Here is a 72,089-nt window from a genome sequence, read left to right as displayed (position 1 = left end):
AATGATGAAACCATTGCCGGCATGGCGAAAGTAAGTGTTGTCTCTTGCCCACACAAAGCCATAATGTATCTAATCAGATACTATATTGATGTAGCACTCATCTCTATTTTTAGACCACCCTTCTGAAGCCCAACTAGGTTTCCAACTAATTGGCAGCAAGCATTCCGATATCTTTAGTAAAAGCACCGCCTGACTTGGGCAAGTAAGTGCCTTTTCTTGTTCCTTCAGAGACAAAATATTAACATTCAACAAACCATGTACATGACTGATGGTGGATCCGTTTTCATTCTAGATCGTGCCATCTACATTTTAACTTGCCTCTTATCGCCTGCAAAGTGCAAATTTATTCCTCTATTCAAACAGGTACATTTGAGAAAAATGACCCCGTATTTTGAGTAATTGTGAAGTTTAGAGTCTCTCCTCATCTACAATTCATGCCCGCCCCCCTTTGTTCCTTAGATTAAACCAGTCCACACCCTGAAGAGAATCCTGAAAACCACCTTGGGAATCAACACACATCGACATTACACAAGACAGGGACTTTCACACTTAATTAAGTTTCGCCCAGTAGAAATGTTTTTTGAATGGTCTCACTACTGAGTCTAATGTTTCTTTTCCCCATGGGTAGCAGCTTCTTAAATTGGTTGCACAAAGTAGATGGTAAAGGATGTCCTTGTAGCTGCTCCTTTTGTGAACTAAGACTGGTGATATAATGTTTAGCAGTTGTTATGTATCACTTTTCATTTATTGTTTGTTACATCACATTACCTTATCACAAAATTTGTATGTTTATGTTTATATGTTGTCTTAATATGTTTAATTTGTTCTTGACTCAAATGTATCCACACTTACCTGACCTATGAATATATGTGGAGTAAAATGCACAGAATGAAATAGCAAAATAAATGCTTCAAGCCTATATCAATTGAGTTGATGGCCTTTAGTCCGTTAAATTGGCTTACCAGCATTTGAATGTGATGGCTAGGAGACCTTTTCTCTTAGTGTAGTCTGGTTGGCATGCAGCACTGACTGTGCCACTCACTCTGTAGACTTTCAAACGTGGCTCAGGCCTGCCATTGCAGAGCCTGTTTGTGTAGTTTTTCACTGCAATTTCAACCTGGCAAGCCAACCTACTTGCCAGGCCCAAACCCTGCCTTTTAATTACATGAAAATCATCTTTAAAGTAGGCCCAAGGTAGCCCCATGGACAGGGCGCAGAGTATTTAAAAAGTTGGACAAGTAATGTTAGGTTTTACATGTCCTGGTAGTGAAATACTCCTAAATTAGTTTTTCACTATTGCAAAGCCTATCTCTCTGACAGATTAAGATTAGGATAGCCTTAAACATCTTTTAAGTGTAATTTCCAAATGAGAGAAGATAGAAATTTGGATTTTGATGTCTCACAATTTAGAATCACATTTCATGGTGAAGCCGGATTTTAAATTGTAAGTCTGACAATGGCACTTTTAGAACGTTGGCATTTTCTTACTTTAACCATTTTGTGCCTCTGCCTGCCTCTGAATACACATCTGGGTTGGATGACAGCTGGACTTTGTACATTCCCTCTAGACAGTCACACAAAGGGAGAAGGGGTGTGACATTTGCACCCTGATGGCACATGACCAGGCTGATGGGCCTTCCTGAGGTAGATTAGGAGGAAGGATCTACCACTGGCACCTGAGCAGGGGTGTGCCTGTTCCAACACAAAGAGCTGCATACCCCATGTAGTGAGTCTGGAGCCAAGGCAGGAAAGTTAGGGACCTTGTGATTTTAAAAGGCCTCTTTGAAGTCTCCCCCACTTCAAAGACACATTTGAGTAAAATTACTGGACCCCAGACACCATCAAATTGAAACTTTGCAGGAGCCGAGGACATTCTGCGTAGAAGAAGAGCTTCTGTGCTGTAGGAGTAACTTCTACTTTACTGACAGCATTGCTTTGTTGGCCTTCTGTCTGCCGATTGTTCTGCTGTAGGAGAGATTGCCACTTTGCTACCTGCTCAGATGTGTTTACCACTTCTTCTTGCATGGGAGTGAGAGGAACAAGAGCTGCTCTCTACATCCTTGAACCCAAGATTCTCCAAGGGCTTGCCTCCTGTTTTCTAAAGTCTCAGGGGCACCAAAGACTTCTTGCAACCTTGCTGGTGCTGTGAACCTCTGCCACCTGTGAGTCCTACCATTCCCTGAAGTGCCCCCTTCAGTCCTGGGCCTCAGAAGTGGGTACTGCAGCTGCTTCTGCAAAATCAATGCATCGTCAACACTGCACCAATAAGAACCAACACAGTGCACTCTGATCAATCAATCAATTAAGGAATTATAAGCACGCTGCTCACCCGTGAGAGTCTCAAGGCGCTGATGCAGTGTCGATCCAAGGACATCCCCGTGCGGCTCAATGCATTGACCTGACATCAAGATAGTTCAACGACGAGGACTCAGCCCTGTAACTTTTACACCACCTGCAAGGCTCGACGACGACGCATGGCCAAGTTGTCAACACAGTCTGTGAGGCTTGACTCTCATTCATTGACCTGACTGTGTGGAATAGACCAATGTATCTTGCTCTTGACGTTGACGCTTTGCTCTGCACAAGATATTTTTTTAGCAGGCCACGCATGGGTTCTGTAGCTAGCCTTTACCTCCATCTCAGTCAGCCTGAACTTTGGATTTGCACCAGTCCCTCAGGACCTCAAGTAACCTTTTGGCCGTTAGTGACTTCTAAGCACTGTTTTCACATTTAATATTTAGATATTCATATCTCAAGTCCTACTTATTGGATTTGTGTTGTTTTGATCTTGTTTTATTCAGATACATATTCTGGTGTGGAGACTTTTTGTGTTATCGCACTGTGTTACCGCAATCAAAGTGTTGCTCTGTGCCAAGCTACCAGAGGGTGAGCACAGGTTAATTTTGGTTGTGAATCAGACTTACTCGGGCAAGGACTGTGGCTCCTGCTTGGACAGGGTGTATACTCTGCCAACAAGAAACCTGAATTTCTAACAGTAGATAAGGACTTACAGAAGGAAAAGTAAGGCCTAGGACAAGGAATAATGCAATGAGTAATCAGTGCATTCCTTTTCCCATGGACCAAGCAATGATGACTGGAGTTGCAATGGATGAGTGTTGTCTTTCACCTTCGTTCTTGCGGTGTATTTTTTGCAATCCTGTGTTTTTTGTTCTTCTTTTAGATGTGAGAAGCATTGCATGGTGAATTGGGTTAAGAATGTTGGGGTTTGGGCTGGAATGTGGATTGAGTAACTGATGAATAGAGTGTGATGACTAGCAGAAGAAGTTGGAGTTGGTGAGACAGACAACGCGAGACACTGTTAATTAGTCTGTCAGAAGTAACTATTTATCTTCACACACTTTACATTTTTTTGTCATGCTTCTTGTATTTTGAAAATGGTATGTGCTTATACTACACCACCATAACTCTTTTACGGAACTGTAAAGCGATTAAACTTGAACTGCTATTGGCAATTTGTTTTATAAACGTCGGTGCGAGACTCGAAGTGAGTGTGACAAGTGTCTCCCATTGCCCGCCTGCAAAACACAGTTTCCCTTTGGCTATCGTTCTTTTAATATGCGATGTTTCATCTAGTTCTCCCTGCAAATAGGTCATGCGCCTGTTCATGAAGCACATAGCCTTGGTTCTGTGTGCTTTTTTCTGGAGCGTAATCATGACTGAACACCCCTTTAGAATCTCTTCTGCCCCACTTCTCCTTGTTCTTGTCAGCACACCGGCGCTGCAGGATACTCTGCCAACCTGCTGCCTTCCCCACCCTTGTGGGTTCTGCATCTCGCCTGGCAGGGACTGTTCGTTCCTTGGCAAGGACGACCTCTTCCAGTACTTCCAGTTCCTGTTTATTCATCTTTGTTTTTCTCTCTCTCGCATCTATGCTGCTGGGTCACTGATTAACAGCTTAACAATACAACAACATTTCTTCCGCGCTGTGATAGCGAAATATGTGAGTCTGGCACATTCCTACAGCAGCGCAGTCCTGCTGTCAATGTTTATGTTTCCGTTTGACACAGCGAGCTGTCTCGATGCCTCCCTTGTGCAATCCCTGGTGAGCATGCGCAGAGCAGTTCTTCAAGCCCCAGGAAAATGTTGAGATGCTTAGATGTTTTAAGCGTTCATTTAATTTGAGTGGTACTTCTACATCTACCAATTTGCAGCAATTAACAGAAGACGTGTTTGAAAACCTCTTTGTTAGAATGCCTTTGTTCAAAAACAAACTTAATAAACATTGCTAAGGTCAATAGTTCTGTGCTAGTGTAAGTGCATTTGTACTTAGTACCTATATAGGCAAGCCTCCGTACATTTGCAGAACCTAACATGCACTTGGAATAAATAATCATGCGACACAACTTTGTTGGGAAAAGATTGCTGCAGGTTTATTACATGCAAAATTATGCCAACGTGGTGGGTTAACTGACGGGCGACCCAAGGGCAGGCAGCGGTGACTGACCTATGCTGCCCTACCTGCCTGAAGAGCCAAATTGCACTGTGGCCAACTCAATCGGTGCTACCAGTTATGAGGGGATCCCCCCTTGAATACTGTGAACCACCTATCCACCATTTTGCTCACGCCCTTTTAAGGGCAGAGCCTTACAAGGAAACCCCCCAGTTGCTCAGGCTTGCAACCGCCAGAAGGACTAGGGGGGTACCCAAGATTTTCCTCCAGGGTCCAGCCGTATAGGCTCTTGGGGTTTGGCACAGCACCCCTCTTGTGCTCCTGAAGAGGTACCCTTCTGTACCCTTCTGTACCCTTCCACCTTCGGATCGTCCTCCGCCTGCAACACAAATGAAAACATTAAACAGTCCTACCTAGCCGTGCTCACTAGCCGATACGCAGGGTATGCAGTAGATTGCAAAAAACACAGTTGATGGACAGAATGCAGAACAATGTCTTACATTCACCCCAGTACAAAGATCTGGGCCTAAATCCATCGTTTTTTTTGCTCTCCACACCACCCTAGGTCAGACACTAGCTATATGCAAACCAGCCTTCACCCTGTGCCTAATGGGAACAGTCCAGCCCGAAGTACCAAGCCATGTCTTTCCTACACCGGAATCAAGCATCCAAGGACCGGTTTCTGGCTATCAGCCTTCTTCAGCCTGGATAGCTTGACTCCAGTGATGTGGAGAGCCTGTGACTCATGTCTGAGCATACCCAGCCCACTCAATGGATTTTCCTCCAGGGTCCAGCCGTATAGGCTCTTGGGGTTTGGCACAGCACCCCTCTTGTGCTCCTGAAGAGGTACCCTTCCACCTTCAGATCGTCCTCTGCCTGCAACACAAATGAAAACATTAAACAGTCCTACCTAGCCGTGCTCACTAGCCGATACGCCGGGTATGCGGTAGGCGCGGGGCAGAGTGCCCTGAGCCAGATTGGCAGGGCAGGATTAAATACCTCAGCCCTACACTGCACCGGAAGTGACACAGCCAGCATGCCGGGCAGGGGGGCTCCTTCCTGGGGTCCCCTCAACTAGAGGGGTGGTGGTTTACCTAAGTGACACTAAGGTGGCCGCCCTTTTGAGGTGGCCCACTGCATGAGCCACGAGTAGCCTCATAGTGCCTATATGGGCAACGCTCCCCACCTTTGCAGAACATAACATGCACTTGTAATAAATAATTACACAACACAATTTTGTTGGGAAAAGTTTGCTGCAGGTTTATTAGGTACAAAAGTATACAAAAGTATGCCCACATGCTGGGTAGGCAGCGGTGACTGACCTATGCTGCCCTGTCCACCTAAAGAGCCAGATTGCACTTTGGCCAACCCAATCGGGGCTACCAGTTATGAGGGGATTCCCCCATTGAATACCGTGAACCACTGGTCCACCAATTTACTTGTGCCCTTTTAAGGGAGGAGCATTACAAGGCAAGCCCCCGGTTGCTCAGGCTTACAACCGCCCAAAGGATTACCGGGGCACCGACAATTTTTCTCCAGGGTCCAGCCGTAAAGACTCCTGGGGTTTGGCACAGCACCCCTCTTGTGCTCCTGAAGAGGTACCCTTTTGTACCCTTCCACCTTTGTATCGCCGTGTAACTCCGCCAATGTCCAGGATGTGGCCACCGTCATATCCGGGCCCCCCACCATAGCATGCCCCTTAACCACCTGCAACCTGCCATTAGCCCTTCTAGGTAAACAATTTCCTTATCTACTTCTGACAGGTGTACTCCCTCCCTATCAGTACCATGTGATGTTACACGAAAAGGCCTCGCCTAATATACTCAGCCCTTCTTATTTTAACTTTAATTTGATTTGAACCTTGCCCTGCAGCATGGTGGGCTTGGAGAACAGATCCTGTGCACACGCTACTGGAATCAGTGATCCTGCAGTCAGGACACAAATTTTACATGATAATGGGGAACATGTGAAAGGTTAAAAAAGGATCAAGCACAAAGGTTCATGTAGGTGAAAATGTTTTTATCAGTCAATTGTTGGTCAGTACAAAAAATAATTGCCAGCCGGCACATGTTTCGTCACACCATGAAGGAGATGTGACTAATCAGGGCTGATGCGCTATGAAGATAAACAAGTGCATGGTGGCGGTTATCAGATGTGATGTCGGCCACGTGGTGGCTAGAGAGATGAGAACGGGGCACTCTGTACCTGATAAGGGAGAGAAAAGTGCTGGATGGGTACGTCCAAAACTTTCCGGGGTGACCTGGGTCAGAAGAGATGAGAACACATCGGGTCCGTACGTCCTGGTAGCGTGGTCCGAGTAGTGGGCTTGTCCTTGGCTTTTATTTTCCTTTTCCGTGGAATGTGATGGCCTCCCTGGAAGGGACCTCACTGTTCACTTCTTTAACCACAGTGATATCCCCTTTAAGCTGCTGCAGGCTCATACCTCCTGCCATTTTCAGGCTCATACCTCCTGGCACTTGTAGTTACCAATCCTTCTAGCTGGACAATCACCCTATTCACATCTGATAAGTGTGCCCCATTCCTATTGGGGTACCCATAGTGGTGTTTGCACATAAGAGGCCACGCCTCTTTAGCAAGCCCTTTAATTGATTTGCATTTGAGTTGAACCAAGCCCTGTTGCTTGGTGGCCTTGTATATGGCTTTATTTACACTTCTGTAATTGTTCGATGGCCTCAACGGAAGTTGGGAACTCCTGTTCCCTTCTTTCAACAGCCACAATACCCTTATAGATGTTGCATGCGGCCGACCAATCCCTATCTCTATGCACTGACCTCGAATAGTATGGGAGCATGGTGCCAACAGGAGAAGGACCCCAAGAGTAACAAAAGTAAGCCCCTGTTTAACCCCCTACTTGGCAAGTCCCCAATTTGGGGGTTCGAACTGATGACCATATGCCGCACCAGTGCCTAGGCATAGTCCTCTCAAACTTAGGAATCATGTGACAAGTCTTGTATTAAGCTGTCTCATGTCCTTACAAGGATGCCAGGTGACCTCCTCCCTAAACCAGGACAAAGGTGGATCTACCTACAGGAGGTGAGACCTGAGGGCCTTAAGGTACTCCTAATATTCTGCTACATTTCATGTCCTTATTGACTGCAAACACATCAGTCTGACTGCAATCTTCAGATGCTGTTTCGTCATGCTGAGGTCCCCACCCCAGCGTGTGTAGCCTCTGTACTACTTGCTAAAGGTATACAAGCGTGCCAAAATGGTTTCCAATGCTTTTGGCTTTGAGTACATGGAGTACGACATATGAGTAAACTGATCTGCACCTTCTTGAAGTTTACTGCAAATTGTGTTGCGATAATTGTTAGCATTAGTGCTCCAAAGCCATGTTTTCAACACAATAGGAGTAACAGCCCACTTTTCGGAACGACAAACTAATGCAACCGACCTGGCTGAAAGGCAGCTTAGTGTATGTAGTCCTTAACCCGACTTCTGCTACAGTTATACCAGTGTGCCGAACAGATGGCTAAAGCTCTAAGATATTGACAACCTGGATTAAAACCTACAATAAATTTGCCTGCTCCTTCTTAAATAAGACTGCAAACGTGTTCTTGTAATTGTCAGCATAGTACTCCGAACCCATATTTCTCAACACTTGTTGAAGCCACAGCACACTTTTGGGCTGACAAACAAACGCAACAAAACTGGCTGGCAAGCTGCATTTTTTTTGCTTAATTGCAGGGAACTTTTTACTCACACTCATCTTAACAGTATTCTGCTTCTTTTCATGTGTCACACCTTTGAGAATCCGGCCCCCCTTACCGGGCGCCACTCCTACCCAGTGGCCGGGCCAGCCATAGGGCAAGCAGTCTGAAACTTTAAGTGAAGCGTCCTGTAGTACCCTAGTTTTGCTGAGGGGACATTACCGATAACTGTCCAGTAGGTTTGCACCTCACCCGAATTATTGATACCTCTATTGAACCCATATTGCATCCTAATCCAGTTCCAGTGGGTACTTGCCTTTCGTGCATCACCATGTCAGTCCCCTCCTTAGTTGAACCATATTAAAACTTGCGGTATCCACACACTTCCATTTCCTTCTCCAACTGTACCATGTACAGCTTTTGTCCCAATAAAATTTTACGCAGTGGTTGTCTTGGGCCTGTACTCCCCTTCGACCTCTACAGCTAGGGTACCTGACTAGATCTGCTAGCTGGGGTACCTAAATTGCTCCCCCTCAGTGGTAATTTGTGGTAGAACCCTGGGTTGTAAATGGCGAGGGCTGTGCTGCATGAAAACCCATGTGCCCTTAAATCCCCCCTGTGACACCTCTGCTAGCTAGGCTAACCCATCTGCTCCTATCCGGTTGTACATGTGGTGTTGACAACCGCAAGGGCCTATTGCAGGGCTGAGTTTCTGCAGCCCTGTGTGAACTTAAACAATCGGCCTAGTATGTATGGGTTGTCAATATTGCCTGGCAGTGGGCAATACCTTTGCCCCAGTAACTTCTTACAAGATGTGCCAGTGCAGGTGAGGGTAATAATTAAGTCCAGCCTGCATTTCTTTCCTCTCTTCGAGTTACCGGTGTACAGTGCTAGTCGAAGATAACATAATTGTGTATTTGTGAAACACACGTGCTCCCATAGGCATGTTGGCGCTGAATAAGGGAAGTTTATTACCTCACTCACTGATACTCGTGTTGACCACCACAGGGGGAGGGATAGGAGGTTGAAGATCCCAACGGGTTTTGATCCTATGACCATGAGGTTGAACCCAGCATATAAATCAGTACAGGATTCCTTTGCCATAGCCACGACCCCTACAGTTTGAGTTCACCATTTAACTGCAAGTGGCTATTAGGATGACAACCCAGCGCGACCTGGCCGTCCTGTAAAAGCTTCTTATCCCCCAGCATAACAAGACTCCCCGCTGCAGATCCCTAGTGCGTGACCATCCGCTGGCTGAACTAGTTAATTTATTGTTTCATTAATTCAATGCCGTGAATATAAAGAAAACGATACCCAGGCAATTGAAATTTTCCACGGACTGTAATGTAAAAACATTCTGGACTTGTCTGTCAAAATGTAGTTGGTCGTCTTGGATTAAATTGTGCGAGCAGTGCCATTGTATTAAATAGAACCAGGCATGGAATATAAGTGACCCTAATTGAACTTAGACAGAAGCTTAGTGTGGGTGTTTGTCCAAATGCAGTAAATTGCTTTACAGATCTGCTCCCACTACCCAGGAGTATAACTATTAACAATCTGAGTGGTCCAAAGACATCAATGTCAGAATCCAGGATTCCCAGTGTATTCTATGACGCAGTCCCCAGTAGCGGCTGGTGTTGGGGAAGAGTTGAGGGGTGTGTGTGTGCGGGGTGGGGTGATTTAGAGGATAGCTGGATGACAAAATAAATAACTCTGACCAGCAGATGGCTGTGTAGCGCTCTTTTTCTCCTTTCCTCCCGGCAAATGCTACCAGACTCCACTGCATCCAATTCTGATGCTGTTCTCATGTCATGAGAGGAGCATCAGGATTGGCCTGAGTGCTCTGAATTTGCTCTCCCAATGAGACTGGGAGCCTGTGCCTGCGGTCTCCAACCCAGCAACTCAGCTCAGGTTGGGAATAGCTTCAGTGCACATGATAGTTTGGCCGGCCTGATTACGACCAGTCAAACCGTCAGGCACACTGACAACAGTGCGCACCACTCCTCCTGCAGCCTGACATCCCTCATGACCCCATCGACAAAGACTCAGCAGGAAAGAAATAATAAAACGATAATAAAACATGTTTACTGTTGTTTTACTTTTCCCTTTTCTGCCGTTTTGAGGCAGCTGGCAGTGGGAGGACGCTCCGCCGCTGTAGTGGAGGAGCCGCCGCTGTCCCGCCGTCCTTATGCGGGAATGCACATATTTATGGCCCTATAAGTCCCAACATGCTTACTTCTGACTGACCATCACTATCAGAACATGGTGTCAATTCACATTAGGAGAAACATAACTGAAGGTGTCATTTTAAAATTATGGAACTGCTTCAGATATAGAAGCTAGACAAAGCAGAACCTAAGGATTCATTTACAAAAGTTGGGGCTAAATATTGCAGAGCACACATTTCGGAGAAATAAAGAAAAAAGATTCGCACTGGAGACTAGGTTGAGAAGTTCACAGAACTGAAATGTGCTGACTAACTGGAAACTGGTGTTCCTATCCACCCTGCAACGTGTATGTACTAATTAATGTGAGATATGTTCATAGCACTGAGTTATTGGGAATATGTAAGTTGTACTACTATTGAAATTGAAGTAGTGTTGGATATGAGATGCCAATATGATCATTATGTGACATGTCCATCTCGTATGAACTTAGCTGGCAATGGCTACAGGCCATTCGAGTGACTTTCAACTAGTATGTAAGCCCATTATTTATTGGACTAAAATGGGCAGTACGATTGCTGCTATTGGCTGAACTGGTCGAAAGTCACTAGCATTCGCTTTTCAAGAATGCATGCCTGTATGTCGTCAAACAGTTGTCTGTTGAGTTAAATTGAATCAAATTACGATTCAGGAATAAAACATGACCAATTATAAAACTGGTACATATACTTTCAATATCGATCCTAAATGCTTCCTGTGTATACTGTTCAGTGGCTCCATGGTTTCTGACTTTTTCAGCCAGGGTTGTTTTTTGGAAAAAAATAGTTCACAATCCAGAACTATCCCCCAGATGCATCAAGCACCCACTCTGCGAATCCTAAATAGCGAAAAATACCGAATCGCTATTTAAAAATCGCAGAATGGGATGCATCACCAAAATCGGTAAATATCAGCGAATTGCAACCTGTCGCAATCGCCAAATGTGAATTTGCTATAAATTCGCAGAATCGCTGTTTCCTACCCCCAAATTGCGATTTCACAATTAACAAAATCCCAATTAGCGATCTCGCAGATTGCGAGATCGCAAAAACGTGAAGTTGCATTTTGAGCACAATGATGACATCACTACCAGGAAGTAGCCTGCTCCATGCTACCCCCAAATTGCGATTTCGCAATTAACAAAATCGCAATTAGCGATCTCGCAGATTGCGAGATCGCAAAAACTTGAAGTTGCATTTTGAGCACAATGATGACATCACTACCAGGAAGTAGCCTGCTCCATGCATCATTTGGATCACAAAGCTGGATAGAGGAGGAGGCAGAGCACTGAGCTCCAAAAGACACACCCTGCAGACCAAATACAGGATACAAATAAATACCACAATGTCCCAGGAAGCTGCAGGTCAAAGTGAAAAACCCAGGCAGCGCAAAATCAAAATTTCAGAAAAAGAACTGGAGTACCTGATATAATGAGTCAGCAGGGACCATGACCAACTGCTTGGGAAGCTGTCCCGGAAGGTGCCCGAGGCTACCAAGAGGCGCATCTGGGTGCGCGTCAAGGCTAAGGTGAAAGCAGATGGAGTCCAGCATCGGACAATCGATGACCTAAAAAAGAAGTGGTACGACCACAGAGGCCGTGCCAAGAAGCGCATTGTGGAGAGACTGGGGGAGAGACTGGCTACGGGAGGAGGACACTCCACAGTCCCTGAGAACACACCCATGGAGGACCTAGTGGAGGTCACCATCAACCCTGCAGCCTACGTGGGCACCACTCAACTGGACACCTCCCGCACCACACACCAATCTCAAGGTAAGAGACATGCTACTGTGAACCCATACCCTAACAATGCCCCTGCCCCCAGAGCAAGCCATTTTGTAACCCCAGTAATCCAGTTCCTGCTCCTCCCAAACGCCCAAATGCATTGTGGGACCTGTAGTGTGTCAATGTGCCCTGATAGCCACACATAGTCAGAATAGTCAAGTGAAACAGAACCCTAAAGCCAGTCAGGGAATGCAAGCCTGCATGCAAGTTGCTACACACCAGGTGCCTGAATCATTAATCATGCACTTATCCGCATCACAGGTGCTGCAGATGCTGACACGTCTGACAGTGAGATACTCCACATTGCGGAGACACCTGATGAGACGGAGGGAGAGAGCCAGCCAGGACCAGCATCTGAGGTTCCGTGCCAATCATAACAATGTTTTCGACTCGTTCGAATATGGACGAGTTTGGTATCTATGAACCGCAAATGACGAGTTTAGTGGGTGTACGCGTTTTCTCTACGCTGGCCTGAACCGTTCGTCTTATTCGTGGGTTTCTCCATCTGAACCCACAGGTTCCATTTTAGATACGGCATCCATTTTGTCTCTTGCCCTCAAGTAGCCAGCGAACGGACACTGTCCGCTTCGTGACCCTGGGATTCCTAAGCTCTTGCGGAAGACACGTGTTCCTTTGAGGGTGTCTTTATGATGAGGGGGATGACACTGCAAAGGCAGATGGCCCTGCTTGAGGCTCATCTTGCCGTGCCGGTCTATTGTTTCAGCCGCGCATGCATTAGGCACGAATCCTTTGATCCTGCAATCATGCTTCCGATATTGCCCCCTACACTCTTTTGCTCTCTTTTGCTATCTGTTTCTGTCTTCCTTGCACCTGTTTCTGTCTCTTCCTTAAACTCGTTTACAGCCTGAATGGAATGTACTTAATGGTGGGATAACGTACTTTTACAGTTGGGAACCGGCGATGTTACTGTAATTATGTTCCGGGCTACTGAATACATGAAAGAAACCTTTTTTGAAGTTTACTGTGGGAACTGAGTTGTAACCTTTTGTTCACCATGTTGTGCTATAACTAAAATCTGTATAAAAGGAGCGATCCACTGTAGCAATTTGAAGCAGTCTCCTAGAACCTACACATGCTGTACTTCTTGCGACTTCTGTATTCCCTGCAGTAAATAAACGCTGATCTTTGACGCCGAAGGAAGTGTCCCGTGTCTCTGTGTGTTGTACGCCGGAACAGGTAACCCACGAAGGTTTCAGGTGTTGTTTCCTGGCACCGCTGGGCCTTAGAATAGCCCAGTCCTTCAGTTGGCGCCCATGTGGGGCAACATCAGCGGTACCGGTCCAAAGCCCGACGATCGTGAGGAACTTTGTGTGAAATCTCCGAGGGAAGGTGCACCCCGCTTCATCGATCCTGTTGTCGAAATAAGTGGCCCGAAGACTTTTCCCGTGAAGATCCCCGCCTCGTGACGGCTGCGACGGACTGATGCCCTGACTGTCGACCTCTTTTGGCGCCTGGCGTAGTCCTTTGTACAGCGAGACGATAGACGGGCCTTCCTGGTGACGCCATTGTTCTTTCAGTTAAGTATTTGTGGGTCGCTCCCAGAGTCCTTGGTTGTTGTTGTAACTTGGTTGTTTGCATGGTTCCATTGCATTTGTGGTTCTTAGTTATGGGTTCTTAGTTGTTGGGTTTTATTTGACGATTGCAATTGCCAAAAACAGAGGGTCTTGCATTTTTGCGAGGACATCGTAATTCGATAACCCTTGAAGTTTGTAAACTCGGTTAGTATGCACGATGCCTGGCCGTAGTACTTTGTTTAGTTGCTTTAAATGTTGCGGTGCGGATTCCCGATTGGAGGACTCATGTCCGATACCTCCAGTTGGAACTCCGATATATGAGCTCTATAGTCGCCACGGAGTGGGTCCTATCATTTATAATGATTATTGGATCCGCTACACCAAAGATGATGGTGTCCTTAGTTGGCCACCCCACGGTAGTTTCGAAACTGCAATTTTGGACAATCTCGAAGCAAAATTGTTTAAAAAGAAATCTAGGCCAGCCATGTTTGATTTCTTTCGGCTATGGCGCAAAGAGGCCAAGCAGAAAGAAATCAAGCTGATTAAGAAAAATAAGAGGGAAGTTATCGTTATGGTGATGAGAAATGCAGAGCAGTTTCAGCGAGACAAAGAAGAGAAGGAAAAGGAAGTTTTTGCTAGACTGCAACATATGGCGGTGGATAAGTGTTATCCTGTTTTACCGTCGAGTTCTGATAAGAAGGGAGACGAAACAGTAGAGGACCCTTTGTTGTCCTATCTACTGAAATCACCACCTCCATACGCACGGGATACTACAGCCCCTGTGGTTCCTCCTGTTCCTCAACCTGTCGTTCCGGCAGCTGCTGGTCAGCCTGCCGTTGGTCCTGTTCCTCCGAATCCTCTTGTTCCTCAAGTCGTTCCCGTTCCCTTACCTGCCCCTCTTCCTACTGCTCCACTGCCTATACCTTCTCAGTCTGCTGTTCCCGCTACTTCTGCTCTCTCGGCTACTCCTACTGCTCCTGTGTTTAGCCCTCATGTCGTTGCTCCTGTACTTCTCTCCTCTTCTCCTTCTGTCCGTAGTCGCATACCTAATGCTGTTGCTAATCTTTACTCTCCATTTGGACCGATTCTTGGGTACGATGTTTCTGATGTCCCTCAAAGACGAAGTCAAATTCCTGGTGGTAGGGAAAGTGATACGTTAATAAAAATGGCGTGTAATTGGATTAGGTATCCCATTAAACATACCCCGCGCATGGTTTTTGAGACGTTTTCTCAATTCAATGAGCCCACGCAGAGATTTGTGTTTGAGGAAATGTGTAAATCATTACGAGAGGTATGGGATTCTGATGAGACAGACAATGTGCCGTCCGAGATGACTGAACTCCAGAATCAGTTTTCGAATGGTATGATTGTGGGTAGTAATGTTCGACGTGCTGTAGAGCGTCTTCTATCTTTTTGATCTACAGTATTACCTCGAGCACTGTTTAAAGATGAAACTGAGGAATGGATGGCAACACCTGGTCAGTATCCTATGCGGGAAGTTCCCCCAGTGTGGATGCCAGGTGACGCTACTGTCAATCCTGCAATTTTGCCACACTTCCAGAGGGTCTGGATACACCTCCCATGGAAGCGATCTGAAGTTCTGCAAGTGAAACAATCTTTGCCTGACCCCCGCAAAAATCCGGCAGGTTACTATAAGGAGTTATCCCAACTTGTGGATGCTACTATTATGAACCATGCCGATATTGACATGTTGTTTGGTAATGTGGTTCCGCAACCGGTTTGGGCGAAAATCCGTCAAGAGAATCACGCAGCTGAGTTAGGCGGTGATTGGGCTTCACTTTTAGCGGCTGATGCATTACAGGTTGGTGGGGCTAAGCCTGAGCAGTTAATTACGGCTTTGCCTTAAAGAATCATTACACTTATGAAGACACTTATGCCAGCAATGAGAGTTAACTGGGATAAATTGTCCGAGTGTAAGCAAAAGAAAGACGAGAGTGTCTCCGATTTCTTTACGAGATTTGAGGAGGCATTCATCGATCATAGTGGTCAGGATATGAGCACTGAGGGAGGTCAGCGATTATTTGTAGATAAATTTGTATCGAATTTGTTGCCTGAACTCGGCAACAAGTTAAAAAATTCCGAAAGTTCGTGGGCTGTTTCTACCTCTGCTCAGATATTAGCCACAGCTCAATATTACAAAAATAGGGAGAAGGAGGAAAATGATTGTGCGGATAAGAAAACAAAGGATCTTAAAACTAAAGTTCTGTTACAGCAAGCGTATCCTCCGCGCTCGAATCAAAATGACTATCAGCAGCACAATAGATCACAATCTTCTAGGTCGCAGTTGCGTAATGACTCCTCCACACCGAGATCTATGCTTGGTTATAATCAATGTGCATACTGTAGGGTTGAGGGCCATTTGAAGTTTAATTGTCCGGTTTTGCGCGACCGGAATAATGGTGGTTCGGCTCGAGGAGGTCGTAGTGGTCCTCAACAGGCTTCACGTGGTAGAGGTCGTGGTGCTACTCGAAATCAGAATGAGTGTTCTACTACTTCATCAGATTCAAACAATTGCTTTGATCAGCGTGGTTCATCGTCAGGTAGATCTGCACAGTATCATGTGGACGACTGTTACGTCGAGCATGATATTGATGATGGTAATTACTAGGACAGCCACAGACAAAGAGAGGGAGTAGTATCAGTTCCGTTTGATCAGAGAGGGCCTTACGTCGCAGTTGCCACATCGGGCGTAGTTGAGCCTTTTCTGTTGGACACTGGTGCAGCGAAAAGTTCCATCATGCATTCGAAACTCCCTGGCGTACCTTTGTCTGGCTTAACGAATGTTTCCGTTGGATTCTCTGGCGCCCCTGTTAGCAATCCGGTTTCTAGCCCTTTGCCCCTTACAATTGGGCCTCGCGAGCTGGAAGCTCCTTTGATTTTGACTACTGGTTGTGGTGAGAATCTTTTGGGCCTGGATTTGCTAAAACGGTTATATGCGACCTTGTACTGCTCTCCTTCGGGAGTGGAGCTTACATTGGGTCAGAGAGTGATCTCTCCTATGTACTTGTCAACTGATAAGCTCCCACCGGAATTGAGTTCTCTTCCTAAGTCTTTGTGGGCAACGGGTCCCAATCATGTGGGCCTGCTCGACATATCACCTTATGTTGTCCAATTGAAATCGAATGTGCGATTACCACATATTCCCCAGTATTGTATCTCCCTTGATGGGGAACGAGCACTGTTAGCGATCATTTATGACTTGATCGAGAAGGATGTTATCGAGGAAGCTCGGGGAAATGTGTGTAATAGTCCTGTTCTAACTATTTTGAAGCCCACTGGTCCATCCAAGCCTCCTGTGTACCGTTTTGTCATTGATTTACGAGAGGTAAACAAAATTGTGATTCCACAATTTCCTGTGGTGCCTGATATTACGGCTTTACTGACTCTGATTCCAGCCTCTGCCTCCTGGTTCTCAGTGATCGATCTGAAGAATGCTTTCTTTAGCATTCCGATTGCTGAGGAAAGCAGAGATCTATTCGGCTTCTCATTAGGTGGTCGCAGCTTTAGGTTTAAACGCGCTCCTCAGGGCTACTGTGAGAGTCCATCGATCTACAGCCAAACCCTGAAGGGTCAACTTGATGCGTTTGTGTTACCGGCTGGTGCGGCCTTGATTCAGTACGTTGATGACTTGTTAGAGGCTGCTGACACTAAAGAGATCTGCAAAACTGTTACAGTATCGTTGTTACAGCATCTCTGTGACTTACATCACAAGGTGTCACCTTCTAAACTGCAATATTGTTGTCAAGAAGTAACCTATCTAGGTCACTTATTGTCAAAGGAGGGATGGAGGTTGACCCCAGAACGAATTGCAGCGATCGCTCGAATGACTGTGCCAACAACTCAGAGAGATGTGCGTGCCTTTCTAGGTATCACGTCGTACTGCAGGCAATGGATTCCAAATTTTTCATTGCTAGCGAAGCCATTTGTCGCCCTCACGTGCAAGGATGTTCCGACTCCTTTGCCATGGACTGAAGAGTGTCAGAAAAGTTTTTCTGAATTGCGTGATGCGTTGTGTTCGGCTCCTGTGCTAGGTACTCCTGATTACAGTAAGCCGTTTACACTACACGTTCACGAGAGAGAGGGTTGTGCGTTGAGTGTCTTGACGCAACAATTTGGTGGTAAGCAGCGTCCATGTGCATATTTTTCCTCGACCTTGGACCCAGTAGCTAGAGCATTGCCGAGTTGTCTAAGAGCGACAGCGGCGGCTGCGGTGTCCATTCGACAATCTGCAGGATTGGTCATGGATAATATGCTTACGGTTATGGTTCCGCATGCAGTTGACACTCTCTTGAATCGTACAAAAACTCAACACTTGACAAGCGCAAGGTAGTCCGGTTATGAGTTGACGCTTTTGGCAAGTCATATACAAATAAAGCGCTGTAATGTACTGAACCCGGCGACATTGTTGCCGACTAATATGGAATCAGATGATGTATCACCACATGATTGCTATTTACGAACTGAGGAAGAAACGAAGGGTCGCGTTGACCTAAAAAACACTCCATTGGCAGACCCCGATGGTACTTTGTATGTTGACGGTTCGTGTTTTAAGTTGCCGAATGGTGATGTGACGACTGCGTATGCTGTGGTGACATTGAGTACGGTTGTGGAAACTGCGAGATTGAGTCAGAATTCCGCGCAGGCGGCAGAGTTGATTGCGTTGACGAGAGCGTGTGTTTTGTCTAAGGGAAAGCGAGTGAATGTGTTTACGGATAGTCAGTATGCATTTGGCGTTGCACATAGCTTTGGTCGTCTGTGGAGAGAAAGAGGATTTATGACATCGCATGGCACGAAGATCCAACACGGACAGCTCTTGAAAGATCTTTATGAATGCACTTACATTGCCTAAGCAGGTGGCAATCATTAAATGCAGCGCGCACCGAAAGGTTACGGATGATGTTGGTCGTGGTAACGCGTTTGCGGATGAGATTGCTAAAGAGACAGCTAAAAATCTTGCAACCCGAATGTACGTTACGAGTTCAGTAAGGTGGCCTGCGGAGACTGGTATGTGTGAGGACACTGTTGAGAGTGAGAAAGCGATTTAGAATGAGGCCACTGAAACTGAAAAGACTAAGTGGAAAGAGAGCACGGGAAAGTTAGATGCGCACGGATGTTGGATTGATTTGTCGGAGTGTCAGAGGTGGATGTTGCCGGATGCATATGTGCTAGCCGTTGTGACTATGGCTCACGGCTTGGCACATATTAGCGCGAAAGGTATATGCAAGTTGCTGTCCCCTGTATGGTTAAGAATTGCATGGTATGTATGATGTACAATCCCGGCAAAGGCACCCCCACTCCACCTGGCCATTTTGCTCCTCCTACATGTCCCTTTGAGGTTATCCAACTGGACTTCATCCATATGGAGAAATGCAATAACCTAAAGTATGTTTTAGTTGTGGTTTGCACGTTCTCTAGATGGATTGAGGCCTATCCTCTTAAAGATAATACTGCCCTGTCCACAGCGAAAGTCCTACTGAAGGAATACTTTCCTCGGTATGGAATGCCACGGATTGTATGGTCGGATAACGGAAGTGAGTTTGTGGGGAGTGTGATGCAGAGTGTGTGTAAGGGCCTTGGAATTCGACAAAAATTCCATAGCGCCAATCATCCCCAGTCAGCGGGTTTAGTTGAAGGGTACAATGGTACTCTGAAACTGAAACTTGCTAAGATTCAAGCTACCACTGGTCTGTCATGACCTGATGCCTTGCCTTTGGCTCTCTTGTCGACCAGGGCGACTGTACACTCTCGAGTAGGGCTTAGCCCATATGAGATTGTGTTCGGCCATCCTGCGAACATTTGGGGAGTCCCGAGGCCTAAGGCCTTTGATAGTCTTGAGTACCCAATGTTAATTGATTATCTTCATGATCTGACTGCTAAACTGAAGTTAATTCATCAACAGGTCTTTGAAGCACTACCGGCACAGACAGAGGGTTCTGGACATCGGCTTCAACCGGGTGACTGGGTCGTCACCCGAAATTTTGGCAGAAAACGTAACCTGGAGCCGAGATTTGTTGGTCCTTTCCAGGTCCTGCTGGCCACAAGGACTGCGGTTCGGTTGGAAGGCAGGAAAAATTGGGTGCATGCTACCCACACCAAAAAGGTTCCAATCCCTTTGCCAGCAGATTTTTGGGTAAGGACCGGGATTGCCGCGACAGAAACGGAGACCCCAACGAAATTTGTGCCGTTTAGCGATGCTCAACCTGTAGGAGATACTTCATTGCAGTCAGATCCATTTGTTGAACCATCAGCATTGGAGAACTCGAGGCTTGAATGGCCATCTGATCGATTGAACGCTGTTTCACAATCTGAACAATTATTTGAAGAACAGATTCGTCCTGGAAGAAGCAGATATTTTCTTCGTTGTCATAACAAAGACTAATAAACGAAAACCCCTTTTTGTTTCTTTTCCCTTTTTGAATTCATATTACCCCTCTTACTGTTGTCTTGAACATTATGAACAATTGCATCCTCTATTAATTCTTGAGTTCTTTTCCACGTATGTTTCTTTTTCCACAGCTAGGAGATTTGCACTAAAAATTGAATGTTTGATTAAAGAAAACCTTACATCCGGGTTGACCGTAGGGCCGTGCGGGTACTTCCTTCTGTTTAGCAGGTTCCTGACACTAGGTCGGTACTTTTGTCGATTCCTGGGAACTCCTGGGAATTGATAATCGCTACTCAGAACGAAGTGCGTCAAGAACGTTGCGGACGGTTTTTAGAGGATGGAATTCTCTAAGTTGTCGGAAGTAGAGAGGATGTTAGCTCAAAGATCTAAACTGCACAGGGTTGTACGAACAAAATGCTTTCTGTTTCAGGTATTCCTGCTGTTTCTGACTGTTTCCATGTTATTAGTGGGTGGAGTGTACTTTGTAATACAGTCATTATTGCCTTCTGCTTTACCTACTCCTTCTTCTGAACCGAAATCTATGCCCACTGTTTCGCCACATTCCTTTCATCCTCTACCCCAACATGAACAGGTTAGGCGTGCGGAATTCATAAATAACTCCTTTGTCCAGCTTCTACATCAGCATCAGTTGGTGATGAACACTACTAATCGTTGGGTGTGTGGGTTAATGCCACATACCATGGATAGGGGTATTCCGTATTTGGTTCTTCCTTACAGCTCCCAGGGGTTAGCTCGAGCATTCCAAACTATGTTTCGAAGCGCACTAGATTCCTACCCCCATCGAGAGCCACGCACTGCAGATTTTGGTCCCGGCCCATACCATAAGCCTTTGGCAAGAGCGATTGCTGACTTAGATAGAGATATTTTTGACGCATCGCTCATTCCAGAGGAAGAGGTGCGAGCATACAAGGATCTGAGTGAGGCTGAGTATAGCATGTCAGTGGGTGATAGACAGCTTAAAAGCTCGTCTCCGATCTGGATCGTACCCCATCTCGGTAATTTCTGCTTGAAAGGCCTTGGCCGAAGTCCGGGAGCTCAGCTTGGGAGGAGTGCTTGCACTGAAACGTATGTTTTACCAACGCTCTCTTCCCCTGTTCTTCTGACTGCCAAGGGTACATACTTTGTATGTTATGACCGCGCATATACATGGTTGCCCCGTGACTTTTCGGGCACCTGTTATATTGCGAATCTGTTGCCACTGACCTTTACAGTTGCCTCGGACTATCACAAGACTAGAGTTGTGAGAGGTGTTATTAGCGAAGAGGAAACTGCCGGCCAAGAAGCAGGAGACTTCTTTAAGGGTTTCCTGCCGTTTTGGGGACCTATGATTAATAGTAGGAACCTGAGACAGTTGACTCGTGTGGTAGAATCGACTGCTAATATAACTGCAAGTGCTCTTGGTAATCTGACAGCAGAGCTTCAGGCGGATAGGCTAATGACGTTGCAAAACCGTATGGTTTTAGACGTTGTTCTTGCAGATAGAGGTGGTGTATGTAAGGTAATCCATTCGAGTTGCTGCATTTTCATCCCTGATAACGCTCCAACTGTCTATCAAGCTATCTCGAAGTTGCATAAGATTTCCGAGTCCATACACGTGGACGTAGGTGATTGGACGCTATTCGGATGGTTTTGGGGCCTAATGTTGACGTGGGGTTGGAAGATTCTGATGATCATTGGGGTTGTTGTAGCATTTCTGTTCACGTGTTGTCTTTGTGTGCAGTGTGGTCCTGCCTTATGTGGCCTCTGTGCTACGACGTGTATAAAACGGCCATCTGTTACCAAGGAAGCATTGATGGATAGAATAATGTTGCAGCAGCATCTGAATGATCTGATGAATATCGAGATCGATTCTAATATCGACTAGTGCTTGCCTACATGAGGGCAAAAGGAGCGTCTGAGGTTCCGTGCCAATCATAACGATGTTTTTGACTCGTTCGAATATGGACAAGTTTGGTATCTATGAACCGCAAATGACGAGTTTAGTGGGTGTACGCGTTTCCACTACGCTGGCCTGAACCGTTCGTCTTATTCGTGGGTTTCTCCATCTGAACCCACGGGTTCCATTTTAGATACGGCATCCATTTTGTCTCTTGCCCTCAAGTAGCCAGCGAACGGACACTATCCGCTTCGTGACCCTGGGATTCCCAAGCTCTTGCGGAAGACACGTGTTCCTTTGAGGGTGTCTTTATGATGAGGGGGATGACACTGCAAAGGCAGATGGCCCCGCTTGAGGCTCATCTTGCCGTGCCGGTCTATTGTTTCAGCCGTGCATGCATTAGGCACGAATCCTTTGATCCTGCAATCGTGCTTCCGATATTGCCCCCTACACTCTTTAGCTCTCTTTTGCTATCTGTTTCTGTCTTCCTTGCACCTGTTTCTGTCTCTTCCTTAAACTCGTTTACAGCCTGAATGGAATGTACTTAATGGTGGGATAACGTACTTTTACAGTTGGTTACCGGCGATGTTACTGTAATTATGTTCCGGGCTCCTGAATACATGAAAGAAACCTTTTTTGAAGTTAACTGTGGGAACTGAGCTGTAACCTTTTGTTCACCATGTTGTGCTATAACTAAAATCTGTATAAAAGGAGCGATCCACTGTAGCAATTTGAAGCAGTCTCCTAGAACCTACACATGCTGTACTTCTTGCGACTTCTGTATTCCCTGCAGTAAATAAACGCTGATCTTTGACGCCGAAGGAAGTGTCCCGTGTCTCTGTGTGTTGTACGCCGGAACAGGTAACCCACAAAGGTTTCAGGTGTTGTTCTCTGGCACCGCTGGGCCTTAGAATAGCCCAGTCCTTCAACCTGGAACAGCACCTTGACCAGCACCTGCACCAAGACACAGGGCCACCCCTGCAGCTACAGGTGGAGCATAACCTCACCACTCGTCACGCATGGCAGTGGAGCAGATCCCACCCCCACCCAGGAGGCAGACATGACGCCCAGCAAGTGTGCGGTCCCACGCAAGCAGCACGTTGAGGCAGCAGCACTCTGTGCCCACAACAGCAGACATGGAGCAACAGGCACACACCTTGGGCCTGGGCATTGAGGCTCGGATGTTTGCTGTGTACCGTAAACAGGCGCAGCACATGGCAGCAATGCAGCTGCAGCTATATAAAACTGCACGCAACATTAGTCTACTCACTGAGAGTATGCAATAGCTGACCACAGCGGTCAAGGAGAGCAACTAACTGATGGTGGCGCAGAAGGACATCGCCCGAAGATGCCACAGGCAGCTGCTCACACGGCTATCAGCCTACGCATGATCAAACCATCTGATTGGGAACGCCACTTCCCAGCTCTCCTGCAGATCATTGGCCATGCAGATCCAGATGGTCAAATAATGTGCTGACGTTGCAAGGGCCCTGGAGCAGGTCACCACCGCTGTGGAGAACCAACAGGCGGGCAACCATGGCAATGCAAGGGGGGGGGATGATTAATGTAAATAACAAGGACCCCCTGTTCAGAAAATTAATTCAGAGTACAGGGAAATAAACAGTGTAAACAAATTGGCAAATTATCGACATATAACAAGGGAGAAATCGTAACTAAGACACCAAACTAGGTAAATAAAAAAAGTAGGTTTCATTTAATATAATAAAAATATTCATGGTTAAAAACAATAAATAAAAATACACAAGGTGAACCTGTTATATAAACAACAAAATTACTCAAAGCACAATATATTCCATAAAAAATACATATAACATAGCATCTGCTAGTGGCAAACAATTTGTGATGCGCGTTTCGGAATGCCTTCTTCAGGAGCCACAGTAATATCAATACCACAGGATGTTGAATATGGAAAGCATATTAAATTCTTCCTTTCTAAATCAAATTCTTGGATTAAAAATATGGATTTCGAGATAGGTCGTTACTGGCTTTCCTTATAGAGAAAACTTCTTTGTTTGTGGTCAGGATAGAGGATGTATCTTTCTGGCATGTGGTTCATTCAACATTTATATCGCAATCGCCCCATAAAGATAGACAATGTGCGCTCTTGCTTTAACATGCGAGGGACCTTGAAGTATTTCAATGTTGTTTGTTTCAGCTGCCCGGTAATGGGGAATATGTCAAATCTCTTGCGTTGCAGCAGATAACAAACGTAAGAATGCCGTCTTTAAAATTGTTGACTGAATACAAGCAATACTTTAAAACTGCCGTCTCTGGTCGGCCGGTAGAGAATATCTAAACGGTACCGATGTGTCCGTTTATAACAACCTGCGAGAGCCGCGCTGGAACAGACTGCTGGCGTCTCACAGCCGTTGCGAAGGAAGAGGGGGGGTGATGCCAGTGAAGGGACATCTAGCCTCAGCAGCCTGTCTGTGCCGGTGCAATCATAAAGGCGACGCAGTTCCCGGCCCAACACTGCATCATGACAAGACAATCCCAACGTGGAGGGTGAGAGGCGACAGGGTGCGTCCGGCAGGAGGCACTAGTTTCTAGACATTTCAGGCAGTGCCATGGTGAGGTAACCACGCACGCCTGCTCAGGTTACATGAGCCTGTATGTCTGAATACAGTTGCACTATTGTTTGCTAATTAAAGCACATCGAGAGCTTGTGAATTAAACAAAAGTTTTATTTTGAACCCAAATCTTCCTCATGTCAATCATTCATGTGGCTTACATGAGCGCAGTGTTGTGTGAGGGGTATGGGTGCACTAGAAATAGTTCTGAGTGATGTTTGCTCGGCGCCTATAACCTTTAGCAGGATTCTCCCCGTGTGCATGATGCACATGTGCAGGTGACAGGTTGTCCCCCTCCGACTCACTACCAGACACCTCCACAGGTATCCTCCGCTTGGTGGCAATATTGCGGAGTATGGCACACACGGTCACGATGCAGCAGCAGATATCGGGCTGGTATTTGAGGGCACCGCCTGTCTTGTGGAGGATGCAGAATCGACTCTTTAACATGCCAAATGTCCGCTCTATCACATTTCTGGTGTGTATATGCGCAGCATTGTACCGCCGTTCCTGTGGAGTTGCATGGTTGAGGTATGGGGTGAGCAGGTATTCACGGAGGCCATAGGCGCTGTCACCTGAAGGGAGGAGCAGAGGGTCAGTGCCTGTTATGCGCGGCAACATGGTCTTAACATACTGTATGTGGGCATGTGTACTTACCTAGGAGATGTCCCTCGCCAAATTCACCCCTGGCCAAGCGGGTGTGTATGCCGATGTGCCAGGAGATGAACGAATCTTGCGTGCTCCCCGGGTATTGTGCCACAATGTCTGTGATGATGCTCTTCACATTGCAGACCATCTGGATGTTGAGGGAGTGGTATGACTTGCTTTTCCGGTACATGTATTCGGTCTCTGTGGGTGGACAGATGTGAATGCGGGTGCAGTCGATGCAACCAAATGCATGGGGCAATTGTGCGGTGTGATAGAAGTCCAGTTTTGTTTGCATTAAGTCCTGTTGGGTTGTTGGGAAGGTGATGTAGTGGTGTATGCGGCTCAGTGTGGCAACCAGGAAACTCTGTAGACAGCGGGACAGTGTACTCTGTGATGTACCCCTGCATATGTGACTATACCCTGGAAGCTGCCGGAGGCAAGGAGGTGCAGGCAGCACAGGACCTGTACATGGGGGAGCACGACATTGGTCCTCCGTGTTGGGTACTGCATCAGGGGGTCATGGTCTCTGATGAGCTTGTTAATCATCGCCCCATTGAGCCTGTATTTGGAGTACATCTCCTCTTCAGTCTGTCCCAGGAGTGTAATCCGCAGCCGGAAGATGCGCTCCTGGATCCTGCGTCGGTTCTGGGCTGCAGCCTGGAGCCTCAGCCGCCTTGCCACGATGTAGAGACCTGGCATTGTGACTTTCCTCATGGTCCTACTGAGTCTCCTTAAGTGTGTTTGATTTACCCAACACCTGTTTCTTGTTAGCCATTTTTTTTCACCAATTGGACTTCATGGTTACCACTTGGTTTGGCTTCTCCTTAAATTGCGACTCGTATTTAGCGATTTATGGTATTTTCCCAATTTGCGATTTATGATGAATTGGAAATAGCAATTTTTTAACGAATTCGCAATTTAATTGCGAATTCACTATTGACTTCGGTAAATTTGTGGGTAATCGCTGTTAAGGAATCACAATGGGGGTTTCCACATGGTTTTGCAATTCTTTGTTTTGCGATTTTGCTACTTGCTGCTTTTGTACTTGATGTATTGCGGAAGTGGAAATTGCAATCGCAATCGCTGTTTCTCAGCGATTGCGATCGCAATATCGCTTGATGCATCTATGCCTAAGTCCTGTGTATAGGATTTGAAAATGAAAACTTAATGTGCCAGAGTGCCTTGATAACTCCAAGGGAAGAGATGAATGTGGGGCCGCTTTACAGCAGAGTTTGCAGGTATATACTGAGGGATCGTAGATGTGTCGACTAGGAACCACCTCTAATAAGTTATTATCACCTTGTAACATTTAATGTAATCACCCTTTGGTATTTGAAACCACTGCCTTCATAGAATCAACAAGCGTTTGTGTGTAGGTCATAGTAACCATGCTAACATTCCCCATCATATACAGTAGTTACAAGTTGCATGACCCGCTGAGGAGAATGATGTAAAAAGGAAGGAAGACTCAGGTTGGTAAATGCTCTATTGACTGTTCTTGTCTAGTCACTATGACGAGGAAATGAATGACGTCCATCTTCTCTCTAACAAGGAGGCTCACTGCCACTTTCCTAGTCCAGTGTGTCCTGTAATAGAACCCTGTTTCTTCAGAATTAGCTAAGGCTGTGATGATTCCCTGAATGAAATTGAAATTACACCAGTGTAATTTGTGTAATTCTGGGAATGTTGCATAATGCTTGTTATGTGAAATTCCCAAAATTATGCCATTACACTACCTCACGTAATTATACTGCCGCTGGTGCCAAAATTATTGCATAGTTCGGGGTGTAGGAACAACCAAAGCTCAAGTGTATTTTGTTCGTGCCAAGGGTGCTTTTTGTGCTATTTTTCTTATCGTGCAGTGCATCTATACATCTCTAATGGCAGATATGTATTTGTATAATTACGCTGAATTTTGCATAATGTTCCATAAAGCAGATTACATGAATTTGCACACCCCTAGCTAAAGTACAGATTTATGCATAGTTTAATTTGATTCTCATGTAAAGTGTTCTAATCCCCCGGGCCAAGTTTGCACTTTTATGTCAGTAAAATTTCCAGGTAACTATAACTGGTGTGAAACCTATGTTTTTTTCAGTGAATTTAATAGGTTTTTTAAATGCTTATTCCTAACTATAACTGGTGTGAAACCTATGGTTTTTTCAGTGAATTTCATAGGTTTTTTTAAATGCTAATTCCTAACTATAACTGGTGTGAAACCTATGGTTTTTTCAGTGAATTTTTATATATATATATATATATATATATATATATATATATATATATATATATATATATATATATATATACAGATATATACAAATATGCATGACGAGATAGGCCCCCATACATACATGTGATACACAAAGTGCATAATTGTATGTATTTGCATCCTTAAAGGCACACACACTCGCATATTTCTTTATTAGAGGTTTACACCAACATGGTATTGCATCAAAATATTCCAATAAGCATTTAACTTAATATGAAGTTCAGCAAATGTGCATAAGTATTAGATTAGAGCACATTTTTTACTCTTTTCAGGCTGGAAAGTGAAATGTAAAGAGTTCATATATGACTTTGTGAATGGGAGTCTTGGCACATCCTTAATCTCACTCTTTGATCTCTCCACTTAAGTAAATGGGTTTATGCCTGACAGGAACCCCTTTATGAATGTCTGGCAGAGTAACTGAGGTAAATTTGGTCATAAATGTATTTTATTTCAACTACAATTTTTTTTTTTTAAAATACCAATATTTTGAGTTTTATTTGAAGGACATTTAATGGACTTCATTATCAATTTTAACATGATTTTTTCTTTAAAGACAGTAAACAATTCATGTTTCTAATTACATATTTACCTAGACTGGTGCACATTTCTAACTCTTTCCAGGCTGGAAAGGAGAATGTGATGGTTTGTGAATGGATAGCCATGTTTTGAGGCCTCAACACAAGTATATGTGTTTACTCCTGACAGGAACCCCTTTGTGAATTCCTGGCTGGTGTAATTGAGGTATATTGGGTCACAACCCAATATTTACGAAGAACCAATAACAACATCATAATCATAGGTGACATCGATCGACACTGGAATGATGAGAAAAACACACTCATCCAATCCTTAAATGTACTCTTACTCAGTAAAGACCATATCCAACACTGTAAAAGCCAAATGCATAAGAGAGATGCAACCCTTGACACATCATAGCCCACAACGAAGCAGTAAATATTGATAACATACTACCAGTCGGATCACCACATCATCTGTTTAAAATCAACCAAGCGGAAATACTTCAATCCACACTCAGAAAACTATCCAATGTTCTTGCAACATAAATCAGATTCCCCTAGCTGATCTGGAAAGAAGAATGTCACCTCTACTTCCCCCGTACGGACAACCTCTCAAAAATCGAACTTACAACTAACTATAACTCAATAATGACAGCTATCCTAGACCAAATAGCTCCTCTGAAATTCAAAATTCAAAAATATCTGAAATACCCCCTCGAGATACTGGTTGAACAGAGACCTCAACTCTGAAAGAAGGCAACTTGGAGCTCCAGAAATACTTTTGAGAATTAATCCTTCCTTGACCCATCTTCAACAGCTCAGAGTGGAATGCAGGAACTACAAAAAACTCCTTGTGAAGTAAAAAGCCACAATGTTCTGTAGAGTACTAGATAAAGCAAAAAAATGGCCAAAGGAACTCTTCAGCATCATAAATCAACAAACCACTAAACCAGTAAAAAAGAATCCTCATGTCTCCAAAGAACACTGCGACGATGTCTCAAAATTCTACAATTATAAAATTGTGAAGATCAAGCTCTCTCCAAACCACCACTCCCAGCCAACCACTGAAATATCTCCCCCTTCACTCCCTCTGTACTCCCAAACATCGGACCGCCTTCCTGAACTCACAGAATGCAATCTAATCCTAGGATCCCCCACAACTCCCAAGAGCTAGAAGACATGTACTCCCCTCACTTAGGAGGATATCTCAAAGATGAATCCGAAATCCAAACCCTCTCTCATCCTCCCGAGCGAAAACTCTTGACCACGTCCTAACCCTTCCCAGGACTAACATAATGAACATATCCCTGATCAAGGGTGTTATGCCTGACTGTCTTAAACTAGGACAAGCCACCCCCTTGAAAAAAAAACAGATGCTGACCCGGAGGACCCCAACAACGTCAGGCCCATCTCCAACCTTCCCTTCTTGGCAAAAATTCTTGAAAAATGTGTTCTCTGCCAACTCAACTAACAGTCTTCTTGAATATTCCAATCTGGTTTCAGGAAGGGTTGCAGCTTGAAAACTGCTATTCTGACTATAGCAGGTGGCATACAGAAATCCCTAGATGCTGATGAATGCTTTCTACTCATCCACGTATGGATGTATGTTAGTACAACGCAATCATTTTGATCGCGGTACTTCACAACACGGTTTTCACAACGCAAGTCGTTACAACGACTTGCGTTGGAGGGTGCTGGATAGTGAATTACTTTAATTTTCTATTCCAACTCCAGCCCACGTAACAGTAGGGAAGGTGTTGGAATAGAAAATTAAACTATTCCTTAACCGCATCATTGCTACAGCAAATTCCTGTGCTGTGCTGCAATTTTAAAAATCCCTTGTTATGTGACAAGGTCAACTCGTCAAACGCACAGCGCAGGTAACACCCATGACGAGTTGACCTTGTCGCAAGCATCGAAGGGGTTAAACGATAGCGCCATCCAGCGCACGTCGTAGTAATGACTTGCATTGTGATGGCTGCGTCGTAAAGGCCCCGCAGTGTAAACACCGCATTGTAAAGGATGTTTCCCCCACGTAGACTTGTCAGTGGCCTTTGACACAGTCGACGACCAGTTGCTTCCAAAATCCCTCCAGAAACAGATCACAACTGATGGCTTGACTTTGAAACAGTTTGCCTCTTAACTACATATACACCATCATCAAGTAACAAAAAACAACCCAATTTTGGAGATCTTTGCCATAACCCAGGGTGTCCACCAAGGCTCACTGGAATCAAATATCTCAATCACATCTCCCCCTCACTCAACAAATGTAAAGTGGCTCCCAATTGAAGCCTGTTGCCCTTCAGGTGTGGCTCTGGGCTGGGCTCCCTTTTCTGGTACGACTTTACACCAGGTCAGAGCAGGAGTTAATTTTCTGCTGCTAACGTGCCTTATCGCCTGTTTTGGGTTCTTGTCACCGATCTGGCTGGTCGTTAAGAATGTTGCAGAGTGGTGTTGTTGTGCCTTTTTGCACGGGAACGCCTACTCTGCATCTCATTAGCAATAGTTGCCAGGGTCATCTGGGGCAATGTTTTTTGCGGCTGCTATCGCCGGTAAACTGGTGATATGGGCTGTTAGCACAAGCTTGTGAATGGGGAGCTACAATTATCGCGACTTGGGCTGCGATAAAGTGCCGAAAACTCGGCGATAGCTCCTTCAGAATATGCCCCTATGGGTATTGTGTACAATTAAAGTCATTCCTATATGATCTACAAGATGTACAGTGATTGCATTTAGGATATGGGCAACAATAATATTTTTAAATAGCTTATATTTCTTACTGCGCTTCTTAACACTTCTTTTGAATATGTTAATTGGTAATGTTGGCCACTGACATTTTTTTTTGCTTCTAGATCTGCACATGATGTTGCATGTTATTCTGGCATCTCAAGAGGGGTATGAACCATTTGCAGCATCAACCTCATCCGGCTGGAAATAATAATTGCCAATCCTTCTCCTGCTATGCTCCTGTGACCTCAAACTCCCTTCCAACCCAAATGTGTTACACTCACCCACTCCTGCTCTTCAGAAAGAAACAGAAAAAGATCCTTTTCAATCAACACCTCGTCCAATCGTCCAATAAAATGTTCTGGATGATGTGCACCAGGGGCAAAATTATCAAAGTGCACTGAAGGCACAACTGGCGTGTGCACACATTGGTTGCACTTCTGGGGCACCTTGGTGTAACAGAAGGGGCCCTTCTGCATTGGCCCAACCCCAAGGACGAGGTTCCCTCATTTGAATGGAGGTGTGGCCTGGAAAATATGGAGAAACGTTGCTTTTGCTCCTGTGTCATAATGCATGCGATGCAAAGAGGCTGCCAGGAGTCGCACCGACAACCCACCACATAGAGGTGGTGCAGTCACTCTCTGCGCCCGCTTTCAGAGGGATTTCTGTCCCTCGTTTAAAAGAAGAATGCACTACTGCCGGCTCAGTGAAACGCAACCAGCTGCTTAAAACAGCTGCTCCATGTTTCACTAATGACCTGCTCTCACGGCTGGTGTTCAGGGCTGGTGGGCAGCTGTTACAGGGCGTAGCGACCGGGTCTCCTCCACAACTGGTCCACACTGATAAAGGTGTGCCAGGGCACACACCAGGTTGGCAATCCATAATTATAATACAGAACAAGCTAGCAGTCCAGCTTCTTTTGTGGAATCAACTTGTGTGCCCCTTCTCTATGCTCCATACCCCTAGCACCACAATGCAAAGCAACCGCTGTGTTTCTTTGTAGCTCAGTTGGTATTATATTCATACCCATGCATAGATACATACATAAGCACATACAACGTTCACATTTGATTAGCATGTGCATTTCCACAGTCTCTGCTGATCCCATGACGTCGTGGAAAGCCTCACTTCAGGTGAGTCGCACGATCGCCTCTCTTTTGCCTTCATTGTGCGCAGGTCTCTTTTAGACAGCTTACCTGGCTAGTCCAAGCGCTGAGTGCATTTCACGGAACTTGAAACATTCACTTTACAACTCTTTGTGGAATGATTTTTCCAGTCAAAGCTGAAACATTTCGGGCCTACAGGTTCAGCTACAGAGGCCCATATTATCTCCATTGTGGCGATCTAAACTTCTCCTTTATTTCCCTAATTGCATTTACTTATTATTTGTATTTATCCTTTATTAATGTTGCTGTTGTTTATTATTGTTATTGTTGTTTACTATTGGTGTTTTGTTACTGTGTTGACAACAACACCAATAATAATAATAATAATAATATTAATAACAATAATAATAATAACAATAATAATAATAGGGTATTCTTTAACCCCTTGGACGCTGATGACGGAACCGCTCCGTCATCAGCTGCGGGTGCGCTGTGCTGATGACGAAGCGGTTCCGTCATGGCCCGCTCGGCGTGCCTGCGCGGCGCGAATTCCGCGCCTGCGCTGGACGTTCTATTGAGCGGGACGGGCCATGACGGAACCGCCCCGCCCCCTTAGCACTTCGGCGGAATAGCCGCCTTAGTGAAGGGGTTAAGCACAACACACTCTAGCCAGGAATGTTTTCACTAAATTCCTATTTCTGTTCAGAGTTCCTGTCTCTACCATCTCCATCTCTGACTCACAAGCATGTGCACTGGCATCTTTTATGGCCATTGTTCGGATATGCAGCAGCATCCGTCAGTCCTTCAAGGCCTGTAGCAAGAATGTTCTATAGCTCTGAAATGCTTGGCCCCAGCAATGTCACATTCTGGAAACTGCGAAGTGCATACAGAGTCCTCACTTTTGTCGTTCTTACAAATGGTATCCTTGGAACCTAACCCCTTGAACCAATTGTACAGAATGCATAATCTTTGCTTCTCTGGGATCAAACCTTTCAGTGAGGTATGCAATGAGATCATTGTATAAAATGCTCCTCTCCAAAGAGAAAGTAAGAAACAGCTTGTTGACCTCTTCACCAAGATTGGCAAACAGGCTCCGTACATAATACTTGGAATGGTTTTTGCTCGTAGCTTTTAAGTATTTTTCTGATTTCCATAAATAAATCTTCCGAAGTTTACCTAATATCTGGGAATCAAATATACCGCATGCTGGTGAGCTGCAGAACACAGCATAGTCCTTTTATTTTATGCAGGGAAGTGGAGCTGTGGTTGGCTTTGGCTTGGGTGAGGATTTGGTCTTATGGTATAATCATAATATTAACTAGGTGCTCTCTTTCAGGGGGTGGGCCTGAATCACAAATGTAAATTACACATTTATGTCATTTTCCGTTTGTTTTGGAGTTCACAAAACTGCATTTAATGCTAGGTTGATGAGTGTGGAGACTGCGCAGTTGTGGCAGAGAGCTCCGTACACTAAATGAACTACATGAAGTTGTTATCTTCCATACTTTGACTGGGACTAATCCACTTGGTGTATCCAACCAGGTCTCTATTGCAGTCGATCTGAAATAGTGCCTTCATGCCAGTTTAAGGCTTCCCTAGACTATCATTGGTACTTTCTGATTCTTGGCACCTTCATTAAAAGAATTACCACCTAGCTATGAGGCTTTTACCATTTGGGGGCAACCTTTATCGTTGGATGTATTACAGCTGTTCCGGCCGTGGAAATTGCCCTCCGCCCGAGTGCGAAGTGTTTGGTGGTTCTTAATGAGGGCGTTGATATGGGCAGAAAGCTGTTGGACATTCAGACGCCTACCCACTGGGGATTATAATTGGTGGCCAAAAACGGGAGCAACACGGAGACCCACTGTGGCTGTAATCTTGCAATACCTCAAGTACGAGAATCCTTAGAACTCATTGGAGGCGTGGCAATTGTACAAATTCAAATGAGGTACTGCACTCTTTTGTTTGACTACTGGACTGCCTGTGACCAAGGGTGTGGTAGCCCGAAACACGTCAGGCTGTACTGAAATGGCGCTGTATTGTTCATCATGCTGGCTGCACATTCATTAAAAGAATTACCACCTAGCTATGAGGCTCTTTCTGTTTGGGCACAACCTTTTTTCATTGGATGTATTACAGATGGTCCGGCCATGGAAATTGCACGCCGCCCGAGTGCGGTGTGTTTGGTGGTTCTTATGAGTGCGTTGATATTGGCAGAAAGCTGTTGGACATTCAGACGCCTACCTACTGGGGATTATAATTGTAAGCCGAAAACGGGAACAACATGGAGACCCACTGTGGCTGTAATCTTGCAAGACCTCAAGTAACAGAATCCTTAGAACCCATTGGGGGGTGTGACAATTGTACAAATTCAAACGAGGTTCTGCACTCTTTTGTTTGACTCCTGGCCTGCTCGTGACGGTAAACAGTCAAAATATCGATTTTTTAATTTCGACTTACACTTATATCGAGTTGCTAATATCGATGGGACAGAATATCGATGTCCAGAATATCGATGGCCAGAATATCGACCCTAAGGTAAGTAATATCGAAATTACTTATATCTATAGCATATATATCGATGTAAGTAATTTCGATTTACTAATATGTGTTAGAAATTTTAGTTAAGTATTTAAATTAATTGTTATAATATGTGTTTAATGTGTTTTTATAAATAAAAAATATATAAAAGTAAATAATATGTTTTACTACCAGAGCGGGTTGTGGGTGTTTAGGGGAATAGGGTGGGAAGTAATTTATTTGTAATTAATTAATTATTTTTTAATGAGTAATTTATTTTGCAATTAAATATTAATTGGCAATGAATTATTTTAATTGATTAATTGATTAATTAATTGATAATTTATGTATATTTTTAAGTAAATTATATGTTTTACTACTGGAGCGGGTTGTGGGTTTATAGGGGAATAGGGTGGGAAGTAATTTATTTGTAATTAAATAATTATTTTCAATGATTAATTTATTTTTCAATTAAATATTAATTGGCACTGAATTATTTTCATTGATTAATTGATTAATTAATTGATAATTAATGTATTTTTTTAAGTAAATTATATGTTTTACTACTGGAGCGGGTTGTGGGTTTATAGGGGAATAGGGTGGGAAGTAATTTATTTGTAATGAAATAATTATTTTTTAATGATTTATTTATTTTGCTATTAAATATTAATTGGCAATGAATTATTTTAATTGATTAATAGAATAATTAATTAATAATTTATGTATATTTTTAACTAAATTAAATGTTTTACTACTGGAGCGGGTTGTGGGTTTATAGGGGAATAGGGTGGGAAGTAATTTAATTGTAATATTAATTAATTTTGGGTAAAGGAGTACTGTTAGGGTTCAGGGTCAGTTTTGGGTTTTTGGGTAAAGGGGTATTTTTAGTGTTCTGGGTCAGTTTTGGTTTTTGGGGTAAAGGGGTATTTTTAGGATTCAGGGTCAGTTTTCAGTTTTTGGGTAAAGGGGTATTTTTAGGGTTCAGGGTCAGTTTTCAGTTTTTGGGTAAAGGGGTATTTTTAGGGTTCAGGGTCAGTTTTCAGTTTTTGGGTAAAGGGGTATTTTTAGGGTTCAGGGTCAGTTTTCAGTTTTTGGGTAAAGGGGTATTTTTGGGGTTCAGGGTCAGTTTTCAGTTTTTGGGTAAAGGGGTATTTTTAGGGTTCAGGGTCAGTTTTTAGTTTTTGGGTAAAGGGGTATTTTTAGGGTTCAGGGTCAGTTTTCAGTTTTTGGGTAAAGGGGTTTTTTTAGGGTTCAGGGTCAGTTTTCAGTTTTTGGGTAAAGGGGTATTTTTAGGGTTCAGGGTCAGTTTTCAGTTTTGGGGTAAAGGGGTATTTTTTGGGTTCAGGGTCAGTTTTCAGTTTTTGGGTAAAGGGGTATTTTTAGGGTGCAGGGTCAGTTTTAGGTTTTTGGGTAAAGGGCTATTTTTAGGGTTCAGGGTCAGTTTTCCCTACTGTTGCACCCACTGGAGTGGGAATAGTAATTATTGTTAAGTAAGTATATATTATATATGATTTTTAATTATTATTTTTTAAATTAAATATGTATTAATAAGTATTATTTACAGTATTTTTTATGTTATTTTAAATAAAAAAAATCGATATATTTAACAACGATATTTTTAACATCGATATTATTTTTTCGATATTTTGGTACTTACCATGTTGTACATAGGGCGTCGATATTTTTGCTATCGATATAATTACACCGATATTTGTGTAGGTCGAAATTCTGTCTGTCGAAATTCTGTCATAGATCCGCCTGTGACCAAGGGCGTGGTAGCCCGAAACGCGTCAGGCTGTACTGAAATGGCGCTGTGTTGTTCATCATGCTGGCTGCACCTTCATTAAAATAATTACCACCTAGCTATGAGGCTCTTTCCGTTTGGGGGCGACCTTTTTCGTTGAATGTATTACGGCTAGTCAGGCCGTGGAAATTGCCCGCTGCCCGAGTGCGGAGTGTTTGGTGGTTCTTAATGAGGGCATTGATATGAGCAGAAAGCTGTTGGACATTCAGACGCCTACCCACTGGGGATTATAATTGTTGGCCGAAAACGGGAGCAACATGGAGACCCACTGTGGCTGTAATCTTGCAAGACCTCAAGTACCAGAATCCTTAGAAACCATTGGGGGTGTGACAATTGTACAAATTCAAATGAGGTCCTGCACTCTTTTGTTTGACTCCTGGCCTGCCTGTGACCAAGGGCGTGGTAGCCCGAAAGGCATCAGGTTTTACTGAAATGGAGCTGTGTTGTTCATCATGATGGCTGCACCTTCATTAAAAGAATTACCTCCTAGCTGTGAGGCTCTTTCCGTTTGGGGGCGACCTTTTTCGTTGAATGTATTACGGCTAGTCAGGCCGTGGAAATTGCCCGCTGCCCGAGTGCGGAGTGTTTGGTGGTTCTTAATGAGGGCATTGATATGGGCAGAAAGCTGTTGGACATTCAGACGCCTACCCACTGGGGATTATAATTGTTGGCCGAAAACGGGAGCAACATGGAGACCCACTGTGGCTGTAATCTTGCAAGACCTCAAGTACCAGAATCCTTAGAAACCATTGGGGGTGTGACAATTGTACAAATTCAAATGAGGTACTGCACTCTTTTGTTTGACTCCTGGCCTGCCTGTGACCAAGGGCGTGGTAGCCCGAAACACGTTTGGCTGTACTGAAATGGCGCTCTGTTGTTCACCATGCTGGCTGCACCTTCATTAAAAGAATTACCACCTAGCTATGAGGCTCTCTGCATTTGGGGGCAACCTTTTTCATTGTATGCATTACGGCTGGTCCGGCCGTGGAAATTGCCCGAGTGCGGAGTGTTTGGTTGTTCTTAATGAGGGCGTTGATATGGACAGAAAGCTGTTTGACATTCAGACGCCTACCAAATGGGGATTATAATTGTTGGCCGAAAACGGGAGCAACATGGAGACCCACTGTGGCTATAATCTTGCAAGACCTCAAGTACCAGAATCCTTAGAGCCCATTGGGGCCTGACAATTGTACAAATTCAAATGAGGTACTGCATTCTTTTGTTTGACTCCTGGCCTGCCTGTGACCAAGGGCATGGTTGTCAGGCTGTACTGAAATGGCGCTGTGTTGTTCATCATGCTGGCTGCACCTTCATTAAAAGAATTACCACCTAGCTATGAGGCCCTTTCCGTTTGGGGGCAACCTTTTTCATTGGAGAGATATATATATATATATATATATATATATATATATATATATATATATATATATATATATCTATACACTCTGCTTTTCACTTGAAGAGGATTCTGGAGTTTTTCTTTGTTGCCTGATGCTGTGAACATTTTAATGGTCATCGGAAAGAGGTCCTTACCTGGGTTCTCACCGTGGAGTGGCGAGCAGGAACATTATTGAATATATATATATATATACATATAAAAGCCCCGGGATACCCGTCAACACTGCTTGTTTGAAGGCGGATCCGGCGTGGTGGTGGGACGGCTGTCTCAGGACCGCGCTGTCTGAACCTCTGGAGAGCGGTGCGAGCTTGGGGACACGTCCCGTGAAGGAGTATTTGTTTCATATTCGGCGGCGAGTGGCATTTACCTATCTGCCGACGAACAGTGAGTAACGCATCATTGCGTGTTTTCAACATTATACTCAAGCGACATGGCAGCTGGCGCAAGAAGAGGGAGGGAGGTGGCTGCCCTCGACGTGTTTGATGATTCCCGGCTGGGGGGTCACACGTGGCAGGTTCCACACAGCAAACATTGGATAGTGCCCCTAGCCTCCGTGACAAATTCAAAAGACTTGAAAAATTAATTAAACGTGAACAGGCCAAGTGGTGGGAGCACCGCTCTCTAAGCAGATATCTGGAGGTTGACCGAATACCTAGGGGGCTACGAGTAATGCTGGCCCCAAGCTATGATCAACCTGACCCCGAAATGCTTAGAGAATGGGCCGAATGCAATTTGGATTCCTCCAAAAAACTGGTTCAAATTCTGGTACGCTATGCTGAATCGGATCGGATAAAGATACAGAAGCAGATTGGTGAGATGAACACAGAAATAGATGCAATGGGCGCGGACAGTGTTTCAGAGTGTCAAAAATTAAGGGAGGAAATGATGGCTCGTGTACAAAAGGAGGAAGACACGATCATAAAAAGGAAACAGTTTAAATTCCAGCGTGATAAAAATGACTATCTTGAAGGGCGCATTTTTACATTTGCGCGCAAGTATGACGCTAGGAAATTGGCACAGCCTCCCATTGCTCGTAATGCTTCTGTCACTAATGGTGCCCAGATCTCAGTCTCACCAGCCAGCTCTTCAAATGCAGACCTCAGCTCTAATATTGATAGCGGGTCAGAATATGAGGCAGGCAGAACCCGCTCTGGGTTGGGGTTTACTCGGTTCACCCTGGCACAGGAACTGGAATGTGTGAGCCAGGACAGGCGCGACACACTACGGCCCAGGGTGGATCTTCAAAATACCAAAAAAGCCCCAATACAAAACGGAGAGAGCGCCGTAAAGCAAACACAAGGCGCAATACCAAAACGCAAGACTTACAAAAAACAGTGGAGCAAAAAGAAACAGCAATAGGTGTGCAGGGTGAAACAAATTTCTCTGTGATTAATCTTACTTGTATGTCATTAACGCCTTTGGAATTGAAGACTCTTTCTTTGGGGCTGTCATTCTGCCCCCCTAGGAACTTCAATTATGCCGACACACGCATTGATTTGTTTAAATTTACGCGTAAGCTCAAATTGAGGAAACGTTTTGCCAACAACAAATCTCGCAGGGTAGAAGCAAGAACTGACAAAAACAACACCAATAGTCCAGCCCTCACAGTTAATGATATGCCATTGTTACAAGATCTGGAGGGACTACGACTAGAACAATCTCTTTCACAGAGTCCTAGCACCCAACCCACTGTGGCTACTGGTGGCCTTACGAACTTTGAACCACGTTTAACATATACACCACATATGTTGCATGACAACATTGATATTTTTCAAGAGGCAGTTGTCAAGGATATCAAGGGCCTATATGAAAAAACACTTAAGAGTAATAAGTACAAACACAGACACAATCGCAAATATACTGATTTGGTGGCCAAAATACAGAAATGTGGGAATGTACGTCAATCTGATAAGGGGGGCAACATTGTTTTATGGGCAAAAGATCTTTATTTGGAGGAGGCGTTACTACAGTTGAATGACGCCTCTTGCTACAGACATTGTGATGTGGCAGCAGTTAAGAAGTCCCAAACAACTTTCTATTCTATGTTGATGGGTTGGAGATCATCAGGCCTCATTAGCATGGACGAATTGAAATATCTCAAAAATGAGCATCCCATTATGCCCGTCCTATATCTGATCCCTAAGGTCCACAAAAACCCCAATAAACTCCCTGGCAGGCCCATCATCTCTGCATACGGGGGGCTCTTGGAAAAAACTACTGTCTATGTGGACTCGTTCCTGCAGGAATTTGTGTGTGGCTTGCCCTCCTACATCCAGGATTCCAGTGATTTTTTGAGGAAAATCAATGAACTACAATGGGATCCAGAATTTTTGTTAATTACTCTTGACGTCACGGCGTTATACACAAGTATTATACATGTGGATGGGCTGAGGGCTGTTGCATACTACTTGGGTCAACGTTCGATTGAGTTTGTAGAACACCACAAGATGTTACTATCTATGATTAACTTCTGCCTGAACAACAATTTCTTTATGTTTAACAAACAACATTACCAACAGGTCAGGGGAGTAGCCATGGGGGCCTGTTTCTCTCCTAGTTATGCCTGTATTCACATGGGATACTGGGAGAGACAGGTCCTCTTTGGTGAACACTCGGCTATTTGCAAAGATCACATCGTTCGGTGGTATAGATACATTGACGATGTTTTTATGATCTGGAAGGGTACTCATACACAGGCAGAACAATTCATTACCCAGTTAAACATCAATAACTACAACCTGGCATTCACCTCCAACATCAGTGAACATCATGCAACTTTCCTGGATGTTGCAATTGAAATCATCAATGGCCATCTGGAAACAGCATTGTTTAGGAAGCCCATGGCGGGGAACACAGTACTGCACGCCCAAAGTCACCACCCTCCGCATTTAATCAGGTGCATCCCTTACGGGGAGATGCTCAGGATTAGAAGGGTCTGCAGTACTGAGTTTCAATGCAATGCAGCACAGCGGACCAGTAAACCTAGGTTTCTGGCCTGAGGATATAGTGAAAATATAGTAACGGCTGCAATACGCAAAGCCAATGCTTTCCCGCGTGAAGTTGCCTTACTTCATAAAAAATCTCAAGGTCCAACTGTTATACCTGTGCAGCAACCTGTCAGATTGATATGGTCGTTTAGTAGCCAACATGGGGCACTCAGAAAGATTTTCAACAAATACTGGGATCTAGTGAGATGTGATACAGTCATTGGAGAAGCCTTGCCAAGAAAACCAGCTATTACTTAAAGAAGGGCCTACTCCTAACAGGATGCTCTGGTGAAATCCAGCCCAGAACTAGAAACAACTAAAGACTGGCTGGCTGGAAGCAGAGGCTTCAGAAAGTGCTCTACTTGCAAGGCATGCTCCAATGGGGTGAACAAAACAGAATACCTTACCCCTTTCTCTGAGGTCCCATGTAAGATCAACAAAAAACGAACCTGCAAGAGTGAATTTGCAGTATATGTGTTGGAGTGCCCGTGTGGCTTGAGATATGTGGGCAGCTCCAAGCTGCAAGTCCACAAATGGGTGCTCCAACACCTCAGGGCTATAAATACCAACGACCCAGTATACCCAGTGGCTAGGCATTACAAGGAGTGCCATAACAGTAATAGCACTCTGTTGAAGTACTATGCCATTGACTCAGTAGCACCCCTGCGAAGGGGAGGTGACAGGGATGCTGCACTCAGAAAATTAGAAACCAGATACATCCTCATGTTGGATAGTAAGGCACCGCATGGGCTCAATGCTTCCGAAGACTTTTACACCTGTCTCTGAGGCAAACCTTATCTCCAAAACATGCTATGTTAACTCGTGTTTGTACTGCTATTTAGGAAAGGCCACCCTACACGCATAATGGATACAACCTGCTGTAATACCACCTGGTTGATGTAGGCGTGTGCTTTTACTCCTAGTTGAGCAGTAGATCATCTACTGTTCTGTGGAACCTGCCATCAGTTGTGTTAGGCTGTCAGACTGGGACCAGTCTGAATAACATCTTATCCACGCAACAGAAATTGATGTTAACCCAAAAAAAAGTTTCTTTCAAATAGAAAACACAAAAAATGCTTTGGTTTTTCTTCTTTTTTTGGAATATTGTAATTAGGTATTGGTAGGTGTGTTTCGTTTAAAAGTGATGACTTACATCGATCACATATCCCTACCATCCATTACATACACTATCAAGCACTTTATTATTATTTTCTTCACTGATTCATTCAGTAGGGGGTTACGACACAGGATATGTATTAGCGATTTTGCACATAGATGTATTACATACGCATTGGTGAATCAATTGAGGCTGTAGTATTGATGCTTATTCATTTTTCATGTATATAGAGAATTGGATTTTAGGTTATCTTTTAACATATGCTTAGCATTTTTATGGGATTTATGTATATATTTATGTATTTATTTATAGTAAAACATTTAATATATCCATTGTGTCGTGTATAATAATACACGGTCAAATTATCAATGCTAACTACTGTGATCCTGAGAGTGGTTGCTAATAATGTTACCGATTCATATGGTGACAGAGAATGTTATGGTTAGGGATTTATCCCAAAACTTTGTATAACCATGAGACCAGGACACATCAGATTACCAGCATTATGCGACCTAAATGTTGATTCATGTGCAATATTATGCTTAGAGTTATTGATCCCAATACTGTTATTTCTGTTTATAAAGCGCATAGAAAATCTAGGGTTAAAACTGTAGTATTTTACTATGTTCCTTGTGCTTTGAATTCACACCCACTGTAATTGGTCAATTTCGTTGCACTAGCACTTTAAATTTCTGCCGCCGCCCTCATGGCGCCATGTGACCAAGGCCTCTGGGAGGCCGAAACGTTATTCTGTCCGTTGCGGAGAATAAATAATTACTCACGGAAACCTGGGTCTCCTGTTTCTTGGCGGTGCCGCGGTGGGATTGAGCCTGCTGCATTGTTTTCGAAACCTGTGGGGATATATATTTATATATATATAAAGTTAGGACCTAGTTTCCATAGGAAATCCACAACATTCTATTTGGAATAACTTTGGCGCTGGTGGACGAATCTTCGTGAATTTCTCCAAGAAAATGGCCTGCTCGGTTCCGCTCCTTCCCTGAAAGTTTGGGGGTGATTCGTCAAGTGGGGGCCGAGAAAAAAGGGGGTCTCAAAACATGTTTTCCCCATGCAATTTTCTATAGGGTCATTTAGCGAGGGCTACAGCCCGAACGGCTGAACGGAATTACACGAAATTTGGCAGAGAGGTAGAGTTCTGTTCGCAGATTGTGCTTTTTGTTAAATGGTGTAAATCCGTTCAGTAGTTTTTGAGAAAATTGCAAGTAAAATCATAGCGATATCAAGAGACGAGTTCAGCACGCGTACGGAAATCCGTTCAATTACGAGCGCGAGCTGCATGCTGATTGGCTGTGAACTGTCTGTCAACACTCAAACCAGGAAGTGCTGGTGGCCATCTTGTGTCTTGGTAGAACCGAGTCACAAGAAAACAGTAAAACAAAGTTGAGAAATAAGGGAAGGGGGCAGGCTAGAAACATTCTGAACCTCTAGGCTGGCTCAGAGGGTCGTTCATGGATGTTTAGGCTCTTATTTTTTATATAAAGAAAAATTGCGGCGTACGCGTACAGAAATCCATACAATTACGAGCAGGAGCTGGATGCTGATTGGCTGTGAATACTCCAAACCAGGAAGTGTTGGCAGCCATCTTATTTGTCACGAGAGCCGAGTCACAAGAAAACAGTAAAACAAAGTTGAGAAATAAGGAAAGGGGGCAGGGTAGAAACATTCTGAACCTATAGTGTTGGTCAGGGGGTGGTACATGGATCTTTAGGCTCAATTTTTTTTTTTAATACAAAATTGAGGGGTACTCGTACAGTACTCGTACGCGGTGGAAAAGGTGGAAAAAAAACTAGAAGTCTGTTTTATTTATTAGGTCCCGGGGGGCAAATTACGGGGTCAAATATTTTGCATAATGGGCGCTTGTAAGGTGCCTCGAGCACTGGGGAATGGCACTGCTGTGGTTTTATTTTGAAGTATGCGGGGGTGCGGTCCTACTCCCAGCAGTCTCGGGGAGCTGCACCCCTCGGGTCTTTTAAAAAAAATATATGTTTTGAGTTCTCCCTCCCTCTATCCCCGTACACATCGCGGGGAACGCCACGTTTTAAGGGCAGTAATATGTAACATGATCTTCCAGCTACAGCTATCTGCACTGTCTGGGTTTTTTTTATTAATGTTGTTAGGGTGCGCTTGATAATACGTCCTTGTTAATTCCCATTGAAGCCTATGTTCTGGTGTTAACATGGGTTTCTATTTGAAATAACAAGGCTGTATTAGCAGGCTCATTATCGCCGTTTTATCCGCAGTTTCCTGCCAATAAAACAGCGATAATTTTTACACCGGTCTTTGATAATATGCACCTAAGTTTACTGGTCAAAAAAAGAGCAATGGGCCATATTATCAACAAATGGCGATACATTATTGCCGCTTTTATCGGCAGGAGACTGCCGCTAAAGCGGCGATAATGGTCTTCATAGTATGCCCTTGTGAATTGCCATAGCAGCCCATGTTAATACCGGAACCTGGGCTGCTATGGGAATTTACAAGGGCCTATTATCAAGCCCATTATCGCCGCTTTATCGGCAGTTACTGGCGAGAAAAGCGGCGGTAATGTATCGCCTTTTGTTGATAATATGATAGTATAGTAGTTTTTGTGTAGCAGTTGTACTCTGTACGTATGCACAGCCTCGTTTCGAAGCCCACGTTTTTTTCTTTTTCTTCAAGTTCAACAAACAAACCTTTCTTTATTTCAGGTATTAAATTTGCTGCTTTGTTTTCCGGGTCGTGTGTGTCATCCGCTGCTGTACTTTTGTAATATATTAATAATCGTATTTTATCTAGATTTACTTGCAACGTAGTGCAGAGGCGCCAAACGTTGATCACGTACTCCGTCCAGCGCCATTTTAGTAGTTTTTCACCATTGTTTTTAATATATCTGTTACTTTCATTTTATCGTCCTCCTATTTTCTTTGTGATCGGCGAGATTTCGTGGCACGGACACCACGGTGTTTATCCTTAAGCTCTGATGTTATCAGACTTGGTCACACGTATACCTAAAAACTCATTTGAAGGACACAGTCACAGGCATTACAACGCGTGTTCGTCAACACAAATACATTATTAAGATTATGCGTGGCAAATGGATAGTACTTGCAAACGCATGAGTGGTAAAATTATGGGGCATATTAGATTATCGCTGCTTTTAGCAGCAGGAAAACTGCAGATAAAGCGGCGATAAAGGGCTTAATAAAAGGCCCTTGTGAATTCCCATAACAGTCCAAGTTAACACCAGAACCTGGGCTGCTATGGGAATTTCCAAGGCTCTATTATCAAGCCCATTATCGGCGCTTTATCAGCAGTTTCCTGCCGATAAAAGTGGCGATAATGTATCGCCTTTTGTTGATAATATGCCCCTTCGTTCCATGCCCTGCATCACATTTTTCGATGCAGGGCACAGGATACGAAATTGATTTTATTAATTTAATTATTTAATTACCTGCAATCATCCGGGTTTCGCTGTTTATAACCCCCCACCCTGCCCCTCCCCCACCCCACCTGCCTACCGCACCACAACTCCCTCTATGGGCGGCGGCTGAGTCAGTTACTTGTACTTACCTTAAGCATATTAAATAATTAAAAAATTATTTATTATAAAATTATCACCCATGGAAGATACAAAAAAATAGTTACAATATATATTTCACAACACAAAATAATTTGTAAAACTTTTGATTTGCCTTTTTTGCTGTTCTCAGAATATATTGAACTTCACTACAAACAGTGAGTTCAATAGTACTTATCACATAACAGCGAGCGAAAAAAAGACAATCCATAAGGATATCTTAAAAAAAAACAGTCAACATTCTCAATAACAATATAAAAAATAGAAATAAAACATATCTTAAATGTTTTTTTTCTAATAGCAATTTCTTACGTAAATATGACACATCTGAAACAATCATAAAATAACAAAACATTATGATTAATTTTCTTACACTGTAAATAATGTTACTTACAAATATATGCTGACAAACTACACAGCAAAAACTCCTTTATGGTTTCACACACTTTTCCTTACGGCCAAATAGTATGCATCAAGTCCTTTGTTTGGAAGTTGTTCAATAGTAATCCTGAACGTCCGCCTCCCAGCCTTCTGATCCAAAACCACCAACATCATCTACGGGTCCCCCAGGACTCATCCATCAGTCCGACGCTGTTCAACATCTACATGGCCACCCTAACACAAGCAGACCACCATCACAACTTCAACAACATCTCCTACACAAAGAACACCCATCTCATCCTCTTCCTGACCAAGAAGCCACATACCACCAAAAGCAACCTCCACGACACAATGAAGGACGTCACCAACTAAATAAAGAACAGCACTGTAAACACAAACTGGCACAAGATGAAGGTACACATCCTCAGAGCCCCCCCCCCCTCAGCCTCAAACAACTCCTGCTACCTGACTGCACTGTGAACAGTACCAACACCTATCAACCATGTTCACAACATAGGATTCAACCTCAACTCCTCCCTCTCCATGTGTAACAAAGTCTACAACGTCTCCTCATACTGCTATAACACCCTCCACATGCTCTGCAACATTTACAAGTGGATCCTAACCAAAAGAAGAACAGTGACACAGGTCCTCATCAGCAGCAGAGTACACTGTGGAAAAACACCCTACACATGAATTCCAGCCAAACACCTACAACAACTACAAAAAATCCAAAAGACCTCCACCTGAGTGATCATCGATGTCCCCGGCTGCACCCATATCATCCACCACCTGATACACCTACACTGCCTCAATATCAATAAAAGGATATCCCTCAATCTCCTTACCCTCAGTTACAAAATACTCTATAACACCAGACTAATCTACCTTAACAGCAGTAATCCTAAAGGGCAAATTTTGATCTTAAAATGTTGCCTTTAAAAATATTAGGTAAGAATTTGGTAACTCTTTGGGCAAACGTTGCTTAAAAACGAATTGTGTATCATTACAATGTATCCAACCTTTCAGACATTTTAAATAAACAATGTAATGTCCAGATGTGGTAGAAGGTCCATCATGAAAAATAATAGCAACAGCTAAAACAGTTCTTCCTGATATTGAACATTGACCAGCTACATCATTTTTAATTAAAGTTTTCAATTTTCTTCCATCAGTTCTACAATGTTGCAGCATTAAAATACCATACTGTCCATATCTTGTTGATGACATTTCTGATTTACATTAGCTACACTCCATGTTTTGACTTGCTCTTCTAATTAGATTGTAAAAAGACACTGATTCACAGTCAGGTAAAGTCAAATATATGAATCTCTCAGTGTCTATGTCAGTGCTACATGTAAACAAACAATTTTGACAGTAATGTTGCCATTTATTAGAAAGGCCAAAAAGGTTTTCAATATCTATATCTTCATCTTCCAGTACACCAAGCATAAACATTAAAAATTCCTGACAATCTTGCTGAACATTCTGCATAAATTGAGTACAACCAGAACATATTTCCAAAACATTTCGATTATCAGAAACACTTTGTATTTTACTTTTATCACTACTACATTTCTCATAAACAGAATTCAACAATGAAAAGAATCTTTTGTCCCGATTTTCTACAATTTGCTGTTGCAAACTTTCAAGAAAAAAAAAACATTAACAACTACATTAGCATAGCAGTTGACACCACAACTATTTTCAAACCGATAACCAACATTCTCTTCAACACTGTCCTTTTTCCTTTTGCTTGCAAGCGCAACTTCATCTTGTTTATTTTCTTTCTCTACAGTTTCACAACAGATATTCTCAAATCTTCTTTTTCTACCTACCGCACGCTTTTCAACTACCGGATATTGACCTAAATTGGGTGCATATTCTCTTCTTAATCAATTGTACTCTTTCACACAATTTGCATCTGCGCAAACCTTTGTCTCATCAAAATCAATCAAGTACAATCCAGATAAAGTTCTGACTCGAGACAAAGCAACATATGCCATACCTTCTTTAAACACGGTACTTCCAATATTCACTAAGCACAATCTACACTTAAACCTTGAGATTTATGAATGGTCACCAGATATGCCAAACAAACAGGAAACTGTTTTCTGCAGACATACAAATATTTTCCAAGCAAAAAATGAGCTGCACAATGACTAACTTGTTGTACTTCAGCAATTTCATCGAATTTGATTTTCAAAACTTCAATCCCACCTCTATTTACATAATTAACAAAATAAACAATTTTACCCATTGCTCCATTTACTAAACCTTTTTCCACATTCAAGTTACGTTGCAAAATTACCCTACAATTTATACATGCATATAAATTCTTTTGTAAACCAGCAGTTTTACTTATCGATTTCTTTAAGCAATCCAATTTCCTCTTCAACTATTCACTCAAAACAATACTGATTCCTTCATGTTTTATTTTATCAATTGCTTCCAATTTTCTTCATTTTCCAACTTTAACATTTCTTCGTTGAATATAGAACATTCACGCAGTGTTGGCATTAAGCAGATTACAGATTTGTTTTCTGCAATTCTCATGTATATTTTCTCTGGGAAAATATTTGCATTTGGAAACAAATTGGAAAGTAATCGTCTCTGTGAAGTTTGTTTGCCATGTTTGGTCAATTTTCCAATTCTTATATCTTCAAGAATAGTTCCATAATCAACATAATTTGCCCGTCGCATACTTGTATTAAGTTCCTTATACTGAAAATATGACCAAAAGTTTACATTGCCAATACTCCCCAAAGACTTTCTAGTATCTTCATGCACCAGTGTTTTAAACACTGGCTGTCCTTTTACAGGAGTAAGTTGTAGAAGATCTCCAAAAACTGTGACGTGTTTTCCACCGAATAATACATCATACTCTGTTTTAAGAATTTGCTGCATTCTTAAATGCACAAAGGCAAGCATTAAGTTTGAGACCATGCTTACCTCATCAATAATGAGAAGTTTCATTTTCCTCAACACTCTTGAAACTTCACAAGAAGCTTCTCCAGATAGCTTGTGGTATTCTAATGTGTTGTCATGCTCTACTGGTAGCATTAATAAACAATGTAAAGTAATTCCTTTAATATTGTGAGCTGCTTATCCAGTTGGAGCAGTGACAACACAAGACAAATGCGACTTAGTTCTTTTCTGTAGAACACTTGTGATTACTTTAATTAAAAAACTTTTTTCTGTTCCAGCTTGTCCACTCACATATATACAGATAGGTTCAAATGATAAGCAAGAGCATTCTTTCTTCTCATGAAGTAATCCATGGTCAATCTGTTCTCTCACTTGCTCATATATTTCTTTCTGCTCAAGATTTAGTTCTTCTTCCAAGTTTCCTAAGTTTGTTACATCTTCTTGACGTTGATACATTGCTGTTTCCACCTCTTCAATAGCAGTTGCTGCTTCATTTAGAACAATTTGTTCTCCTAATGGGTTCTGACTCAATGGAGCAGAAGTTTGACTGTGTTGAGAACTGTCTCTAGCAATCTCAGCTGCAATTGTAGCTTCTTGCTCAATTTCGTCATTCAACATTTTCACATAATTAGAAAAAACAGGACATTCTATAGTATCTTTAGTTGCATTGAAGGAATCTTCATAGCTCTCAAAATCTCCAAGTAATTCCAATTCTGAACGCCATGGCTTGAAAAGTTGCAAAAGAGCTAAATAGTAAAATTCCCTTTTGTCAAGTGTTTCGCAACTCTGTTTACGGTGATTAATCAAATGTCCTTTTCTTTGTTTTACCAGACATCCTTCGGAACCAATCACAGCACATATACCATTATTGATGTTTTGGGTAATATTCCGTTTAAAAATATAGTTTTGCAGCACTTCATAGAGACAAATGTTCTCAAGGTGATGACTACTATTTGGATAATATGTATCCAACATATTTGTTTTCACAATATCTGTACTTTCTGGCTCTTTTTCAGCTAAATATTCAATTTCTTGTATAGATTTAAGAACTCGGTTTTGTGTTGCAGCAAGACCTATACTCACCCAAATGATTATTCTAGATTTAGAGTACAGACTTGCAGAAGATAAGCGATCCGAGCATTTATACGCTCCAATTTCTCGATGAGATAATATCTTCAAACTGTAACTGTATAATTTCTTACTTAGACTCTTCTCATGGGAAATCTCTTCCCACATTTCCTTCAATTCTGCCTTTTCTGACTTGGAATTGTCTGCAACATATTGAATATCCATATTAGCATTCCACATGGACAAAATGACTGGGTTGTAGTCATTTATGTATTTGGACTCCTCATTTCTTCTTAAGTTGTAGGTATTTTTAGTAGACTTACTTGTGATAGTATGTCGCAAAGATGACATAAAACTGTTCACTCTTCCTTTCGACATTACAGGTCGAGGAAGTGCAAAACGGCATTTGCTGTACATTTTGTCCTCAGATTTGTACTTTCGACAACAGTATTTCCCACAACGATGGCTTTGGAATCGTAAGACTTCTTGTCTTAAGTCCTTATCTTGTGTACTTTTGGGTACTTCACATGTAGCATATTCTTCAATAAAAGACAACATAGCATCATCTGAGTCTGTTCCCAATTTGGTTGCATCTTTGATCCATAATAGCATATGTATGTGAGGAGCACCTCTTGCTTGATACTCCTTTCTCCAAAAGAAATCCAGAACCTCTCAAAGAGGAGGATTTTTTTTATTGGTGATAAAAGACATCATAGCTTCGAATCTATGATTGAAATACCTGCATACATTAACAGGATCCAAAGAGCACAATTCTCCAGGTGTCTTGTATTCGATATTTAGTATATTTGGATTTGCCTCTCGAAGTAATTGAAGTAAATCCTCCCAAGCATATTCAGCACAGCTTAGAGTAAGGAACCATGTAGGAGTTCCTAAGTACCTTAGCATACATTTGAGTTCTCCGTGACGACAGTACCAGTACTCATTAGTACCACGCTGACATGCCATCAGATTAATCAGCTGAGATTCCAAAACATTATCTTACTGCTGTACTTTATCCATAAATTCCTTTGCCAAAACATTTTGCAGATATACACCTGTTTTCAATATATGGTTTACTGCATAGAAAGTCCGAACAAATCACTCTCAAACAAAAGATGGAACAAAAACGGAATACATTGTCGAAATCTTGGATCTTCTGCATATAATCTTGATGTCCGGTATTCAGATGCAGGAATCTGCACAGGTTGTTCATCATATCGTCCTCCTTTTCCTGTAGGAAACAACGAGCTTCCAAGATTTTTTCGCATACACTAATGGGACTTCATTTTGCTTCTTTCATTTGTAATAACTCTATAGCATTCCCCATCATTTCTTTGGAATGCAATGGATGAACACTGTAATGTTCGTAGATTTCTTCAGTTCTGGACACATCCACTTTTTCAATTTGTCCAGATGGCAAGTCATTATCTTCTTGTACAGTTGTTTCTTCATCTCCCACATACACATTTTTGTAATATTGATTATTTTTTACCAGATACAACGTTGCCTTTTTCACTTTCCTAACACCCACTAATTCTTGCCAGATTTTCTTACTCTTAGTAGGAACAACATGAACAAGAATACCTAAAGGTTCATCCTCTACATTTTCTACACCAATAGTTTTAATATTTTTCTTTACATCTAGAGGCAAATATACAACTCTTCCCTTTAATCCTCTCTGTAAATCAGAAGGAGGCAATTTTCCTGTCTTAGGCTCCATACGAACAATAGCCTGAAATGGATGCACACATTGAATAAGAATAGACTCATAGATATTTAAATCCATCAGTTCCAAAGGAAAATTTACCAACTCAAGATTATTATACACAGCTCATCTAATTTGTTATAACAATATTTACAAATACGCTGATCAGAACCCAAATCAAAACAATTCTCTACCAACAAATAAGTTGCAAAATCCTTCCACTCATTAGTATTTTCCTTTTCACTTTTTTAATGCAGATCAACAGTTCTGGTCTGATTTTTATAATGAATTCGTCAACAACAGATACAAGCAAAATTTGGCCTTTCACCTGAAATCACTTTAAACTGTATAATTCCTTGCTCAAACTTTTCTACAATGCACTGTCCTACATTCTCTTCCACATTTTCTTCTATTAATCTCTCACTTTCTCCACTGTCTTCCTGAGGACCAAAGTAACTAATCTGAATTTCATCACAAACATTTGTTACATCTGATACAGATCCATACAAAAGAGCACTGTTCAACTTTTTGTCATTAGTGCTGGACTTTTCACGTAATACAATGTTCTGACTAATTTCCTCATCTGAGTTTGATGAACTGCTAACATCCTGAAATGGTGGAAAACACTTCGACTACTTTTTTAGAAAGATAAGCCAGAGAATGACCTTGCAAACCAGTATTTTCTCTCACGCTGCAAGGGTCTAGTCCTTGCAACATCTTAATCTTTTGTTTAACACTTTTCTTAGTATAATTACGTAAGAAATTGCGTACAAAATCAATATATTCTTGCCGCACACTGCAAATACTACTACAATTCCAAGTGTACACTGGAGCTTTAGGACGTCTCCCTAATACTTCACCAGCTAACACCTCCTCTGCATTTCTAGAAACAATTTTCTCTTTCTCAATAGGATAATCATTTCTAACCTCATAAGCACGACCACTGGTGTCAACTGCATGCAACAAATCATTACTCTGAAGATAACTTTCTTCATTAAAAAAGGCTCAGAACTTGAACTATGTTTCCATTCACCCAAAAAAACTCACTCACATGACTTATGTTAATTAATCTTCTCCACTTACTTTTGGCCTTCATTAAATGGATTCACTTATCTAGTGATCTAACTCTATTGATTACTAAAATAAACAATTTTCTTTCAATTCCAAAACTTTCTCAACTACATTTTCTATAGCTTTCTTCTTTTTATAAAATACTGTTTTTTTCTTACATACCTTAATTTCTTTAATTAAATTTGTCACAAATCTATTATAAAACATTTGTTTCCTAATTTCCATAAATGGATTTTTCCTCCTTTTACTATACACAGTTTTGTCTGCACTTGATTTTCCGTTATTCTTTTCTTTATTAGTATATTTTTTTTTTCGTTGCTGATACACTAAAAGCATTTTTCTCTTTCTGAGCACTACTCTTAGGGCCATATTACCAACAACTAGCGATATTAATCGATATGTTGGCTTAGCGGCAATATTATTATCGCTGAGCTCCGATGATTTTTATCGCAGATAAACCTTGCTATTATCAAGGTTTATCTCAAAAGCTATAAAAATCGGCCGAAATGCATGAATATCGCTGAAAAGTCTGCGATATTCATGCATTACCGAGCTAATGCTCTTAGCCATGTTATCCACCTACCATTGGATAACATGGCTAAGAACTGCTCTGGTCAGGCGTTAGCTTTTGGAGATATTCGCGCTTAGCGTGAATATTTCCAAAAGTAGGTAATATTAGATAGCGATGTTAGCGAATGTTTCCAGTCGCTAACATATTGGCACACCCACTTTGCATGTCACTAGCGATAATTATACTGACATGCAAAGTGGGCCCCAAGATGATCGCTATCTCCTACTAGCTGTCGCTAACTGGTGTTAGCGACAGCTAGGTAATAGGGCGATAAAATTATCGCCGCTTTAGCGGGAAAAATTCACGCTAAAGCGGCGATAAGGCCCTTGTTAATATGCCCCTTAGTCTTTAATATTTTCCTCAAAAAAGTGCTCCTGCTCTTACCAGGACTTTCTTTCTCTTTGTTACGACTTCTCCCTTCATGTAAATCTTCTTGATGATTTCTCTTCAAATACACACTTTTCTTTCGTTGCTTCCGCTTTTGTAACTTCGTTGGCATCATACAGTATTTTCAGTATCGATAAACACAACCCATAATAAAAAAATATATATAACATTACAAAAAAAAATATCAAATATTCTATTATATTACTTAGAAGAACAGAGGGAGGATTATGAGGACAAACCTCGGACTATAAAAATAAAAGGACTTACAACAAAAGAACAAGGAGTATGAAACAAGAAAAATATAATAAAAAATGAGAGTATAAATAGACACTGCAATATAATGGAATAAAGAAAGAGCCGCGGCCCGTGGAGGGAGTTGCGATGGGGCAGGCAGGCGGGGCGGGGGAGGGGCAGGGTAAGGAGTGATAAACAACGGAATGTGGATCATTGCAGGTTAGTAAACAATTAAATTAGTAAAACTAATTTCGGGACATATTACCAACAAAAGGTGATAGATTATTGCCGCTTTTATCGGCAGGAAAATGTGATAACACCAGATCCTGAACTCCTATAGCAATTTACAGGAACCTAGGGGCATATTACCAAGGGGGGGGCGATAGGCAATTATCGGCGATTTAGCGGTCATTTTCGGCCGCTAAGCGGCGACAATTCTATTGCCCTAATAGCAAGCTGTCGCTAACTGATGTTAGTGACAGCTTTTAGGCGATAGCGAGCGGTTTGGGGCCCGCTTTGCATGTTAACGATGTTTATCGCTAATGACATGCAAAGTGGGCGTACCCAACCAGTTAGCGACTGAAAGCAGTCGCTAACGTCACTATTGCCTATTTGCAAGGCAGGAGTAGCATTGGAAATATTTGCGCTACGCGCGAATATCTCCAAATACTAACACCTGCCCAGACCAGTTCTTAGTCTTGTTATCCAAGATGAGGTGGATAACATGGCTAAGAGCATTTAGTCGCTAATGCGTGAATATCGCTGTATTCTCAGCGATATTCAAGCATTTCGCCGCTATCGCTGGATATTTTAGCACAATGGAGAAAAATGTTGCTAATAGCATGTTTTCTCCGCTAACTTATCCAGCGACAGGCAGCAATAAAAAAATCGTCGCTAAGCCTATTTAGCTATAAATATCGCTACTTGATGGTAATATGCCCCTTATTACCAAGGCCATTTTTGCCGTTTTATGGGCAGTTTCCTGCCCATAAAACAACGATAATTTTAACACCGGTCCTTAATAATATGCCAGTCAGTGCCATATTATCAGTAAAGGGCGATAAATTATCGCCGCTTTTACCGGCAGGAAACTGCCACTAAAGCGGCGATAATGGTCTCGATAATATATCCTTGTGAATTCCCATAGAAGCCCAGGTTAAGACCATAACCTGGGCTTCTATGAGAATTCACAAGTATATATTATCGTGACCATTATCGCCGCTTTACCGCCCTTTCTTGATAATATGGCCCATAATCCCTTAATGTACAGAGACGCACAAAATGATATTAAACAAAAAAACATAACAGCATGCATTATAGCAAAACACATTTACTACTATAAAACGTTTAACAACAGACGAATATAGGAGCATATTATCAAGACAGGCGATAACATTATCGCTGCTTTATCGGCAGTTTTCTACCCATAAAGCGGCAATAAATAATATTATCGCCTGTCTTGATACACCCCATAATTCCTTAATGTACAAAGATGCACCGCACACACTCCCATACAACTTATCAACTCACCTTTCAAATTGATTTGTATATTAAAAAGAATACCATTCACACAGTGGATATTCTTGTACAGAATCTCTCTAGTTCCGTGTTTGCAGCAGAACAGTCAAAAGGAACATTTTCCCTCTCATTTCACACATACATCCATAAAAATAACCAATTAAAATTCTGTACACATTAATTCAAAATAAAACACACATTTCTATTGGTTTAACATTCCAAACCTTTCCAACTAACAAAACTTTTAACCCTTCCCACATTCCACAATCTGCCAGTTACCATAGAAACACTTCAGGGAACACCTAACTCAGCACACAGGTGAAAAGTTCATCATACATTGTTACAAATTGAAACAGCAAGTATGCTTGAATGGAGAATATACCAGCTTATTTTATGTAACGTTCTTTTCTATCACCTTTTCTTAACCAATAAAAATAAGGCTTTTAAAAAACAGAAATATGCAACCTAGCTTTCTGTAAAATGTTGTCAAACAACCAATAATTTCTTTTCTTTTTTCAAACCTGCATGTTGTCCACCATTTTAGAAAAATCTTTCTTTTCAAACTAGCATTTCATGTACAGACGCCATCAGAGTGCATTCAGACCTCTCTTCAAAATGCTTATATTTAGCTATATTTTCTGGAGCCAAAGGTACACACAACAGAAAAGAATTCACAAGGACCTAGGTTTACCAAATGTGGACATTAAATGGATTGGACAGAGAGGATTAAAGTGTCACCAATTGATGCCATTGGTTAAATCCATTATGCATCTCCAACACTGTGACCTCATAATTGTGCACTGTGGTGGGAATGAGCTAGGCACTTTGACTGGGGTAGCTCTGGCAATGCTTATGAAGGACACCTTTGCACAATTGATGACACTATTCCCCAAAACTGCCTTTGTATATTCTAATATATGCCAAAGGCAGAAATGGAAGCGGTCCCACCACTATTGTCCACAGTTTGAAAAAGCTAGGAAACATGTGAATAAATCTGTTTCTGCCTTTCTCCGTGACTACCGAATGGGGTCCATTTACAACAACAATCTGCGTTTCAATATGCATGGCATCTATAGGAGAGATGGTGTACATTTTACAGATGAGGGGAACAGAGTCTTCTTCATAAACGTAAGAATCTGCATCGGTACTTACTTGTAGGTACTAAAATCTCCCAATAAACACAATGGCTCTTTTTAGAGCCACACAACAATATCTGTGCATACTTAGAACAGCAAATATAAATAGAAAGCACTTTTAATTGTGTTCTAGGGCTGCCTCAATGACTGCTAATTAAAGGGAACAAATACAGAAAAGTCACATAACAAATGAATACATATTTGTTTTATTTATAATTATTTAGTGTCAAGCGGACTTCTTTGCAGGCTCTTTAAACAACACAGGGCTGGAATTTTATTTCGGCAACCCTACTTTATATTCCTTTTCATGAAATGCATTCTCACACTACCCCAGTAAATGTAAAATGCAAATGTATGGAATAGGCAGAGTGGGGTCCCAGCGGGGGTATTGGAACTAGAAAAAAACCTGAAGCCTCTGTAACCAGTTTACAAAGGCATGTAAATATGCTAATGGTCTTTAATGACCTGTGAAAAACTCGGGCGTGTTGGAGATAAGACTCCAGCCACAGCCAAGCCCCCAGCACCTCCAGCTGTACTGCAGCAGCCCAGGCTGAGACACACGAAGGGGGAGGAGGGGGGCTGAAGCTATGGGCCTGGGCAGAAGTGTGAAGGGAATGCGCGACCCACTTTCTATCACTCCACGGCCCCCCTGGGGGTCGCGCCCCACAGTTTAAATATCCCTGCCATAGAGTTACCTTGACTTGTAATCCTTCAGCTCATTTACTCACATCTACATAATTCTAAACTCTAATTTTCTTTTTTGTTTTCCAGATTACCAATTGGACATCTTATGAAGTCCATTTAGCAATTTGCTTATCATATTGTTTGTCATTAAACTTATTTTTCTACTTGTTTGCAATATAGTTACAATTAAGTTTCGCTTAGTTATTGTTCTAATAAAAGTTAATTAAAAAAAGGTACATACTTCTTTTATTTTGTGGGGGTGGGGAGGGGTGTGTGACGGTCCACAATAGAAATAATGTTGAAATAGTATAGTAAGATATTCAAGACTAGGATTGAAAACTAATGACCTCTATTTCCTCTGAATAGACTACAACTTAGAAAAGAAATCAAAATAATACAAAACAATGTGTACCACATTTACAAACCTCTTGCAACATTTTCCCATGCAAATTTACCCCCCTACAAAATTAAATGTTTGGGCCTCAATCACACCCCTCAAACCACGGAAACAATCACCCCACAAAGATTTCTATATTGTATGAGGAGCTGCGTGGCCCTCCACCTACTGCCCTGGAGTCCACGACACCCAGACCATGTTGCTGCAGTGTCCTGGGGGGAAACAGCCATTACAACACGGTCATAACCACGCCTGATTGTCACCACGAAGCCATTAGCATGCATTTCATGCCATATTATCAACAAAACAGATAGATTATCGGCGCTTTATCGCCACTTTCCTGCTGATAAAATTGGGGATAATGTATCACCTTTTGTTGATATCGAGTTTTGTTGATAATATGGTTTGAAATTTGTTTTATTAATCTAATTGTTTACTTACCTGCAATCATCCAGATTCTGTTGTTTATCACCCCTCACCCTGCCCCTCCCCTGCACCCCCCCCTGCCTGCCCCATCGCAAGTCCCTCCACGGGCCGCAGCTGAAAGACACAGTTGGGATCTAGTCATTTACCACAGTTGTGGGGAATCCTTGGTGAGGCGTGCGCTGACTAACGAGTGCGCACTCCACCGAAGATATTCCGGAGTTAAAACTGACACATTAACCCAAGTGTGTCGCTAATTCCACGCTACTGTTTAGGCCTGATGGATACTTACATTGTAAGTCTATGATGCAACGTGATTCCAAGCGCCTTAGTTTTTGTATGCGGGGCTTGCTGTAACACTATCTAGACAAAAGTACGCCAATAGATCCCTATTGTGTCCATGTACCTTGTTATAGTGTCTCGCTACAGGATATGCCTCGTCTATGTTATTTATGGCCGGCATGTGTTCTAATATGCGTATTAATACTGGGTGAATAGTGCTCCCAATATATCTGAGCCCATATGGGCATACCAAACAGTAGATGGCATAAGGTGTAGAGCAGGTTAGGAATTTTGTTAGGTGTCCCTAGACCAGCTACATCATAGGTTAAGGTGCGTTTACTGATTTTACAGGCCTTACATCGGCCGCAGGGATAAAAGCCATTGAGAGGTCTCAACAAAGATTGGACAGGTTTCACATCATGATGGCTATGTACCAAATGGTCTTTGAGTGCCCTTGCTTTCCTGAAGGTAACCAACGGATTGGGGGGAAAATCCTCCCTAATGATGTTATCTGTCAGAAGGATATTCCAGTTCTTACGCAATATCCTTTTTAGTTGGCCCGCATTATCTGAAAAGGTGGTGATCATCCTAAATGTCACACTGTCAGATTGTTTCTTTTCTTTAGTGGCCAATAACTCGCTTCTCTGCAGATCATTCGCTCTAGATAAAGCGTGTGTTAATATCGCCTCGCTATAGCCTCTCACTCTAAAGCGTTGCATGCTAGATTTAGCTGCCTTCTGAAATTCAGTATCACTCTTGTTGTTCCTTTTGAGTCTCAATAGTTCTCCATAAGGGATACTATTTATTAATTTTTTAGGATGGCTACTGGTGGCAAACAGCGTGGAATCTCCTGCTGTTGATTCTCTGAAGAGTTTAGTGTATATATGCCCTTCTTCAATATATACTGTGAAATCCAGATTGTTCACTGTTGAAGTGCTTATTTTCCAGGTGAACGTCAAATTGACGTCATTTTCATTACGTTTTTCAACATAAGATGCAGCGAACTCAGGTGGACCATCAAATATAATGAAAAGGTTGTCAATATAACAATGCCATGCTTTGATTTTCATGTTCCATAGTTAGTTAGAGTCAGCCCAGGTCACCTGCTCCTCCCACCAGCCCATGAAAAGGTTTGCGTACCTGGGGGTGGAGCAAGTTCCCATGGCCACGCCCGTCAGTTGGAACACAAATACATTGTTGTTTAAGCAGAAAGTTACAAATTCGAGTAGCATCTTATTACGTTCATAGAATATCAATTGTCGTGTTTCTAGGAAACTCTTTACTGCTATTAAACCATCCTTGTGTGCAATGATGGTATTAGACATTACGAGTCTCTATACGTGCATTGCACACAAGGATCGTTTAATAGCAGTAATAGCAGTAAAGACCGCAAGGCTGAAACGCGTCGGTGTGCAGACTGGGCTCTGTTGAATAAATTGTAAAAAGAAAATCAAGTTCCTGAGTGCAGCTCCTTCTTGTTGCAAAAAAAAAATATATGTATATGTATATTTATTTATATATATATATATATTCCAAGGATAATCCGGCTGCAAGGCAGGCTCAGCTCGTCCTGAAAACACGGACACGGACCCAAGTTTTGTGCAAGGTGGTTTATTCGGTGTTAGTGCTCCCAGCCATCATGACGCGTTTCGCGCTACACAGAGCGCTTGATCACATGACACAGGTAAGTTTTTGGCATTGGTTTAAATACATTGCTGACGTTACAGGTATTGGCCTACAGGTTACACAAACATAGAAGAAATCCTGGTTTGTGAACTACTAAATCTTTTTCTTTTATCAGTTCATTTTGAATACCAAAGATACTATGTATGTAAGTTTGGCCACTGAAAATAAATGCAAACCTGTGTACTAGTATAAAAACATACAATGCCTGATTTTCGTGAAGGTGAGAAAAAGTAAATAAACGTGAATAAAATAAATAAATTCATTATTGTTAAATCTCAGTGCGGCTTAAATCCTGATAATTGGGTGGATCAGTATGGAGCCCCATACGCTTGAAATGTCCAATAATTACAGGTCCCAAAGGGATGGAGATAAAGTGCAAACGGGCATAAAAGTTAATCGCCGAAAGAGCCACTTATATTGTGAAAGGATGTAGTGCCATTGAAATACCATAGTGGTAAAAGACTGGCCACAATTTATGTGCAAAACAACGCATATCATATATGGATCTAGAAATTCATATCTATAAATGAATTTCAATCTGTACATTATAAACCATCAACAGCAAAATATACACAAGCAAATCAATTAATTATTACACCTATAAAAACCTTAAATGGTATATAAAGGCTAAAATTGATTTATAATTTAAGTATATCTAAAATGACCATCACAGTAAATTTCATTGCTAAAAGATGGTGTTACAAAACAGATTAAAAAAATCTTCATCAGAATAAATATGTATCTAAAATCCATAAAATATGCTAATTGATAGTGCAAATGAAGTAAATCCTATGCCACTAGTGCCTCAGGTTTACCCACTATAAGCATGTGTAAAGATCTTCGGTAATGTTAAGACCTGAAGGATGCTTGGTATTAAGCGCAAGTATATAATGGGTCTCAAGGCGGCGAAGTTTGGCCTCTCGGTTGCCACCTCGTCTACTTGCTGGTACGCAGTCTATTGCATAGTACCTGAGTTTGTTGCTCTTAGAGTCATGCTTGGCTTTAAAATGTCTCGCGACAGGATAGGTATTGTCTTGATTGTCAATATATATATATATTACCTACTGGCGGTCGCCAGTAGGTATATATAGTTAGGATTTTTTTCCTATGGGATTTCTGACAATTCTATGTCAAATAACTTTGGCGTTTGTGGACGGAATATGCTGAAATTTTCAGGAAAATGGCACATTTTGTTTCTGAGCAGCCCCTGAAACTTTGGGGGGGTTTCGTCATGGGGGGGCCGAGAAAAAAGGGGGGTCCCAAAACGCGTTTTTCCCATTCATTTTTCCATAGGGCGGTTGGAATCACTTTTAGCTCGAACGGCTGAATGGATTTACACGAAACTTGGCAAAATTGTAGATATGGTTTGCCCGACATGCCTTTGCTATGTCTCAATATATGTGCTCCAGTGGATTTTGAGAAATTAACGTTTTTAAAAACAGATATATCTGTGACAGCGCTCCGGTTAGCGCCCCGGTTCGCGTACCTGACGCGTAACGGAACTTCGCGAAGTGAAGCTGATTGGCTCTCCGGTGTCTGTCAACATTCTAAACAGTCCGGAACGGCCGCCATCTTGTGTCTCGGTAGGATCGAGACACAAGAGGTGGCAAAAACAAAGGGGGAAATGAGCATAAGGGGGCAGAGTACATCCTCCCTGACCCCCTAGGTTTGATGAGGGGGCTTTAAAAGGGCCCCGCGGGGCAAAAAAAAATAATTTATTATCGGTTTTTTTTGCGGGGGAGCGCCCGGTACGCGCACCGGGAAGCGGTCTGGGGAGCGTAATATATGGAAAAAAGAATGAAAGAATGTTCAAATATTGTATGTTTATTGATTGTTCTTTTTGTTGTATTTTTTTAAAAAAAAATGTTTATGTAAGTACCAACATGTAGGTACCAATGCAGAGTCTAACAATAAATATACACCGTTTCCTTTGTAGATATCTTGCATGTTGTTTCAGAAGTTATTGTGGTATATGGAATTCATAGCATATTCTGTGAGGAAAGCAGAAAGAACATGGAGGCAGGAGATGATAAAGAGATGTTAAATACACATTGGAGATAATACAGTGGGAGAAAGGAAGTAACTATGAGCAAACTTACTATGTAACACAAAAAAGTTGCACAGTATATTTTAAGTCTCAGTTTATATTTTATCTTTTTGGGTACTATTTCATAATTTTCATATTAAAAAGAATAATGTCTCAAACAATTTTAACTTTTAACATTTAAATTTATTTTTCTGATTTTTCAAAAATCTAAGAGAATTTGTAACATTAAATCATCAGGAATGTCTTCCTTTTCATTCCAAGAATCACATTCACATTCTTCAGCACATTTTAATAATTCTTGGTCTTCTGATTCATCCATAAAGTCTAGTTCTTCTTTTTCTTGGTTTGGATTGCTTTCAATCTTAATTTCAAATGAAATTGTATTTTCTTTTTGCTGTGCTTCCATTTTCTTGCTGTAAATTGCATAAAAAAAATATATCAGTGGAGATAGGGCACTGTTGGGTTTAAGTTCAGACAGGTGCTTGTGAGTTTTTAACAGTGAAGTAATCTTTGGGCAGTGCATGGTTTCAGGCAGGAAGTAGAACTATTAAAAAGTGCCTGTGATGAAGCCTAAGTAAATTCATAATTATACCACTGAAGCCTAACTCAAACAATAATTTAAATAATTAACAGGTACATGCATCAATCTCGGCATTTGCGGTTCCTTAATTGCGATTTTTAGGAATCGCAATTAAGGAATTGCAAATGCCTATGCATTAAGAAATCGCTAAATAAATAGCGATTTCTTAAAATTCCTTAATTGCGATTAGCATTTTGCAAATCGCAATTAAGGAATCCCTTCCCATTCATTCCTATGGGCCTAGAGGCCCGTAGGAATGAATGGGAAGACAATCTCAATTTGCGATTCGCAATTAGCTAATCGCAAATTGAGATTGCGATTTCAAGGGTGCAGGGGTGTCCAAAGGACACCCTGTTGCACCCCTGAAATCCAACAATGCACATATGTTGTGTACACACATGCCCTAAGGGCATGTGTGTGCACAACATGAAATTTAAAAAAATGCACAAAATTGCATATTTCTAACATTTCGCAAAATTACCATGAGGTCCAACCTCATGGTAATTTTTCCTCTCTAATTGCGAAATTGCAATTTTTTCAGTTTCATGCATTGCTTTTAAGGAATCGCAAAATTGCGATTCCTTAAAAGCAATCGCACTTTAAAAAATTGCAAAAATAGCGATTTCTGCACTTTCAGGATAATGCATCCCAAATAGTGATTTGGGAATCGCAAACGGCCGAATTTTGCGATTCGCACCGCTTGCGATTCCTAAATCGCTTGATGCATGTGCCTGATTGTCTTTCTCAATGACTAACTCTTATAGAGGGACAGTATGTAACTATCTGAAAACGTTTTCCTTATTTAATTTAAAGTGCATGACATAGTTCTCCTTTCAAATTTTTTAAATTATATCTTACCTTTGAAAAAGAAGTTAAAGTTGACAGTGAAAATGCTCTTGAAATGTACTTCAGGAAGTAGTAGTCAAAATGGCTGTGTTTCTCTCTCTTTTTTATATATATTCAGGTACATAACCAATCAAATGTCTTGAAATAATAGGAGAAAATGAAAGTAGCATTTTAATTGGTTGTCAATTCTAACACTTCATATGTGTTTCTGTCATGTAATTTACCTCAGGATATTTAGTCAGGCCTACAGCATAATTTTCTCAATGGAATTCTATCAAATTTGGGTAAATGGTAGGGACTGCTATGTAGTAGGGCCTATTCTATATTTGATGAAAGTGTCTCCAGTGGTTTTTCTGTAAATTACTTTCCCACCTTTTTTTAACGAGTCAGCGTTACGGGAGTCCTCCATTTTGTGTGTCGGTAGAATTGAGACACAAGATGGAGGGGAAACAATGTTCGGAATGGGTAGAAGGGGGCATGGTAGACACTTTCTGACCCTCTAGGTTTTCTGAGGGGGGCTTAGGACGCTCATATAGGCCAAAAAAACAATTTTTAAAAAAACGCACGGGGAGCGCCCAGTACGCGCACCGGTAAGCGAACCGGGGAGCGTACTTTGGTGAAAAATAGTGAAAAAAGTTAGAAAAAGATAAACGTTTTGAATGATCAGAGGTAGGGTAGCTCAGAAAAGAGCTATTGGGTTCTGTGGCTGATTTAGGTACCTACAAGTAGGTTTCAATGCACAGTTTAAAATTCAGGAGGAATATTCTATTCCCCTCATCTGAGTAGTGCACACCATCTCCTCTGTAGACGTCTTGCATGTTGTAACGCAAGTTATTGTTGTATATTGAACCCATTCTAAAGTCTCTCATGTAAGCAGAAACAGATTTATTCACATGTTTCCGTGCTTTCTCAAATTGTGGACAAAATTGGTTGGAACAGTTCAATTTCTGTCTTTGGCATATATTGGAATATACTAAGGCAGTTTGGGGAAAAAGTGTCATCAATTGATGAAAGGTGTCCTTTAAAAGTATTTCCAGACCAACCCCAGTCATAGTCCCAAAATCATTTCCACCACAGTGCACTATTAAGAGGTCAGGGTTTGGCAGATGCATGGAAAAAAATTATAATAAAAACATATAAAATATATTTTTCATTTAAAAGAAGAATACATTTTACAGCTTTTGATATTTGCTATTAAAAAACCATTGAAATTCACTGAAAAAACGATAGGTTATAGACCATATATAGTTAGGAATTAGCATTTACAAAACCTTGAAAATTCACAGAAAAAACCATAGGTTATAGACCATATATAGTTAGGGATTAGCATTTACAAAACCTTGAAAATTCACTAAAAAACCATAGGTTATAGACCATATATAGTTAGGGATAGTGCAACTAACTATATATGCGAATTTCAATGGTTTTGTGTGAGTAAAATAAGGTTTTGTAAATGCTAATCCCTAACTATATATGGTCTATAACCTATGGTTTTTCAGTGAATATATATATATATATATATATATATATATATATATATATATATATATATATATATATATATATATATATATATATATATATATATATATATATATATATATATATATATATATATATATATATATATATATATATATCAAACACAAGTTGTCCTCGGACAGGAACGCCACACACAGAGGGGATTTCTGCACAAGACCTCGCAAGCGGCAGCATGTAGGCAGGCTGAGTGACTTCCTTATGGCCATACGCGTTTCGAGCTCCCTTGAGCCCTTGATCACTGGCGGCACGACGTAGGACACAAGCATTGTCAGAACAGCTGACTTTATTTAAATAAGAAGCCCCGCCCCTGTGGGCGAACAGGCATGCTGGTAGAAGTAGTTCCATTTTACTGCCTGACGAACTTCAATGTTCTTTAACCAAGTGGATACTGTTGCCCCTTCGTATAAATTATATAATCCCTGTGGGGTAGGAAAACAGCGCCAGCACTGCCCTCCAACTGCCAAGTCTCTGAGCGGATGAGGCTCCCACTGTCCAACGCGCACTCGTAGTTCTGAGCGCACAGGAACCGCTGGTCACGGTCAGGGCATTCCGACGGCTGGACTAGCCGTTTAAACATCAAACACAAGTTGTCCTCGGACAGGAACACCACACACAGAGGGGATTTCTGCACAACACCTCGCAAGCGGCAGCATGTAGGCAGGCTGAGTGACTTCCTTATGGCCATACGCATTTCGAGCTCCCTTGAGCCCTTGATCACTGGCGGCACGAAGTAGGACACAAGCATTGTAAGAACAGCTGACTTTATTTAAATAAGAAGTCCCGCCCCTGTGGGCGAACAGGCATGCTGGTAGAAGTAGTTCCATGTTACTGCCTGACGAATTTCAATGTTCTTTAACCAAGTGGATACTGTTGCCCCTTCGTATAAATTATATAATCCCTGTGGGGTAGGAAAACAGCACCAGCACTGCCCTCCAACTGCCAAGTCTCTGAGCGTATGAGGCTCCCACTGTCCAACGCGCACTCGTAGTTCTGAGCGCACAGGAACCGCTGGTCACAGTCAGGGCATTCCGACGGCTGGACTAGCCGTTTAAACATCAAACACAAGTTGTCCTCGGACAGGAACGCCACACACAGAGGGGATTTCTGCACAACACCTCGCAAGCGGCAGCATGTAGGCAGGCTGAGTGACTTCCTTATGGCCATACGCGTTTCGAGCTCCCTTGAGCCCTTGATCACTGGCGGCACGAAGTAGGACACAAGCATTGTAAGAACAGCTGACTTTATTTAAATAAGAAGTCCCGCCCCTGTGGGCGAACAGGCATGCTGGTAGAAGTAGTTCCATGTTACTGCCTGACGAACTTCAATGTTCTTTAACCAAGTGGATACTGTTGCCCCTTCGTATAAATTATATAATCCCTGTGGGGTAGGAAAACAGCGCCAGCACTGCCCTCCAACTGCCAAGTCTCTGAGTGGATGAGGCTCCCACTGTCCAACGCGCACTCGTAGTTCTGAGCGCACAGGAACCGCTGGTCACGGTCGGGGCATTCCGACGGCTGGACTAGCCGTTTAAACATCAAACACAAGTTGTCCTCGGACAGGAACGCCACACACAGAGGGGATTTCTGCACAACACCTCGCAAGCGGCAGCATGTAGGCAGGCTGAGTGACTTCCTTATGGCCATTCGCGTTTCGAGCTCCCGTGAGCCCTTGATCACTGGCGGCACGAAGTAGGACACAAGCATTGTAAGAACAGCTGACTTTATTTAAATAAGAAGTCCCGCCTCTGTGGGCGAACAGGCATGCTGGTAGAAGTAGTTCCATGTTACTGCCTGACGAACTTCAATGTTCTTTAACCAAGTGGATACTGTTGCCCCTTCGTATAAATTATATAATCCCTGTGGGGTAGGAAAACAGTGCCAGCACTGCCCTCCAACTGCCAAGTCTCTGAGCGGATGAGGCTCCCACTGTCCAACACGCACTCGTAGTTCTGAGCGCACAGGAACCGCTGGTCAAGGTCAGGGCATTCCGACGGCTGGACTAGCCGTTTAAACATCAAACACAAGTTGTCCTCGGACAGGAACGCCACACACAGAGGGGATTTCTGCACAACACCTCGCAAGCGGCAGCATGTAGGCAGGCTGAGTGACATGGAACTACTTCTACCAGCATGCCTGTTCGCCCACAGGGGCGGGACTTCTTATTTAAATAAAGTCAGCTGTTCTTACAATGCTTGTGTCCTACTTCGTGCCGCCAGTGATCAAGGGATCAAGGGAGCTCGAAACGCGTATGGCCATAAGGAAGTCACTCAGCCTGCCTACATGCTGCCGCTTGCGAGGTGTTGTGCAGAAATCCCCTCTGTGTGTGGCGTCCCTGTCCGTGGACAACTTGTGTTTGATATATATATATACACAGATGCAAGACGAATTGGGCAGTAAACTACTGGCATGGAAAAGTTTAGGACTTTTAAACATGGAGGAGTTTAAATTCCTAAAGAAAGAGCATCCTCGTACGCCAGTGATTTACTTCATAGCTAAGATACACAAGAATAGGGAAACTCCTCCAGGAAGACCGATCATTGCGGCATGTGATGGACCCCTTGAAAATCTCTCACAGTATATAGACTTCTTTTTACAAGAACCTGTCCACAAACTAGAGTCATATGTGAAAGACACGGGGGATTTTCTATCAAAAATAGCCAAGGTCAAATGGGAAATGGGGTATCATCTAATAACCCTAGATGTCTCCTCATTATATACGTGTATCCGCAACAGGGATGGAGTGAAGGCTGTTCAATATTTCCTATCCAAAAGACCTATTGAATTTACAATGCACAACAAAATGTTGATTGATATGCTTCTATTTTGTTTAGAACACAATTTCTTCCTCTTCAATAAACAAATGTACCGTCAGGTTCAGGGTGTCGCCATGGGGGCCAGCTTCTCCCCCAGTTATGCCTGTTTGTTTATGGGCTGGTGGGAGGAGCTGGTCCTTAGGGAGAAATACCGGGACATCTGCATGAACAACATAGTATCCTACCTACGGTACATTGATGACTTGATCATTGTGTGGAAAGGCAGCAAAGAGGAGGCACAGATTTTCATAGATAACATCAATGTCAATGATATTAACTTATGCTTCACATCTGACGTAAGCGACAGTCAAGTTTCCTTCCTTGATGTTCTAGTCAAAACTGATGAAGGCAAGATAAAGACCACCTTGTACAGAAAGCAGACTGCAGGGAACACCCTGTTACACGCCAGTAGTGCACATCCCAGCCATCTAATCCACAGAATTCCCTACGGGGAAATGCTGCGGTTACATAGAATATGCAGCGATGAAAGGGAACTCAGGAGACATCAACAGGAGAGCAAATGTAGGTTCCTAGAAAGAGGCTATAGTGCCAAAACAATTGATGCGGCAATGGCAAAATCTAGATTAAAATCTAGAGAGGAACTTCTACTAAACGCAGAAATCCCCACATTAGAAAACACTAGTAGCACATCAATATCTGAAGAGGCACCCAGATTAATCATGAGCTACAACCGCCAGCATAGGGAACTGCGTAACATCATCCAACGCAACTGGCATCTTGTAAAGGAGGATCCAGTAATTGGAGACTCCCTTCCTGAATACCCTTCTATCACCTATAGAAAAGCAACATCAATGGGGGATGTGCTGGTAAGAAGCAGTCCAGAATATAAAGACAACACAGGTTTGTCCCTAGCTCGTAAAGGATTTTACAAGTGCTCCAGCTGCAAAGCGTGTTCATTTGGGGTGAACAAAACTTACTATTTAACAGCTTTCAGCTCCAAACCACAAAACATTAAGTTTCACCTAACATGTAAAAGTGAATTTGTGGTATACGTACTAGAGTGCACTTGTAACTTAAAATATGTAGGCAGTACCAAGCTTCCTAGCCACAAGAGGATCTTACAGCATATCAGGGCGATCACCAACAACGACCCTAATTACCCCGTGGCGAGACACTTCCATGAAGTCCATGGTGGAAATCTAAAAGATCTAAGATATTACATCATAGACGCAGTCCCCGCGCAGAGAAGAGGAGGGGATAGGGAAGGCATGCTGCGTAGGCTTGAGACACATTATATCTTGACCTTGGATACTAAGCAGCCAAAAGGTCTCAATATGACAGAAGATCTATATACGTTTTTAGAATGAGTGTCGGGAAGTGAATGCCTACATTATGTACCATATAGTTTGTACAGTCTTCATCAGTTCAATGCAACAGGATGTATAGTTTGAATTATCCATTACTTTCGAGATGTAAATACCTCATGAGCTTGTTTTGTATTGTAAATAATGGATTTTACATGGTGATAAAGATAAATATTTATATATATATTTTTGATACTTCAAAAGGGTTTTTAACTATTTATGCAATTTTAATTGAGCTAAGAGTGGATTGAACAACGACATTTATCTATCAATCCTGGTAGAAGTTGGTCAATTGTGGGAATCACTCGTTCAGACAGTTATATTTAGTTGCATTCATCTGGAAGAACCCCTTGTGAAATAGAAATATGTGTATAATTTTTCCCTTGTATTTATCTTCAAGAAGAATATAAATTGTCAAATTGTTTTTTGGTAAGGTACTTGTGTGTGTAAACACAATAATACTTTTTTTGTTCACAGAGGTTATCATTTTTTGTCTATTGGAAAAAAGAGGTTTTTTTCTATCACGTTTTGAAAAATGTTTTAGTTTCAATTTCTCTTTATTTAGATTCACGGTGATGCACTATAGTACTCAGTAAATGGATATTTGGATTACAGCTAACAATAACTTGTTGTATTATACCGAAACACTTCTTGAGACTGAACCCTCATACATAACTTTCAGCAAATGTATTTTACAAATATTTTCTGTATTTTGCGTACCACACTAAGAAAATAATGAAAGAAAGCTGTAAATAGTATATTTTCTATGTCCATTTACGCACTTGCACTTTAAAAGGAGGTGCATCCCACGACACTGTTGTCATGTGATCAAGGCAGGGATCTGCCGAAACGCGTCGTGGCTGATGTGGTTGCACTTTAAGATTAAATAAAAAAGAAGAAGCACAGAATCGGGTCTACCTCGTCTTTGCTTGTTTGGCTGTGGTTTTCGTTTGGAGACTGGAGACTGAGACGAGTTCTTGCAGCATATATATATATATATATATATATATATATATATATATATATATATATATATTCACTGAAAAAACCATAGGTTAGAGACCATATATAGTTAGCTGGACATTTTATTGACATAAAACCAATGAAATTCCATATATAGTTAGTTGCACTAACTATATATCGCGCACCCGCAATCCACTGCTGATGATGTCACATATTACATCATTCATGACATGGTCAGTGACATCACTGATGACATCACTGATGACATCTCAAATGACATCACTGATGACATCACTGATGACATCTCAAACGACATCACTGATGACATCATCTAGTGTCTGTTAGTTTTTGTAAAGTTTAAATATGTTTTACATATTGAAGAATGAGTGGATGTATGGAAGACTGAGTGTGTGTGTGGCTGGCTGGGAGGTGTGTGACTCTGTGCATATCAATGTGTACTTGTATCAGTGATTGTATAAGAGAGTAAGTATGTGTTAGTATATGTGTGAAAAGTATGGTGTTCTGTGTTTAACTGTATAGATGAGGAAATCGAAGTGTGATTGATTCTTCACAGGACTGACTAGGTGTATGAGTGCATATGATAGTGTTGTAATAATGAGTGACTGTATGTATGAGTGATTGTATGGGTGAATGAGTGAATGTGTGTGTAGACGTAGGAATCAGTGAGTGCGTATGTAGTAACTGGTATTGGTGTGTCATGATGTCATCAGTGATGTCATTTGAGATGTCATCAGTGATGTCATTTGAGATGTCATCAGTGATGTCATCAGTGATGTCACTGAAGTATGGTGTTCTGTGTTTAACTGTATAGATGAGGAAATGGAAGTGTGATTGATTCTTTACAGGACTGACTAGGTGTGTGAGTAACTCCATGGATGAGTGGCAGTGTGTGAGTGTCTGCATAGGTGTATGAGTGCATATGATAGTGTTGTAATAATGAGTGACTGTATGTATGAGTGATTGTATGGGTGAATGAGTGAATGTTGGTGTAGACGTAGGAATCAGTGAGTGCGTATGTAGTAACTGGTATTGGTGTGTCATGATGTCATCACTGATGTCATTTGAGATGTCATCAGTGATGTCATCAGTGATGTCATTTGAGATGTCATCAGTGATGTCATCAGTGATGTCACTGACCATGTCATGAATGATGTAATATGTGACATCATCAGCAGTGGATTGCGGGTGCGCGATATATAGTTAGTGCAACTAACTATATATGGAATTTCATTGGTTTTATGTCAATAAAATGTCCAGCTAACTATATATGGTCTCTAACCTATGGTTTTTTCAGTGAATTTTCAAGGTTTTGTAAATGCAAATTCCTAACTATATATGGTCTATAACCTATGGTTTTTTCAGTGAATTTCATTGGTTTTTTAAAAGCTAATATCTATAGCTGTAAAATATATTCTTTATTACGTGACGTATCACGTAGCCACGTGAGACGCCTCATGACGCGTCGCATAACCGTGACGTATCGGTTCTGCAGCGCAAACAAAACCCGTAACGTAAGCGTGCTGGAGCACGCTTACAGATATATATATTTTTTTTAACCTTAATTAGACAAAATCCACACGTGCACATATCTTGAGGCCTTGCAAAGGCACATCAAACAAACAGTCCCTTCAATTTTGCCAAGTTTGCTGGAAATCTATTCCCTTCATTTTTTTTTTACTGTTTCTCTTGGTTTTCCCCTTGTTACGCTTACCGGGACGCTACCCGGTACGCGAACCGGACGCTCCAAAAACACAAGATGGCGGACTCCTGTTATGCTGCCGGTTAGCTGCCCGGTTCGCGTACCGGGAAGCGCCTCTACCGCGAAAAATCGCGGGGGACTTTAATATCCCCCTCATCAATCCTAGGGGGTCAGGAGGGGTTTACCTTGCCCCCTTTCCTTCATTTCCCCCTTCTTTTTTCACCACATCTTGTCTCTCGAACCTACCGAGAGACAAGATGGCGGCCGCTCCGGACTGTTTACAATGTTGACAGCTACGCTGCCGGTTAGCTGTCCGGTTAGCTGCCCGGTGAGCTGCCCGGTTCGCGTACCGGGACGCACCTCTACGGCGTAAAATCGCTAAATTTTTTGCCCCGCGGGGCACTTTAATATCCCCCTCATCAATCCTAGGGGGTCAGGAGTGGTCTACCTTGCCCCCTTTCCTTCATTTCCCCCTTCGTTTTTCACCACATCTTGTCTCTCGATCGTACCGAGAGACAAGATGGCGGCCGCTCCGGTTTGTTTAGAATGTTGACAGACACCAGAGACCCAATCAGATTCGCTTCGCGAAGTTCCGTTACGCGTC

Source organism: Lissotriton vulgaris, chromosome 4_1 (assembly GCF_964263255.1).
Source record: "Lissotriton vulgaris chromosome 4_1, aLisVul1.2, whole genome shotgun sequence".
NCBI lineage: Eukaryota > Metazoa > Chordata > Amphibia > Caudata > Salamandridae > Lissotriton > Lissotriton vulgaris.
Note: the sequence above shows the minus strand (reverse complement) of the source record.